The following is a 72,089-nucleotide window of genomic DNA, read 5'->3' on the forward strand; positions in this document are numbered from 1 at the left end:
TACTAACTAATACTATATATAGCGGCGGCCCTCGAATATAGTTTTTTCCTCGCATCGCTTCTGAAGGTGTTGCAGAAACCAACTGTAGCTTAGTTTTACTGAGCGATTGTTCTGTTCACAGTATACTGTTAATAGAATTAGACAGCTTATGATAGGCTGTTAGCTAGTTCCGAAGCACCGTCCACAGCGGCTTGGATGCTAAGCAGTTAGGACGAGCGTTGCACTGCATACGAACACGCTGGCGGGCGGCAAGTCGCTGCACGAAGCACGTCACTAGCATGACCACAATCTATTATCGTATTTTAGGCTGAAGATAGGCTCATCTACCGCTATTTTTCTACCGAATTATCGATATATCGAACTATTTCACAATCTCCTTCGAGTTCGATATATATCCAGGTCCGACTACCAAGGGAGTTACGAAATGCGGAACAGCCCAACCTTAATTTCATCTCAGTCTTATATAAACGCGGAGAACAAAATAAATGAAATGTTCGCGGCACACGCTGAATTTATAGTGCGATGTTCTAGTCTGTGGCACACCACTCCTAAGCCTTCACGAATAAAAAAAGAAACGCTAGCGATTGTCCGTGCCAATTACATGCGAAATTGGTTGTGAACGAATGTATTAACTATTTCGAAACTTCGACAATCAATAAGTTTTGTCCGTCACAGCACAACGTGACAAAGAATCTTTTAGCACCAACCTTTTCTTTATCCAAAACGACAGAGCTCCTGTTCGATATGTTCGTACTAACTCAGAAGATAAGAGAAAACAACTGGTGCTACGGGCGGTGGTTTAAGGCACGAAATTTCAGAGCGCCAGTAAGTATCCCGTAGGGTTCACCGGCTACTATCACCTTACCGAGGTCACGGTGGTCACGGTATTATCAACCGTGCACAACACCACGGAAACATGGGGAAACACACGTGTTCAAAGCGAACTCCTAATTTTTTTTAGCTTTGCTTTCGGGTACCGAACCACTCGTGCCACCTCACGGACAACACGGGACCGCGACGTTTCGCGAGTGAAAGCTAAGCTTCCAAGAGGGCAGCACCAGTCTAAAGAAAACTGCGACTGAAGACTCAAGAGAAAAGAATGGTTAGGGCCAGTACAGGTTTACGTTTTGTAGGCTTTAAGAAAAGTTGCATGCGAGCTCGTGTCGGTTTTCGCTTAATAAACGCCGTCTGTGTCTAACCGCAGAAGAACACTTCGGAACACAACGAATAAAAATTAAGTTCGCGTGTTATTAGGTAGCTCGGAACACATATATCGAGTCCAACAATCGAGTCTAAGTCTCACTGTCAAAAAATTGGCAGTGGTTTAGCTCTGGTTAAATCTGGAGAATTGCGAAAGCAACGAGAAGAGAGAGAGAGAGAGAGAGAGGCGATGGAGAGCGCGCGGCAGCGGCGGCGGCCCCGGCACGCTAGCTATGCGCCGCTACTGCGCATGCGCGACTGGCAAGCGCGGCGGTGGCACCTCTGATGTCACCGGCGCAGCGACGGCGGCGGCGTGCCAGCTGTGCGTCGTGTGACGTCACTGCTCCTCGCGCATGCACAGTATGGCCTTTCCCCAGCTCCGCGAAATGGCTCGGCGACTCCGGTAGTGTTGTTTTCGCAACAAAAATTATACATCGCTTCGTTAAATGTCAGCCAGTGAGTCCTGAATACAAAAAAAAAAAAAAACAATTTCTTCGTGAAGTGACCTTTCAATAGACTTCTGACGGCAGGTATAAGTGATGACCTAAAAGCAATCATTATCTTAATTGCGATAGTTCTGTTTCCGCAATAACGTGCGATAGCTGCTGAGTGGTTCATCAGTAATGAATTCGTCATGTGGCTGCGTGATCGACTATACAAACACTGGCATACCGAGAGACAAGTCAATTTATACAATTCAAGCGAATCAAAGAGATTAACTACCAAAGGTATTTGACCGCAAGTATCAAAACCATAGGAGTTAATTACTGGGCCCCAGAAAAACATTACCAAAAATGCAAATGTACACTTCGACGAGAAAATGTTGCGGCTGCAATCATCTTCTGGGCTTTACTTCAGAACAGGCGTTCAGAGAGCTACGAAAGCATAAATTTTTAATTCGCCGAAACCCCAAAACTCTGAAAAAATAACAGGAAAGACGGAAATAAGCTATGGTACATAACAGAAAAAGTCAAAAACAGAAACAGGATTTATCCAAACTTTCCCGTCAGTCAGAACCACAAATAGGCTAAAAACAACAAAATTGAACACAACGTTACAGAGTATCTATGGCAGGGCGGCTGCCGTAACAGTTCTGTATTTTTAGCAAGAAAAATTTACACAGTACGTTTGTCAAAGGTGACTCATCCCATTACATCAATGGGTGGGGACTTGCCTGCGGAAAGAAGGGCTTACTGGGAGGGAGAGGAGGTGCTGCGTTGTCGAAAGGAAGTCCCGTCCCAAGCCAAGCAACTGCCGCAAATGGTGCGATGGAGTGACAGAAACACCCGCTGCAGCTGCTGCAGAAGCCAGATGACGAGTGACGTGGCTATAGCAAGATAGATGGATGACATATAGGGACGTCCTCTTTGAAACGAGGGGGCGGCAGTCGCCGCCATTCTCGGCTTTATGTATTTCTCTAAGCAATCCGTCATACAACGATATCATCACTATTTTTCTTTACAATTTTTAATCCTGAGCTTGTTACCTTATGTCAATGGCTTCCATTTGAGCCATACCAATCTTCCAATCGCTTTTTCCTAACTTTTACCGCAGATTCATTCACATTACCTTTGTCATCTCTGAGCACCAGGGAATCAGCGTGATGACTGTGCCAGCATCGACATTCGGATTTCGCGTTCTAAGTCAGGCGTAGTAGGGAAGCGCCTCTTCCCGTAGTGAATCCGGCACAAAACTTCGAATATGTCATCTCTTGGCGATTTCATTGTTAAGGCTTACGACAGGCAGGCAATCAGGTAACAAGAGAGGCGAAGACATCGAGTGGCAAATGTTTGTTGAGCGAGCTTGCGAGCTTGAGCACGGGCATTGCAGCCGTCTAATGACGACCATGTATACATCGCAAGCAGCGCTTGGTTTGAGCTTAACAAAGATCTTCCGGGACAACCTGCAGGAGCTTTCGCGAATGTAGGTTCTTCCATCGATGAATTAGGCATGCGCGATCGCAATACTTGTCTACGGAACTAGCCATGTCACCGAAAGCGCACAAAATCTTAAATCAAGCACTACTTCATGACAAAAATACTTTGAATTTTTAGGCACAAGTACACAAAATATACTCTGAGACCACGAAGTGACGCTAATTACTAAAACAAATGATGCTACAGCGATGACGATCACGTTCACAATCGTCTTTCCGAAGATCGCTAACGAAAGCATAAACGTGGTCGGAAACATAAACTTCAGTGCCAAAAGCTCAGAAGACCATTTAGGTTTGACAGGGAAAACGCCTTCGATTTTGTACGTTGAGGCAAGCGGGAAGGAAAAAATGCTTTAGCCTGCAGCACAAACGTATACGTAACGCTTTAATCTTACACACTAAGAGGTATGAATAAATAAGTAAGGATCACACTTGCGATCACACTGCTCCTTAAGCATCCCGGTGCAGGAATTTTATTAATGGCTAGTTTCTATGGCACTCTAATATGCTCAAATAATGCATCCGGCAATGTCAGCACAAACGCTAGGTCATAGACGAAGTATTATATTTAACTGTTCGCGCTCATAAGAGGAAGATTACCCCTATCTACGGGATGAATTTTTCACTACATGATCTTGTGGTATCGGGACCAAACATAATCAAGCAATGGTCACATCTGCGAGATATGGATTAATATCGAAGAGTCTCCCATTTGTAAGACACAAAGCAGGATTTATTTTTGCATCTGTGGATCTCTTCAGCGTCTGAATCAGCGAACGTTTGTCTGTTAATCTGACGGGTACAGCTGCATTAGTCGGACGCTTCGGGCCTCTGGTAGTGTCATGGTACGTGAATTAGGCACGCGATGGCGCCACCTGTCCACCGAAAAAAACTACTAATGTTTATTGAGATTTGGTTTCCCCTCAGTTCGTTGGTGTCATGTGGCAAAGTATAGAGCCGAGAATATACAAAGCGCTGTGCCAAAGGGCAGTGCGCAGGACTCGTGCATGGTGAGCTTCCCTTATTCTGTATCCTTAAAAGGCCACAACACTAGCCTCTTGAACGAAGTGCTCCATCAAAGAAGAACCCAGGAGCATGAATTTAAAGGGAAACTGAGGTAAACTTCAACCAATTTTTGTTCTTTGTAGAAACCAATTCTACTGTCTACGCTTTTACCTGTAGTGATGTTTGCTCACGAGAAAAAAAGTGCATATATTGAGGCGAAAACCTGACATAAAATGAAACATTTCTTTTGGCACAACCCATTCAAACGTGTCACGTGAAGTGCGCTAAGGACTCCGTGATCACCGTTTGCAAGTAAGTGCAACTTTAGCCTATCCGCCGTGATGACAGCAGAGAAGTGATCTCTTGACATATGCCCGGCGGTTTGGTTTAGGTTTTTTAACTTGAAAATCTCTGTTTTCAATAAAAGTAGCTTATTTGCCATTAGAACAGCAGTAATTATCGACACAGGCGAACAAGAATGCTTCCTCAGCGTCCCTTAAAATTTAGATAAAAGCGTTTTTAATGACCTTCACGTGGAAACAAACCCAAAATACATGTTTTTACAAGATGTTCAAAGCTCCTCACTCTGAATAGTTTGAATTCGAATATTAAATGGTTTATTTTGCGCTAAATCAAACTGGACGTGTCAGGATTATTACGTTGGAATGAGCGCATATGAGTCGGAAATTTTTACATCGCGATGCAAGAACTTTTCCTTTGACTTGTCGAAAAATGCTTTAGTGGGCAAATGTTAGGTAGATCATTAAGTGCGCATAAACATTTTTTTTAGTCCTCCGAGAGTGACGAGAAAACATTAGAGAGAGCTCAGAATTTGCCTTTTTCCATTTGACTCAGAAAAAAATGCGGACAGCAACATGAATTCTGCACACAGAGAATAGATTCTGAGGCGTAAACTTCCCATGAAGCCCACAAGATAAGTGGGTTTTATTTGGTTTGAGATGAGCTTGTGGCAGCCAAATCCTCAGGATTGTTTGCGGGCGTTTCAAACCTTTCGCACTTGTGCCAGGCTTGCAAACGCTGCTACATCACGCAGTCATATCACAGGCTTTCTCAGCCGCATACACACCCGGCATGCTTTGGGAGAGATGATGTCCATGAGTCTTGTGTTGCCAAGAACCAATCAAAAATCAAACACGAAGCTATAACACACACGACGCTACAACGTTAGCACTTCTTTCCACTAGTGATGCAGCTTTCCCTCTCTGTTACGGGCTTTTGTGTAGCCTTTCTTCCATATCACCTTTCAAGCATTTCTTCTGGCGAGGTTATTATATCCTCTGCGCATATAATGTCATCTACGATTTGAAGTTTGGTGGCAATTTCAAGCGTGGCTAAGATTGAGGAGTATCATGAAGGTACCAAACCTTAATGCCAATCTCCTTTGGTGCATTTAGGGGCGCACAGAACGGAGTCACCTAGGTTCCTTTTTCTTTTGCTGGAAAAGCGTGACCATTATTTTCTTTTTTAATGCGAGCACTTGCATAAGGCGTAATTTGTGCTGCTGTACAGTATAGAAAGTCGTATAAGCTATTTGCATGCAGGAACCTGGACAGGCTATTGCTGTTTATTGTCCGTCAGCAACCTGGGGATGTCCTTCTCCCTTAGGGCCATAACTCGCACTTCCTGTAATGTTCTTGTCCTTGAAGCCCTTGTTTCTGCATAAGTACACAGCAGGTTGAGTACATGAACCTCTGCAGCTGGCGTGGAACACTTTTGGCATGTTCTGGGTCGTGCGTCTTCTTGAGGAAATCATCGGCATGTCATTGACGGGGTAAGGGACGGCCCGGCTCTTATCCTACCAATGGACACCTCCTCCAGTCTCGTTAAGATAATGGGGGGGGGGGGGGTGCACGGAGGAATGAAGGCACGTATACTTTCCTTATAGAGACTGTTAAGATCGGAAGAGCGGAGGGGACTTCAGAAGAGGGGCGGATGGGGATGAACTGGTGTAGGGGACTTGGGGTGTAAGGGTGTCTGCTTTCCTCATGTCAGCATTCTAAGAATGTTCTTTTGGTTTTTTTTTAATTCGAGAAGTCTGCCATGAAGCTTAAGTTGAAAAGGGGGAACGGAATGTAGGGTATAGAAGTTAAAGAAGAGGTGAAGACCACTTTGGACGAGGTAGCCGCATAGACTGATGGTGAACTGATTGTTCATAGTCCACTGCACATAGTCACCTCAGCGGTTCCACCGCAGGCCCACCTAACTGAGGAACCGTTTTCTAATAGGGGCCGTCGCTGGGGAAGTCCACAATAGGTGCCGCACATCACAAATGTCCTGTGCAGCGCCGAAGTGCGGGCACGTGTCCGTTGCTGGCAGATCTTTATTACGCCACCGTTGGCGGACAGATGGGGTCGGAGCCACCGCTGCCCGAATCCGGCGCACTGATACCTCCTCCTGCCGAGTAAGACTACGGGGGAGGGGGTGTGAACACGGAGGAATTAGAGCGCATGCTCGCTGGCGCAGAGCTTGTGAATCGGAGACATGGGACAGGAACGCATCTGGGGGAAGAGGGAAAGGTGGCGAGTCGTCTAATGTGTCAAGTTAAGTCACGTCATCCGCTTGAGTGTTATGTGGATCGTGGGCATGGCCGCGAATCCAGTGCATGCGCACAGTACATGGGTACTTTGCGCAGAGCAGATGAATTGATTGTGTAATCTTGAATCTGCGTGTAACAGCCTTCAGATGTTGAAGGGCGGCAAGAGAGTCGTAAAGATGAACTGAATTGAATGTGGGAAAGAGTGGAAGGGAAGCAATGGTATTGCAAATGCTGAAAGTTGCAATGCCAGGGGGGTGCACGTATCCGCTGTGTATGTCGCTCGAGAGTTGAGATGCGGATGGGAGGGACTATACACAGAAGTAACTCCTCGCTCTGCAGTATGCGATGCATCGGTGTACAATATGCACCCTTCAGGCAGATACGCGGCTGATACCGACGGGGAAAAAGTGGGGAGATTGTCTGTGAGCGGACAGTACGAGGAGCGTCTTTAAACGATGAAGTTTCAGAGACTGTTTGCGAGCTCTCTTTGCCACCCGCTGGTCGATTAGGTCACCGAGAGTATTAATTTGGGCAAACTCCTGAAGCACGGGTATGGGTATTAAACGGGGCAAATATGTTATGGCGCGCATAGCCTCAATGTTGATAGCTTCAAGGAAGTCCCATTGTCGGCGGATGAGACGGTGAAATTGTGCCTGATATATTATCCGTGGATGAATGGTAGAGTGCACAAGTTGGCGGGCGGTATGAGCACGCGCGCCACCAGATCGCATAGCTATGCGACGAATCAGACCGATAGTAGCGTGAGCCGATTTACGGGTAGTTGCCAGCCAAGGCGTCTCAGATGTATGAAGGTGGAGGCCAAGAATACAAATAGCTTCTACTTGAGTAATCGGAGAAGCATCTACTGTGAAATTTAAATGGGGAGCTTTCCGTAAATCGGCTTTGTTTCCAATGCGAATGAAATATGATTTAGTAGATGAAAGGGTTAGACCCAGAGATGGGAGGCGAGATGTCAAGACATCCAGCGCGTGCTGGAGGACCGGCTGATGGATTGTCGCATCTGGACAGTGCATCTAGATTTGCTTATTCAGAATATTTATATCCTGAGTTGTACTTAGTATTCTTTCCACTCTTTTCGGTTCTTTTATGGTCGAAAAGGAGTCGGTGTAAATATAGGTTTCTGTTATAGACACTATGCAATTTATGGCCTTCATAGCATCGCGGAATGCATATTAACTCCGTGACAAGAGAGTCCGAGTTATATGATGCGTATTCACGATGTATCTTGAACTCTCTATAGGGCTGGCAGCTGCGGTTCTACCGCCATTTTCAATGATCGACGCGTACGGATATGCTATACATGCTACCGGACGCACACTAACCAGAGTACGAGTTGTCAGCTTCTCTTTACAACGAAGTTTAGACGTCCTATTCGCCGTTTTAGTGACCTCCCATGGAGGGAGGCTTGCCATTGTTGATGTTTTGCTCTGTCACATCATTGTGCACGGATACTGTGGGCATAACGTATTTCGCTTTATATTACTTGTTGACTCTCGCTGTTCAATTAATTCGGTCAATGTGTTCAGCTGTACATATTCCCAGATAACTAGGATACCGGTGGTGGTGTCGTAATGGTGCGCATTGCGTTCCTATTTATTGTCCCAGGAATGGAACTGAGCCTGATACAGTATCCTCATTTGAAGCCCGATTATAGAAGACGTCTGGCCATCTCCTTTCAGGATGCTCCTCCTCTAAATGAAATGCGTTTGATCAAGTTCAAGGAAGTCGCTGCTGCTTCTTTCATCTACGCAGCCATTGTATTGCTTTGACAGACTTAAGAATCTGTAGTCCAAGGACTCTCAGTTCATTCACCCATTGTAATGTATGAATTCCAATCTCTAGCGTGACTCTTTTAGTTACCAATGGCTTTCTTCTGTGCCAGCTACAGAAGCTGGAATTTTGTGGTGACATTTCCAGGCCTGCTTAGCGGACGCACTCTTCAAGTGTCTTTAAGGCCTCATGTAGATGAAGGTTCTATGTCTGTTAAACGGTGTTTATGAGTAGATAAAATCCTCACATCGTCTGCGTAAATGATAAAATGCACTTGCGGTATTTAACCTAATCTTCATGCCAATGGTATTAACGCAATATTAAAAAATAAAGCGACTAGAACTGAACCTTGAGGCAATCCTCTATTTGAGGTTTAAGTAGCGATTTGTTGTCCATTGAACCGAAAAAAAGATTGTCATGTCCTTAAGCAGTTTGTGTACAACTTTCGATAAAGCTACGTTTTTGTGATACGGGGAATGCCTACATCTTCTATATTCTCTAGAATTTTGCCGTGTGACACGTTGTATGCCTTCGCCATGTTCTTAATCACAACAGTACGCACAAGGAGTCTATGAGGCAACACATTCTATGACCTCCGTAGCCAGCACAGCCAACCGAGTTTCCGTGCCTTGGCTTGACCGGAACCAATTATGTCGTACATGGTACTTTTGTGCATTTTGACACCACCGTGATAGGCACGTGGCAATCGTTTTTTTGTAAATCTTACAAATTGTGCGCGCTCGCGAGATAGGCTGTAATGATTTATGTTTGGAGGGGGTCAAGACTTTGGTGCTTGGACCACGACCGAGCTTTTCCAGTCTAATGGGAATTCCCCTCCTTGCCACACCTCATTTATCACACTCAAAATGCTATCAGTAGAATTTCCTTTCCAGTCCTGGCCGCCGCGGTGGCTCAGTGGTTATGGTGCTCGGCTGCTGACCCGAAAAGCGGGGTTCGATCCCGGTTGTGCCGGTAAAATTTCGATGGAGGTGAAATTCCAGAGGCCCGTGTACTGTACGGCGTCAGTGCACGTTAAAGAACCCCGGGTGGTCGAAATTTCCGGAGCCCTTAACTATGATGTCCTTCATAGCCTGATTCGCTTTGGGACGTTAAACCCCATAAACCAAAAATTTTGATCGAGATGACGAAGAGGTTACACACATGCGTACAATCGATGTACAGTCAGGCCGGAATGAAACGCGAACACGCATATGTCATACAGTTCTACTTTGCAGCGAAATATTCCTTTACAACCTATTTACGATTGCGTCTCTCATAGCCTCAGTCGCTTTGGGACGTTAAACCCCAATAAACCAATAAACCAAACCTATTTACGATTATGCCCTTCGGCAGACCCTTTATCCAGACACATGAATCAGGCTAGCTGTACACTACAGCTGAAAGTAGGCAGGTAAAATATTTTGTTTTCTTGACATGCGCTGTTCGCGTTTCATTCCGGCCTGACTGTACGCTGTCAGAACTCATTGCTGGCTCAAACTTTACAGGGGGAACCCTGTGCAAAACTCTTTTGCCATTTTTTTGGGTCATTTCTATCGATGATGTATACTTCTTTGAATCATTTGCATCAATTGCGTAACGGTTTTTTTGATAACGGCTCCCACACTACTGCGCTAGAGGTAGATTTACATTTAGGAACATCAAAGAACCTTATTGCTTACTGCATGAAGACATCTCTTTCTGTGTAGCTGAACTCTCTTTGCACTGTTCTCCTATACATGCTTTCTTCTGGCAAAGCTGTGCGATTTGGGCTTCGAGAATTCTAAATCCCTTGCCTACTTCATTCTGCTAACGTGTACAGTTCTCTAATTTCGAAAAATCATCGGCAGTGAATGATGGCGTATTGCGTTTTGTGCGTCGCTCAGTCTTCAGAGTTGAAGCAAAATATGTCATGCACTGAGTATGCTTCGTGAGAGTCGTTTGTTCAGTCGTATAATCAAACAACTCTTGCGACAGACCGGAAAATCTGTTTTTGCCCACTCACAGCGCACTTTGTTTCCGTCACCCTGGCCTTGATTAATCGAGCTGTGGCTTTTTTGTCGGACACTGAAAAGAAATGATCTCGTGCTCGCTAGATTTGCGCAGCGCACATCAGAATTCTGCCCCGCCAGTTTCTGCTACGCACCCTCGGTTGACTCCACACGAACCAAATTTTTGTAAATACCCCTTTCCGAGGACCTGTAGCAGTGAACTAGTGAAGCCTTCTACGTTTTTATGCTTACTATGCATGAGTTGCACTAATATTTATCTGGAAGTATCAGGTTATTGTAATGCAACCCTAAAGGTATGACCGGCCTCTGTGTCTACTGGTAAGAGCCAGTGGCGACCTCTTGTTGTACCTTTATAACTTGCAGTGCATTTCCGGGCTTGAATACTGCACGTTTGTTGTCCTCGAGCTGTTAGTGTTAGCTCGTTACTGCAGGCGTTGGCGATCACGTAAACACTCGGTCTGGCACTTGCTGTAGTGCTTGCAGAGGCTAAAGCAACGACCCGTGGACCCAGTGGCGTCCCCACACTTGACACCTCATCCAACGTGATGCTCCTCGCGTACCCAGTAGGCCTAGCAGCCGATCCACGTCCGGGATTTGGCAGCTCATGCCCAGTCCGTCGAGCCCTTGTTTGCCTGCTTGTCACGCAAGGGTTTGTTCGGCATTAATGCTCCTGTTCAGGAGTTTAAAGGCCGCTCTAGGGGCATTGACTGCAGAAGAAAGTAGAAATCTCGCTGAGCACGACAGCCACGGTGGACAGAGTCACGTCTTCTTCAACTTCCAGCAATTAATTTTGTTTTCAGTATCTGGTACTTTGTCGCAGTTAGCTCCATTACCTGTCATAATTTTGATTAATTCTTTCAGTATTATCCTTAATATTCAGTAGCTTAAAAGCGCTGAATCTGACGCGAAACATGCCTCGCCGATAGACTTTACTGCTGTCCCACCTCTTCGTTTTCGTCCTATTTCAATACACTGATAATCAGTTAGAAATCTTAGGATAGACTGAGAAATCAAGAACATGCTGAATAAGACACAGTTTATTTTTTTTACAAGAAAACTCGTTTGGAAGCCAGAATGGTCAAGCAGTGGAACAAAAACACATATTCGAAGACACCCAAATTAACACCAAATGAAGAAGAGAAGAAAGTCGCACGAGCCCTGATTGCAAGGTCTTGCTCTGAGGACACCAGCATTTTGGCCCACCATTTGGAGACTCCGGGAGAAAACCTTGCAAGTACTGCGCAAATCGTTATTCAAGGAATGAGTGGCGTCTAGCGTTTTGGAGCTAGGCAGAGCAGAACTGAACTCAGAGCGAAGTAATCGCCATATGGATAAGCCTAGTTCCGAGTTCCCGCCATCCGCCGCTCAAGTGGACCCTCGGCAAGCGCTTCAAGCCCAGCCCTACTGGCTGCAGAGGCGACCTACAGTGCCAGGTGTTTCTTCCGATGGCCGAGCAGAGCTTCCCACTGACCAATCTAATTTGCAAAATCAAGCCCAAGACCAGTCACCAGGAAATCCGACCCACTCTCCCGCGTTGCCGCAAAACCCAAATGCGACTAATGGGACAGAGGCACTACCGGCAACCGCAAGCTTCGTTTCGAAACAGTCGACGGCACCGGCGCTGGAGGAGTCTTCACCAGGGAGACAAGACAGACCACAAGTAAAACACGTTCAACCATCATCCGGCGGAGCGACACCTATTAGGGGCAAGCTATTACCAGCAGCAGGCGTCCCGCCTTCAAGCGAGGACAAGTCAGGGGGCCACGACGCCCCCTTCGCGGTCCGGGACGGAAGGGGAAGCAAGAAGATCGACAGCAACAACGCTACTCTCAGCCAACACGCACCGCCTTCTCCAGAATTTCAGCGGTCTGCGGTGCCTTGGGGTCCACCGCGTAGCATGCGGAAGGCTTACAGAGGAACGAACTCACCTACAACGCACACGGACACGGCCACTGCCAGCCCCAGTCCTCTTACCTACGACCACGGCACAAGACATCACGTTCGTCGCGGTGCCGTCGATTCCGCCCACATAGGCGTCGAAGATTTGATAAAAGAGAACAAGGCGATGCTGGAAGAGGTCGAGGCTATGAAGCGTACGAAAAAACCGGAGAATTCCATGTTCAAGATGGGCGTTCAAAAGCTAATGGCAGTGCCACGGGACCGACGTGTGTACAGAGATCTTGCAAGAAGATACACGTCGCGCTTGGGATCGCGGTTCGCTGCACCAAGCCCCTCTCCGAAATCGGTGAGCTTCTCAACAGCGTTTGCATCCAGGGCTCGTCAGACACTCGCTGTACTGAACTTATGATGTTCCTAGATATCGTGTATTGATATGTGAGAGCGCTATAGATTTTTCACTACTTGGAGTGGAAGTTCAAGAGCAGAAATTTTGTTCGGTAAAATGAAAGGCAAGTTAGTTACCACAGTCCAAGTAGATTATGATAAGTTCGATAATTAGGAGGCATAACTGCTGCTCAGTACATGGCAAAATATGAAAATAAAAAGAGTTTCTGAATTAGTCAGTTATGTGCTCTCTTCTCTGAAAGTTCATCGTGTAACTATCAAGCTCATGTACCAATGGCAAGTAATAAGAAGTGGTGTATGTGAACACTCGACTACGCCATGTCCAGGTCGTTTAGGCAATGCCTTACTAAACATTCTCATCGCAACCGTGAGGTGCAGCGAGTAGCTAAAATTTCTGTGCAGTGATCTCTCCATATCGACATAGGAAATTCGTACGCTGGTCGTTGTACTTCATAACGCTAGTGTACGGGACCCCCCTACTGCAGCAGCGACAATCATTAGCAACCGCTTAATCTTGTTGTAGCCTTACGGCTACTATCTTTCTTAATGGGTCATGAGCTCTTCCAAAACATCTACAAATCTGAAGTATTGACATTCCTTATATTTTGCCTTACGAGTCTGCTGGTAACAGAACCAATACTAGCAAATTATACGATAAATTTAATCATTATACTTTTTTCAGCGCGGGCTTCATAAAAGCGCGCAGTGTATTCAAGTTAGAAAGTACAGCCTTTGTCAAAAGTTTAGAGCCCAGGGGGTCTGCTTCTGGACCGCATTGCTTCGCTCGTAATGCGTCCTCAGCGTCCCAAATTTCCTGAAGGTAAGAAGATTTTTGGTCCTGCTCCCTCCGATGCGCAGGACTTCCATTAGTGCTACAGGAACGCCACAATAGTGCTTTGAAGCAAACCCCCTGGGCTCTAAACTTTTGACAAAGGCTATACCTCGCGGAGGAAGTTTACGTACTTTATTGGAAAGCTGACTTTGCATCTCTGCTGTGAATTGCTTCTTAGGACCTGTGAGGAGAGGCTATATCTGATAGCAAGATAGCAAAGTTGCGCCATGAAGCATGACGAGCAAAGGGTCTTGACTGCTGTTTGCTTTCATTTTTCCCTGCACACGGCGAGCAGGCCCAAGTCCTGCAAGCCGGCGGTAAGGACCCTAAAAACCCCTTGTCAGACCGCTATTTCAAGATGGTGGCCTTTGCCGTTCGCCTCTGCGTCGGAGTCGTGGTGATCGCGCTCTCCTTATCACTGATCCTGGTGAGCGCAAATGGAATCGAGGGGGGAGCTCCACAAGCCCAGCTTTGCACGACAAGTGACTGCCGGCTCCACGAGCTCTACCTGTCGTACCGTGTCAACTACTCTGTCCGGCCTTGCGACGACTTCGAGGCTTACGTGTGTTCGGCCTGGCAGCCGCCCGAGGGATACAAACAGGTGGCAAAGACCGCCATCAGTGAGGTGGTGGTGCGCTGGATGCGGGAGTTGAGGACGCTTCTTCAAGACAGCGTCTCTGGAGGATTCGCACGCCGCAAGGTCAGTGCCTTGTTCATTGCTTTGCGCTGTCGACTGCTGTGATGTGAGGGAAATGGGAAAGCGCACAGAAATGCGCTTGCCAGGTCGTTTAAAACTGTACAGAAAACTTTAGGAAATGGAAGCCTAAGCATAGTCAGCAGTATGTAGGTATACAGGGTAGGGTAGGGCATATTGTCACGTAGTTGTGACGGCAGTTCGGGAGGTAGGGAGACAGTGAAAGGCTTAAAAAAAAAACTTTATGGGGCGGTCTGGCGCACAGAAGTAGTAAAGCAACTGGGCGGTGACGACAGCGGCAAGTGCAATTTACAGTTGTCGAAGATCAGAATCATCGGCGCTCTCGGGTGCGCTCAATTTAAACTTGCTGAATAAGTTTCGCGAGAAGGCTTGGAAAGAACATATCGTAACGTCAGACTTAGTGGAAGCAATCTCGCTCGGCTACAATTGTGCCTGACAAATCTAGTAGCAGATGGCGTCTCAACAAAGTGATAATGCCGCGTCCCGACGGTTTCGAGCATGGACAGGCATTAAAAGGCTTTGCGGCATTACCTTCCTCTCAAAGAAGCATCCGTACGATGAATTTTAACAAAATTGAATGTGACGAAAAATAAACATTGAGAATGCATACACAAAGTGTCTATTAAAGCGCGTAATATGGCTTTAAGGACACGATATATAAACTTCATGACGTGCGCCATGCAGTTGGGATGCTGTCGCTCCGTCGGGAACGACTTTATAATCAAGTCCTCCAGTTCTACGCAGGAGGTTATCACTCAGTCCGCGCCGGCGAATGGTCGCCCGCACCTGTGCACGGTTGCCTGACTTGTGCGTCGTTGCGCTTTTGCATTTCATGCGCAAGCGGGTAATCGGTCGGCCATCTGCGCGCTGTAAGTTAGCGGTCACGTCGAGGTTGGTCGTAGCTTTCTGTCCTGGACGAGCCGAACTGCCGCCATCTGGGTGGCCTCCTGCCCAACTGTGTTGTGGCAAAGACGACTTATGCCAGGGTGATGTCCCAAGTGTTCTGTTCCGCGTCGACATACATGTACATGAAGAGCATCTCTCCTATCGCCTTTTCAAAAGCTACTTGAGGACATTGGTCAGCGGATGAAACACAGTAGTCCTAAAACCGGCTTGTCTGACTAGTACAAAGCGGCTTCAGTCAGGTCCGCTGTACATGCTGTTCCATTGTCCGTTATAGAAATATCCGGGGCGCCATAGCGGAAAAGGATCTCCTCTACGAAATATCCTGCGACTTCCGCTGCTGTATCATTTGAAAGTGCCTTTGCCTCAGCGTATCTGGTCAGGTATTTTCTCGCCACTATTTTCTACATGTTTCCGGCGTCGATGTCTGGAAAGGGCCGAGTAAGATCATACAGTCTCCGTCTGCTTCCTTGTCAACCGCCACAGTGGAAACTGGCTCGGATAAGTAGCTGAGGCTGCACGAGAGGCTCAGAGCGCGTATGCGACAAATTTAGAATTAAACAAAAACGGCTGCTAATGCTGAGCAGGAAGCTTTCTCCTGTCGGCGGCTGGACAAGAAAGGACTTGCAGGGAATGCCTACCGTAAGTCAACACGGTCATTCGACCTTCCCGTGACCAAAGGACGCGTGCATTCACTCTCTCTCGACGGTGTCAGCGTGTGCAGGATGGGGCTACGTGTGTCTGTTAGGTGTGTCAATGAGCTTTTGATATACCGAACTTTTCGCCTGGAAACGAAGGATTTCCGTAGACGGTTTGCAGCGTATCGAACCGCGTGTACATTCCTGTATAGATAATTCCCATTTCCATTTCTGCTTCGTGAATGAATTGTTTAAGAGTTTTCTCATCCTTAAGCCCGTTTCTCCCTCGGCAACTACCTCCTGATATCAATTGTCCCATAGACCCGAAGTATCGCCCAATCTACCATACCCGTTGGGTCAACGCTCGCAGCAGGCCCACGCAACACCATCGATAGCCACATGTCGGTGCTTCGTGTCCTCGCATTGCACATTGGCTGCGGAGTCTCGTATCGGCTTCGGTAGGTGTTCGAGCTGTCGTGTTCGTCGACCAAGCGACGCAAGGCCGCTCCAGCAGCCCTTGCCTCCTCCGCGCATACTCGCCGCCCGCTTCCAAGAAACAAGCGCGGGCCGGCCGCTCCAACAAAAGCTAGCACCCACAGAAGCTAGCAGGCGTCTCCCCCGACGACATCTGATCCCCACAGCCCCGTCGACTGACGCATTCCCCATTCCCTTACCGTGACCGTCTGGATTCCACAGCAGCGGAAGTGTTTTCTTGTAAGCTCGCCCTCTCTCTCTCTCTCTCTCTCTCTCTCTCCCTTTAAAGCAATAAACCTCCAGTCTCCACCCAGCAACTGTGTTGAGAGGTTCCTCGCATGCGGGGCTCCCACGCCCCGAACTAACACAACCATTAACACTGGCGACGAGAAGTGGGATGTAAAGCGTGCGCAGTTCGAGGTGTCGCCGATGGCTACTGGAGGACTGCACGGTGTCATCGAGCCTTTTCGTGGATCGTGGATTCAGCGCCTCACATTCTACCTCGTGGCAAACGATGTCTCCGACGATGCAAAGAAGCACGCGCTCCTCCTGACGCTATACGGACCGACACCTTCGAGACTGCTCGCGTGCTGGTCACACCGAAGACTCCCGGAGAAGTCAGCTATGGATACCTATAGTCACACTTCTCCTGAAGCACTTCGATCCTAGACCACCCGGAGAAGTCAGCTATGGAGATCTAGTCACACTTCTCCAGAGGCACGTCGATGGCAGACCATCCAAGCTGTACAGCCGGTACGCTTGACCATCCGAGCTGTACAGCCGTTACGTTTTCCAGCGACGTGACCAACTGCCGTAACAGTCGATCAGCAGCTACGTCGCAGCCCTCAGAAGTTTGACAGCCGACTGCAACCCTGGAGTGCTGACGACAAAGCCTGCAACATCGACGACGCCGACAGAAAGCAAATCGATCAGCAGCTACGTCGCAGCCATCAGAAGTTTGACAGCCGACTGCAACCCTGGAGTGCTGAAGACAACGCCTGCAACATCGACGACGCCGACAAAAAGCAAATCGATCAGCAGCTACGTCGCAGCCCTCAGAAGTTTGACAGCCGACTGCAACCCTGGAGTGCTGACGACAACGCCTGCAACATCGACGACGCCGACAGAAAGCAAATCGATCAGCAGCTACGTCGCAGCCATCAAAAGTTTGACAGCCGACTGCAACTCTGGAGTGCTGACGACAACGCTTGCAATATCGAGGCCGCCGAAGGAAAGCTATAACGGAACCCCACCAGCTGCCCCAGGATATCATGCTTCGCGACAGGTTCGTCTGCGGGATCCACGACGAGCGCCCCCAACAGAGACTGTTCGCGGAGAAAGACGAATTTCAACGTGTTTTGGACCTGACCCTGCCATCAAAAAGTGCGTCAAGGCAGCAGCGAGGACTCAAGGGAGCGACGAGCTCCGCAGAAGTGCACGACTTCTCAACACAACAACGGAACGGTTCGTCGGCACCTTGACCACAATAAGCAAGGTGCAGCAGCCTACCCGACGGAAGATCCGCCGCCACACGATCAGACGAACGGACCAGCAGCAAGTGAACAATACACTGTGCCAGCTACGTACGTGACCACGCTGCCAGCGGAAACTTCGCCTGCGCACGACCTACCATCAGCGCCCCCCTCCAAGCATGGAGAACCTGTGGCCAGTCTGGACGACCGTGCGACACAACCTTGCGGAGACCAACCCAACGGGTCCACGCAACAGCAAGCGCTAAGACCCCAGCGTGAACGGCGCCCACCCGACCGATACGGTGACCATAACTAAGGAGGAAGGGATGTCGTGTTCGTCGACCAAGCGACGCAAGGCCGCTCCAGCAGCCCTTGCCTCGTCCGCGCATACTCGCCGCCCGCTTCCAAGAAACAAGCGCGGGCCGGCCGCTCCAACAAAAGCTAGCACCCACAAAAGCTAGCAGGCGTCTCCCCCGACGACATCTGATCCCCACAGCCCCGTCGACTGACGCATTCCCCATTCCCTTACCGTGACCGTCTTCCACACAGCGGAAGTGTTTTCTTGTACACTCGCCCTCTCTCTCTCTCTCTCTCTCTCTCTCTCTCTCTCTCTCTCTCTCTCTCTCTCTCTCTCTCTCCCTCTAAAGCAATAAACCTCCAGTCTCCACCCAGCAACTGCGTTTAGAGGTTCCTCGCATGCGGGGCTCCTACGCCCCGAACTAACACAACCATTAACACGAGCCTTAGACTGGGCATGTCTTCTTGGCAGTCGGTGTCTGCAACTTCCCCCGGCCGTGTCGCCTTGTGTTTCGTCTCAGTGCGTGGCGTCGTCTTCGTTCAAGGATCATCGTCATTTCGCCTTGAAGCAACCTCACCTCCAAAAGGTTGCTCCTCTCACCTTCCCCATACGGAGGCTGAAGACCTTCCTCGAGCAGGTAGCTGCATTCTGGCAGCGGAAAGCTCTTGGCTGACAGCGATAGAGAGCGGGACGGAGGGATTGCAAAGTAGGTGTCCATCTCCAGTGGCCATTATAACTATGGTGCGTCGATGGGGACGCTGATATGCCTAGCGGTGTTGGGGGGTACATATTATTAACGCGATTGAGTTAAGGAACTCGTGTCTAAGAAAATCTGGCGTCGTCGTCGGTGTAGGCGTCGCTTACAGTGAGAGAAAAATCCACAAGAGATATCCAGATAAGCAACCTGTTAGGCAAGTGCGCCTCCTAGGTCACGTAACCTTGTGGCGCCATCACAACTTGCCCACTGGATTGTGAGCAAAGTGCGCACCGTGGCAGGTGGCAGCTAAATTATTGATTGACCGCGAGAGATTGCTCGGGAAGAGCAACCTGGGTCGCACAAGCCCCACCGGTGGCAGCCCCTGCCTCCCCAGAGCAGTGGCATATCGCTTAAACGCTGAACCGCAGAGCCAGGAGTGGTATGAAGACTTCCAGGGATCCGTGAACATTAAGTAGGGAATGACCAATCCTGCATATATGGGCATTAAACCCGTTAACGCTATCGCGTTATAGCTTTAGGCGGAGCTGAAGTGTCCCAATTTTTTTTTTCATTCTTGGTCAGAACAAATTAACCGAATGTAGGAGCAGTGACGAATAATGCGGCCGGCCACTTCGAAACGGAAGCACAGCGGACTGTCGTCATGGGATCTACAGGCGTCACACTTCCTGGGCTTCAGCGTCGCTTGTAGGCTGGGCAGGCGCGGCCTATGAGGCTGCGCTCTTTAAAGACAGGCTAAGCACGACAAGGGCTTGGCGTGGTTTGGTGGTGCCTAGCAGTATGCAGTGTTAAAGTACAGTTGCCGGTGTGGCCACAGTTACCAGTGCGTGCTGCACTTCTTCGCGAGCATCGTCCTTGAGGATAGCTATACTTGAGGCAACGACGACACTGGCAACAGGCGGCGCACTCCTCTCTGGAGTTTCCGCTGATAATCTCCCGCAAGTTGTCGGTGCTGGTGGCCGCATTGTCCCCCCCCCCCCCCCCCCCCCCCCCGATACAAGAGTGGTGCGGGGGAGGTCGTTGTTTTTTGCCTGAATCTAGTCTCTGTCCGTCTGTTTGGCTTGTGGGGAGGACTTGGACCAGCCTGTCGTATTGGTGGACGTGGACATCCAAAGTCTTCTCTGTTGTGCACGCCTCCTGGAAAAATAGGTAACCAGTTTTAGACACACTTTCAATGAAGAGTTGGTCCTTGATTCCGCGCATCAATCACTGAGCCTCTTGATGCGCAGAAATGAAGAACGGTGAAACGAATGCTCCATTTCCGCAAAATAGGCGACGGCAGATTCATTCGGAAGTTGGGTCCTAGATTGGGTAAGTACTTCAGCTTTTTCCTTCGCCACGACGCTTCTGCAGGCCTTTAAAAGATAACTTTTAAATGCATTAAAAGTCATCAGAAGACGCGTGGTTTTCGTTCCATGTCTGGGCTGGTGCTTGGAGTACAAAGTGGACATGGCTTGGAGTACAAAGTGGACAAGGCAGTCCTTAGAAGGATGGCAGCTCACGATGCCCAAGAACTAGGGGACATGACTGAGTGGTCGGCGTCATCATGGGGGGCACTGCAACTCGACAATCCAGCAGCTCCATCCAACGTCACGTGGTTGTGGGGGAAGTCCGGCAGGCCGAGGGGCAGCGAAATACTTCTAAAGAAAAACTGCCTATTGGCCTATCTCAGGCATCAAACACAAATCAACTTGGCGGCAGCGATGGCGGCGCATGGCAGTCGTCGAAGGCCAAATTGACTGTCCTTGTCCGACGCTCTCAATTTAAAGGTGGTGAACTCATGGGCTGAGGCACTGAAAACACCTACGACAACTTCCAATTTCGTAGAAACAGTTTCACGGCGGTAGAATCTGTCCGGAAAAATCTGGATAAATCACAGTCATAGAGCCGTGTGCTGATGTCATCACTAAGCTTCGGCATATCACAAAGCTTTGCGCCAATATGAAATGAATAGGGAGCATGGATTAGCGGAGTACCGGGACGAAACAATCTTTCAGGGCTACGAGGTTTGGTTATTCCGTTTGAACTTAGTACCACAAGCAGAGATATGTACAGTCTCATGTTCATAGAATATTAATGGATTATTGGCGAATAATCGCAGCCGCTCTCATGGATTTTTTTTTATACTGCCGTCGAAGTTAGAGGCTTCCTCTATGGCATGTTGAACCATTCGTTGTCCAAATTTTGGAGGAATAAAAAAAATCATTACCTTCACATTATCCTGACTAATGCTCCCACATCCAAAGTCCAAAACAAAAAGTTTGTTAGCGCTTCGTGAGTGAGTGGCAAAATTTTAGACCAGTCTGCAGGACCACTCAATTTGATTCAACCAACAGCCTAATAAACGGTCCCTCTACGGCCATCTGTCATTGCTTCTATTTAGGCTGCAGCAGTTCCCATTAAACCGTTTTGAAAGCTCACGTCTGCTAGCCTGTTTGCAGTCACCTAACGGGGGAATGTAGTCGTCTGTGCTCCCTGATTTGAGTGCGCACAATGATCCTTTCCACAAATTGCGAAATAAGTAACCTTCCATGTACAAACATATCAGTCTAAATTTGGCTACTCTGGAGCGAAAGGATGAAATGCTCAACTTCTCGCGTCATGGACGCAACTTGTAGAAGCCAAGCAGGTATATGGTGCACATCGCATGGCGTCTGTTAGTTTTTTGACGTTTACAGAGGAACGATATCTTCTTCAGCTGCCGCCTCAGCTGCTCATGAGATTAGCTGTCTCCACCTGCGTCAAGCCGGTCATTTGGATGAAGTTACCGCTGATGCTAGCGAGCGCAGCTTTGTTTTCACGGTACAAGAGGTGGCCCACTTATAACGAACCTGACGGTCATGCAGATTGCTTTCGTTTTACCCGAGATTCGTGTAAGAAGACTTCCTATAATGCAGACAAGATTACAAAGCCAGACACAAGTGAAGTTTCTTTCCTAAAGATGCTCGTTATAATATAAATGAAGTGGGCGCAAAACTTAGACAACGACTAAGAAGAAACATACGACGACTGGCGCTGCTACCAACTGTTTAATGGGGTGTGACACGCGGAATATGAAGCAAAAAAACGAGCATGCGCAAAGGCAATGGAGGTACACATGTCATACAACCGCGTTTTGATTATGACAAAAAAGAATTGAGATAAGCACATTCAGTAGCATAAATCTGCAAAGAAGCATCACTCGCGCAGCGATCAGATGGCCTTTTAACGTGGAAGGGCTCCAGCACAAGCCGAGCTTTTACATTAGAGCTCCTGCCTAATGTAAAGTACTAATGTAAAAGCTCGGCTTGTGCTTAGGCTTTCCACATTAAAAGGCTATCTCATCGCTGCGCGAGTGATGCTTCTTTGCAGATTTATGCTACTGAATGTGCTTATCTCAATTCTTTTTTTGCCATAATCGAAACGCGGTTGTATGACGTGTGTGCCTCCACTATCTTTGCGCATGCTCGTTTTTTTGCTTCATATTCCGTGTGTCACACCCCATTGAACAGTTTGTAGTAGCGCTTGTCAGTCGTCGTATGTGTTTCTTCTTGGTACTTGTATAAGTTTTGCGCCCACTTCATTTATATAATGCAAAGCCAACTTGCCCGACAGCACGCTCTTCTAAACAGTATGCTCGTTATGTGCGTCTGCTTCTTCAAAGTAGACCTTATAACGGCGTTTTCCAAATTCGCCAGAGCGGTCATGTGCTCCTCGCCAATATACTTGCGGCTATCAAGCTGCCTGGGGATGCGACATACCTAATCGCGGTTGAAGCGGTCACAGCAGATGGTGCCAGGTTTATATCCTCGTCATGATTCGTCTTCACAATATTCATGGCAGTTGGGGAGTACTAATAATTACAGTACTGTAGCTTCGTCGGTGTATGGCTCTGCGATGTCAGCGTCATCACCCGCCCAAGTCATCCATAATGACTTCATATCAGGCCAGCATTGCATGAAAGACCCATTGACACAAATCCAAGTGCGTCTGATCTCGCAGCGTTTGACTGCGTCATCTTTCATTCTCGGGCGCAAAACTCCTTACCCGGTGAAACAATTCTTGATGCATTGTACAGCAGTCAAATCTATCCAAGTGGTTTTAATCATGTTCGCTGCGGCAAATATATCCTATCCGGTACGCCGGGACTTGGTATCTATGCTCCGTTTCATACATAGCTGTCAACGCAGCGAAGGCTGCGGTGCCTGTTCGCGCTCCTCGTCCGCATCGTAATGTAGTGCGTCGAAAGTGAAAAGAGTAATGAACTTAAAATTAAAGTAAATGTTGGTCGATATTGTAGTATAATAATAAAAGTGTTTTATTTTGCAAAAAGATTGCTTTTTCTTTTATGTTCTTCAAAACAGAGTGCCTTAGTTTTCTGTTTTTTTTTTTTTTTCCGGCTCCTCCTGTATCACGTTTTCGCAGCTAGGCCGGCCGGTGATGTCGTCTGCTTTCGTCTTTCGGTTTCTGAGTCTGCAAAAATGGCACCGCTATCTCCTAGTCGCTTGTTTTCTTCGCCCACTGCGGCTTCAAAAACATCTCCTGCTCGCCTATTCTCGAAGCTGAAGTCTCCGAAAATTTCGAAAGACTGCAGGCAGGTGATTGTCATCGTTTACTCTAGCGTAAGGAAGCGCTTCCCGGAGAAGACTGTGCGTGAAGTCCTCGAAACTGTGGGCGAGATGACCGGGGTGAGCCCTAGGACTGTTGCGAGGTTCAAGAAAGAAGGTCTCTCTACTGGAATAAGATCGCCGCAAAAACGACCTAGCAAGGTGACAATATCTAGCTCTCGCAGTGTTAAATATGACAGCTCTGCACTCAACGCCATCCGACTCAAGTTACATCGTATGTATGCCTGCCTTTTGCCTTCGCGCTGTGTTTTTCAAAGTAGGTATTAGAGTTTGACAGTTTCGAGTTTCTACCTAATGAATATTTTTTAAAAAATAAAAAAATTAAAAGCCGGGAGTCGAACCTTGGCCCCTTATAAAATGAACAGAGAGGAGCGCGCTTCGTACCGCTCAGCCACGACGCAAGGCGGACAGATACATTTTGCTTGTTTTTTGCAGCGGACTACTTTCGTACCTTTGGCAGCGTTGACTGCTATGTATGAAACGGAGTATAAGTTACTACCAGCATACGCTGTGGCGCGACGCCAGTAGGGCACCTAGTGCGCGCGACTAGTGCCCATTCCAGTGACTCGTCTTCCGCATTAGTTGGCAGATGAGCTTGGTCACCGCATTCAAAGAAGACAGCATTTGGTGCTCCGCACAGCTCTCGAGCACGAGCAGGCACTAAACTTTTTTTTTCTCACCTCCTTCTAAACTAATGCCTTATGGCCTACTCGTTTATTAAACAAATATCATTAGTCATCCACGCTATCGGGTTGGGCCTGTAGTGTACGAAATCTTAGCTCGCAAAGCACTTCGACCTGCGACGGTGGCCGGTGACAAACAGCAACAGGCGGTCGCTGCTGTCTAGTCACGTGTACAGAAAAACGGTAATGCGAAGCTTGGTGTTTTTCATATCTGCCATCCAAGTCATACATTTCAACGGCCGCATCTGGTAAGCAGTCTCATTGTACTCGTCACGCTTTTATTACTACGTTGTTTCCAAAGAAGACGGGGGATTGTGTCAGGGGGACTGGGAGAGACACGCTTCGCTTACTGCGATGCCGAGTTTCTTCAACATCTACAATTGGTATAACCGACCAGCGTGGCCAAGCTTGTTCTATGTACCTGAGACGCAGTGCAATTGCCGTAATACATATTTTGACTGTAGCATCGTCCTCGTTCGTAATAAGCGAACGTTTGTTATAACCTCGGCCGTTATAAGTGGGCTCGACTGTATACCTACCAGTCGGCGCAGGCTACAAACCCTATGCTATGAACAACCTTCTAAAGCTGCTCCTTAAACCAAGAAACGGAAGATACCACGAAAATTAGCCTTCTAGGGCACTTTGTACCAGCTTGCAAGCTTCATAGTGGAACGGACGCATGCGTTTTGAGGTAACAGATTTTCATAACAAGTAAGGTTTTCGTCACAACTTGGCTGTTTGCTGTTCCCTGCTGTCACGCTGCTATTTAAAAGTAATTCTGTGGCGGGACAATGTCTCTGGGAAAGTGAACTTTTGCGCGTAGTTTCTCTGCCCTCTCCAAGATGGCGCCACAGTGGCCTCTGCTGTAAAGTCACTGGAACTCAGTGACTTTACGCTGCTGTGGCCGGGTGGGGCGGGACCGGCTCGGGCATTTAGCTATCTGTGATGCAGTGGAGATGGACACTGCGGCGCCGGTTTAAACTTGGTTCAGTGCTTAGCTCTTCAGCTTTCAGTGACAATTTTATGACAGTTGAACATTTTAGGCAGTATGCCGAGCGACAATGCTGAATGCAATGTTCCTGAATACGTCCAGTCACAGTCCCAACGTATGTCCCTTCGTGGTGATAAAAAATCTGGTCATCGAGCTTATACCATTATGTGCTTCCTAGTTCGCTGAATGGGCACCGGTTCCGTGCATATAATTTTGCTCTTGTTTTTTCATTCAGTGGTCGCGAACTTTATTTAAACATGCACAACTTATTTTTATTATTATTATTATTAACTGAAGGGCGCACTTAAGCTCCGCTTGAAGGCTATGACTCGAAAGCTCTAATTAGTTAATGACCATATATGCGAAATCGACTGTTTTCTACATTCATAGACCGCTGGAGGTCCTCAAAGCACCCCTGGCGTAGTGGTACAGTGCTTAAGAGATGCGCCACTACACCGGCACGCTGCGTTTGAAATATAACCACCGGTGTGGCTTGAGACCAAGGTTGCTCTATCCCAGCAACCTCTCGCGACCAATCGTTAATTTTACTGCCACCTGTACCACGGTGAGCAGGCTGTTCACAGACCGTTGGGTAGGTTGTCACCTGCCACAGTTGGCAGATTGTGACGCCGTAACAAGGTAACGTGACATAAGTGGCAGGTGGGCCGCCTCCTTTTCCGCACGCAGCGCCACCGCCGACGACGCGGGATTTTGTGTAGAACGGGAGCTTTAACGCTGTCGCGTTAAAAGTAGATTGGTTTATGGGTTTGGTTTATGGGGGTTTAACGTCCTGAAGCAACTAAGGCTATGAGGGACGCCGTAGTGAAGGGCTCCGGAAATTTCGACCACCTGGGGCTCTTTAACGTGCACTGACATCGCACAGCACACGGGCCTCTAGAATTTCGCCTTCATCGAAATTCGGCCGCCGCGGCCGGGATCGAACCCGCGTCTTTCGGGTCAGCAGCCGTGCGCCGTAACCACTGAGCCACCGCGGCGGGGCGCGTTAAAAGTAGATTACAGTGCTTGCTCGCTGCCACGTCCTTTTGCCAACTATTCTATGTGTAGAGCAAATATAATTACCGGGACAACAGGTGCTACACGTAGGTAACAATTTACCATTACCGATGTTAGAGTAAACTCGCAGCGGTAAATGCTAGCGCTATCGGTGCCTCGTGCTCTGCCTCTTGCGGTGACGTTCTTGCCGATAATGGAGAAGGCGCGAGTTTTAAGAGTGAATACATGCTATAGTTAACGTCTAATCAACCATACACATGCGTATAGTGGTGGCGCGAGACTTCTGACTACTAAATCCTCGCAGACGCAACGCTCTTTGTGGTGTGACCCGCAGCGTCAATATAGACCGCTTTTTTGTTTTGGCCCCCATTTGCGACTTCAGCATGCCACGCAATTTAGATAGACGTAATCAACTGCCTGCACCGAATTCTCCTAGGCGGTGTTTCACTAAACTCTATCTTCGCAAAATTCGTGCATTAAGTAGGCCTCTGTGCCCGACATGTCGTGTTCGCGAGGATCTTCAACACTTGATCTGCGTTACCAAATTTTTATTAGCCATCGCAAGGCATTGTCAAGTGCTTTAGCATGTCCTTGTATCCTAGAGTGCTGCGGTTTGGGCAGAACGAGAGAGAAAAGCATTCTTAGTTTTTCTTAAGGACACGAGTTTGGTGGACACCCTTTGATAACTATGTGTGTTTGTGAGAGCGTGAGTGTTGAGTATGCTTGATTTCACCTTTCACCCTTTCTTTTTTCTTTTTTCCTCTTTTTTTCGCCCTCTTCTTCTTACCTTCACCACATCATTCACCCTCATCTAGAGTAGCTTGCAAGGCTAACAACCCGCAGACCTCTCCTTTATTCATAAAAGTCTCTCCTCCTCCTCTTCCTACATATGTATGCAAGGATGTCGTTATGCCACACACAGGAGTATGATCATGGAAGACAGTTGGGCTAGTTGGTGTGAATTCGTTAGTGACTGCGACATTGCAAGTAGCGTGGAAAGCACAAGGACAGCGACAAAAGGAACCGACGGGACAGCACGCTGTCCCGTCGGTTCCTTTTGTCGCTGTCCTTGTGCTTTCCACGCTAGTTGCAATGTCGCAGTCACTAACGAAGCCACACACAGCGGCTGATACGCCATTATCAAATAGCTTTGTCTTCTAATCTTAGTTTTTTGTTATTTGCCACTACGGGTTCTCCGCAATGGTAGCGCTACCCATATTCATATTCGAAAATACTTTACCTTAAGCAAAAAGCTCAGTAAAACGTTTCTTTAAATTTCTGAAAGTATGCACATTTCATTTATCCATAGAATAATGAGTTACGATATTAGTGGGGCTAGATTTTTAAAGCTTATGCGCCTACTCCGAACGGCGGTAATGAAAAATGTAGTATTGCGTAGTTTTAGACGTACATTTTTGTTCACCTAAATTAATAAGGCCTGTGAGCAGAAGTCAGGCCTGTGATGATAGTCGAAGTACTGCAGGGTTCTGAGTTGATTTCGCCTGCCTGTATTTCTTTGCCGTGCAAACCTAAACGCACAGAAAACAGCATTTTTACTTTTCACCTGCATCGAAATGCAGTCGTCGATGCAGAATTTTCATGCCGCAAACTGTGCTCAGCAACAAAACGCCTGAACTACTGCGGCAGTTCATGCATGAAAATGTATTTCTCAACAAGCGAGAGAAAGGGCTCGTAAGGCAAAAGAAATTCGAAGCAGTTCACTATACAGGAGGCTACGTTACGTCAAACACTATAAAGCTTATTACTCCCATAAACAGACATGTTAAAAGGCAATTTTTTTTTAGCTTCCAGCAAACACAGTATGGAGGAAATGGTCATCGCAACGTGGGGAGATGAACTCTGTAACAGGCTCGTCAACAAGCGGAACGGCCGACAGAAAACCGGAATCAGCTGAAAAGGCGCGACGATTGGGCCCTCAATATGCTGGAGAACGGCGCCGTCACACTTTGGGCTAAAACTGCGTGGCGTCCGTACGACATTGTAGCACCAAGTATTCTTAGCGCCAGTGTTTTAACTCTATTCATTCTACTCCACGAAGAATGGCTGCCGGTTAAAAATATGAGAGCACACTATACTCTGTTTCATACACCAGGTGCAACGCTGTGAAAGGTACGGAAGTAGTCCACATGGAGAAATAAAGAGAGGCATGCTACTCCACGCTTGTTTCGTGGTCGAGTGGTATAAAAGAGGAGAAAGCGACAGCATATCGTCAGCAAAAAGAGCGCATTTATTCAAGCTCATGACCAATGTACCATGTAATAAGCCTGCAGGCAAAGTATTTATTATGTTTCGCTTACAACTCGGATGCACTACTTTTTTACCGCGGATGTAGGCAGCACATACAAGATGGCTGGTCTTGGCAGCGTTGCACATGATCTATGAAACGGAGTTGGATATAATAAGGATGCACTATTCATCCCTCACTACTTAGCAAGTGGGGCTTACTCTTCCTCGCAGGCTCTATTTCTGCTGGAGGCTTGCATGGCGAAGCGCAAGGCAAGCGCACACGACACCAAAAGTTTCCGTAGCTTCATGGCGAAGTTGAATCTGGCTTGGCCCGGTGATCCTCCGGCGAACGTGAGTGCCCTGGGCGTCCTGCTGGACCTTGCTTACAACTGGCGCATGACCTTTTGGTTGAACCTGAGGATGTCAGTTGGTCCGAGGACTCGGCAGCATCGCAGGTTAATCATCAGCGAAGGCCACCGAGACGAGCTGCTCTTTCTTGCCATAAACCACAAGCAGCTGCTCGCCGAAGACTCTTACGTCGCGTACTGGAAGAGACACTACACGGTGCTTTACGCTGACATTGACGAAGACCCTAATACGTACCACTTTATCACTCACATGTACGAAAGCGCTTCAGTTCAGGGCGACGTTATCAGGACGCTCCTTGCCGTGGTAAGGAAGCACCCTAAGTCGCCGACCGTGACGACGGTCGGCGAGATTGAACGTTTCACCGGTGGTAGCCTAAACTCTACCAACTGGCTACAGCGTCTGCGTGAGCACGTGTTCCTACGCGCACGAGAGTCCTTCACTGAGAGTACCGACGTCCTCGTCTCCGACCCGCTGCTTCTGGAGTCCATCGGGCGCTTGTTCACTACGTACGGGGACGCGGAGATCATCCGCCAACTGTCGTGGGAGTTCGTGCAGCTGCATATACTCGCCTTGGACAAGACACCGCTGGAGATCTCTTTTTCGGGCCGAAGGTATGCGGTGCCTTACGTGGCCCTGTATTGCTCCCGGTACGTGGAGAGCATCTATGGCCCACTCCTCGCATCCCTGTACGCCCGGTTGCACCTGACCCTCGGCGAGCGCCGAGCCCTGGACGCGAGCCTTGCCGGCCTGTTAGACGCCGCTATCGACAAGGTCCGCACGTCGTCCTGGCTTGCGGCAGAAAGCAAGAGCGAAGCCGTGGAGAAGCTTCGCTCCGTGCGCATCGTTATCTGGCCGTCGGAGGAATACTTCACCGACGAAGGGCTCGAACGGGCGTATGGTGCGTTCCCGCGTAATAAGAACGCTTCTTTCCTCGCAAACTGGCTAACGGCGAGCGAATCTCTCAGGCGGTCTCGTGAGAGCTCCCTATACGCAGCGACCATCAGCTTGCATCACATGATATCATTTTCGCTCGTGGACTACGACTACCTAACAAACGTCGTGCGTGTCGCCATGAGTGCGCTCACCAACCCCGTTTACTATGCCCGAGGCTCCCGTTCGATGTTCTACGGAGGTCTTGGGTTCTTGTACAGCAGCGAGATGTTGAAAGCACTTGACGAGACGGGTCGTAAGATTCGAGCTGACGGGAGGGTCGTCGACTCGTGGCTCTCTTTAGAAGAAGTGAACGCGCTTGAAAGAAAACGGAACTGCCAAGGAGTCCGACACAACGGTTCCTTTCTTGCGAGCCTCGGTGCGCTCGAGTTGGCATACTCAAGGTTCCAAGCTACCAGAGAGGTGGGTGGCGACCACGTGGTTAGCAGAAACTTCACCGAGGCCCAAGTCTTCTTCTTCACCGTGTGCCGTATACTGTGTGATTTGCCCAGCGCGGAGACCACGTTCATTAGCTGCAATGACCTGCTCAGAAATTCACTAGAGTTCGCAACAACTTTTGGTTGCGGAATCGAATCTCCGATGAACCCGAAGGAAAAGTGCCGATACTTCGACGCATCCTAAAACACGTCACACGCGTAGTGGTCAAGATATAACGCATTTTCTTTTCGGCAACAATCACATGAAGCACATAAACTAAAGTACGGTAGCTTCCTGCCTGTTTTTGCAGGAGCTTCATAGATAAGTCTAACAAAACAGTATTAATGTGACGCTGCGTTTCCTATCTGTTTCTCGTGGCGGACAATACCAAGCAACATAGTTTGTCATTCAGTTTGTATCGTGCGTTTTCGTTTCGCGTTGTTGCCTGCATATAAGAATATATACAGTTGCATGCAAGATGTACAAGAATGGGTTATAACGCGGAAGGTCGGAGATGGAAAACTATTTCGAATTCCTGTATTTTTAAGATATAATCCTGTGATTCCAGATACGCGTGTTTCTTTGCATATGCCTTATAATAGCCGGATATATAATACAATTCAACAGAAACTGTGAGCGTTTCTTTTTTTTAATTGTGCAAAAATACCATAATAGAGTTCTTCACAGTGACCGTGTGCGTGGGTGTTTTAGTTCAGCACAGGAAACGTGATGAGTTTTTAAATATTTTGTAGAAGTTAATTCTTGGATGCGTTTCTAACTTACGATCCATACGCATGTTTGCTTCGTGGTCTGTGAGTCCACTTTCGGGTAATACTTACGGTACTAGGCCAAACTTTATTAATTTCAGTGTTCCTGCTCTCAAATCGGTTCCAACATCTTCCAGAAAAAAAAAAAAAAACATTCTTTACAACTGTCACATACGTTTAGAGAACTTCACCACACGGACACATGTTATTATGGCCATGTTTTCATGATGGAAATGTTCTGGACATACATTGCAGAGCTAAGGCTAATTTATCAGCATTGACGTTCTGCTACAAAGCAACTGTTGTCAGATATTCAAAGTCACCATGCGGCACTGAGGGTCGTTATTCTTATTTGGCTTCAGGACTAACCTTCATAGAGAAACAGCTAATAAGGGAGTAATTACTCATTGACATCCACCCAAGCGCAGCCATACGGCTACAAAGGAAAGCTATACAGCTTTCTCAGAAACTTCGCAGTTAAAGAAAAATTCGTCCTGGTCCGGAGCTCGAACCCGGGACCACCGCTTTTGCGAAGTTTAACGGCGAAGTTTCTGAGAATCTGCAATCTCGTCTCAGAATGAGGTGCAAACGCAAACATGCTGCAGACTGAACAATTTGAAACTCGAGTAACAGCAGTGCCTCTACATTCGCTTCTGTATTTCGACACATTCGCATGGCTCATTTGACATTAGCTGTTTTTGGTCAAATGTTTAGGAGAATCCCCTAAGGTGTAGCCATACGGCTACACCTTAGTTCTCACCTTAGTTTCATCTTGTTCACTCTGCAGCATGCTTGCGTTTGCACCTCATTCTGAGACGAGATTGTAGATCAAAGAAACTGAAAGAACATTGTAATTTTTTGGTTTCCGTATAGAAACGATACCCTCAGAAGAACAACGCATAGCATGTCCTTTGTTCGCGGGAACCAATGGTCAGGCAGACGTCAGTAACTCGTAGTTTAAGGAAAGCTTAGTCGCAGAACAGAACACTACTTTTAAGGAGACTGAAGAAAGTTATTGGACACTGGATCACTTCTTGAAATCTAATCCCCTCCAGGTACAAGAGATGCAATTGCTAAATGACACATGAGAAGGAAATGATACAACTAATGTCCCCCCCCCCCGCAGTTTTAGGAAACAAGGTAATTCGAGAAGCTTTTTGGACAACGGTGGGCTAATTTATTTCAATTAGCGCATTTTTCTCATTCCGTGTGTTATTGACTACTGAATAAAACATACGAGGTTTTGTGCAGCTTTAACAAACACTGAAGGTTCGCATGCAAGTTAGGAAGTCCTGTGTAGCGTTAACGAGCTAAATGTTCAAAGCATTAAGGTACACGTAGCGGCTATGAAATGAAAGCAATATAGTTGTTAATGACCCAGAAAATGCTGTATATTTGTTGCATACAACTGATTAACTAAAATGCACAGACTCGTAAGAAAATACAGAAGTGGTAAATTTTACAGCGGTACCTTTTAATTTGTAAGATTTTTCCCATGCTTTGAACTAATAGTGCTTTCTCAGCGGAGGAAATGGTACAGTAACTGTGTCCCTTCTCAGTGGGCAGCTCAACCACGCCGGTAGGGAAAGGAGGAAGGTGGGAGCGAAAGAAGAAAGAGAGCGAGAGGTGACGTAGTGGAGGGTTACGGAATAATTTCAACCACGTGGGGATCTTGACTATGCACTTACATCGCACAGCGCACTAATCACACAAATTTAGAAATTCGAAAATTCGAGGCAGGTTGGCCACCTAGGTCACGTGACCTTGTGGCGTCATCACAACCTGCCCACCGGATAGTGAGCAAGCTGCACACCGTGGTAGGCGACCATTAAATTAATAATTGGTCGTTCGAGAAGAGCAACATGGGCCATACAAAGCACACTGCTATAAGCGCCTGCCTGCAATCGCATCGCTTCACCGCTGCACCACTGCGCTAGGACGAGCATGAGGGCCCGAAGGGATCTATCAATGCTTTCTGATTGTACTCGTCAGAAAAGGCGCCCATACTGGGCACTGACATGGCCGTAGTCCGTGCAGCTGCAGTCGCTATAAGCGCGCGCTGGCCTTCAAGTGTTAAAACAACTGCGACCATGCTTTTCCTTTGTTTTCAGCGCTTCTTTCAGGGCAAAAAGTAAAGTTTTCATACAAATCTATACTTTCAATTCCATTCAATTCCAGTACCATTCGGTGTTTTAGTGCTGTGCATCCCTATGATTGAAATTGCTTAGGTGCCACCGACAGTTTAAGCCTTCACTTGGTATAGCCAATTATATATTCTTCCTCAGGCACTAAAAACATACTCTCACCTGCATTAAGCTAACGCCTAATCAGATAGAACATGCAATGTTCTCCTAAATGCCCTGTTTCATCTTCAGGGGTATCTTGAACGCATTCATGCTGCTTAGATAGATGGTCCGTCCTCACGTACCTGCAGTCATCAGCTTCGCTACATAGCAGACTTGCATGACGGTAAAAAAAGCCTGATGGTTCTCCATAGCAGTTCTGCGGTGAAAACTACCTACGCCGTTTTGTATTTTTTCCGGTCACTGTAAAAAGGATACTTTTTTTTTTCACATCCGTATATGTGACCCTTGAATTGTTGACCTCGTCGCACTTTGTACTGGCCAAAAATTTGTAAACTCTGTTAACAATTTTTCATTAACCCCTTCGGTGCATTAAGTTTTTACAGGGAAACCTGTAATAGCTTTGTTAAAGAGCGAAACATAAGGGGTACTACAGTGTAGTGGATGCCACAGTTAAGTAATGCTCTCTACATGTGGTAAGGAGCAAGTCCTCTGCGGCGGCAGCGGTGAGTCCCGGTCTTAACCACAGTCTAAACCCCACGTTGTATTTTGACAAAACAAAAGGCGCAAAGCTGCTTTCCTTTGTAGGTTGATGCCACCGCCACCGAGAAAGCGCGACTCACGTGTCCACTGACCCAATGAGTCTTATGTACATTTCCTTTCGTCAAAGCCAATGGAGGGTTTAGACTGGGAAAAGACAACACAGGGAACTAGACTGTCTGATATTCTTCGCGCAAGCCGACACTGGAGTCCATGAAGTGTGAGGGGAACGTGATGAAATCGAAGACCGCAAGCGGAAGAAGGCTACGCACTTTAGCGTAGAGACGCAAAACGGGCACTGAGAGATCCAACCAGGCAGTCGCCTGCGAACCTGTCTTGATCGGTACACACACACATACCACAGACATCTCCCCCGTAGAGGCGGAGGAAGCTGCCATTGTCCTCGCTATCGTCAACACAGAAGCCCGGTGTGTTTCATCAGATTACAGAACTGCAATCCTAAATTTCGCACAATTGCGAGTCCATGTCCCTGTTGTTTGCATACTGGACTCGCCCATTGGACCCCCGACCCGTCATGCGGAGCTGATTTGGGTGCCCACGCACACCGGGAACCCTAGAAACAAGGCCGCCATCTTGTTAGCTCGAGGTTCTTTAAAGCGGGCTCTGGAGGCCTCCGATCCAGGATTCACGGAGGAGCCTGCGCACACTTTAAGCGAGGTGACGCACGCCTCTAAGGCATCGAGTCAGCTGCACCCCTCACCGCACAAGTCCTTTAGCAATCGCAGCCCACGCCAATGGCTTTCCGGACTGAGAACTTCAACCACAGCTACAACCTCCTAAAGTGTTTGTCTACTTTTCCACACTTCAGCTCGTACTCTCTGTCCGGAACTCTTCGCTTCTTCTCTCCATCTTTCTCATTGCGCGGCGAATCATGCCCCACGGGGCCTAGAGCACATCAAGAACTGGGTGGACTGGAAGACCTTGCTGATCTCCGAGGGCCGGGTTGTGCCGACCATCGCTACCGAGCGGGCTGCCAGCGTTATGGACAGAAGAAGCATAAACGCTTGAGTGCACGGGGGTGGTGCATGGGCACGGGAGCCTGCGTGCTCCAAACTCCTCCGTTATGATTGTAATTTTATGATGATTATGCGAAACATCAAAACGGGCCTGGCACTACAGACCTCTAGGCTGCTAATGCCAACCACTTTCGCTGATTAATGCGCTTAAATATCGCTGATTAATGCGCGATTTAATATCAGAGCTGTAACAGCGCTTTTGCGTGTAACCAGGTGTGGAGAGGATGCTTTTGCTTCGGCGTTGGTTCCCATTTAGCGTGGTACCATTAAAGCTTCGAAGGCATAGCAAAAAATAACGAAACGCAACTCTTGTTGATACAAGCTCAAGAAATCTGGGTAAACGTTTGCAGTTTACGCGGCTGCCACCACAGGCCGCTTAACGATGAGCTCTCAATTTTGAATGTTCGGCACATTTCATTGGTTTTTTACAACCGTTGGAAATTCTTAGCGTCAGCACAGGAAGCATTTCATGCGTCAGATTTTGCAGCGGGGAGGACGAGTCGGCCACAATAATGTACATGCTCGCGCAGAATATCTCGGAACTCAGTAGTTCTCACAAAAATAACGAATATAAATATCCCTTTTAAGTTACGGGGTGCTCGCTACTCGCGGTAAACAGATGACGCCACTTGCTAATGTGCAGGAAAGTTGGGAATGATAGCAGACACATTTAGCATAGCGCGTACCGCTACCGCTTACCGCATACTGCGTCCCACCACTGCGCATGCGTAGATCGCTTTGAGACCGCCAGATGGCGCCACGCAGCCGTCAGCAGCGGCTGTGTGATGGCAACTGCCACCACCCCGTTTCAAAGGGTACGCTCATATCTTCCATCCATCCAGTGCGCCCGCCTGCCGTGGTACAGTAAACTAGAATATTTTCCAGTGGCGCGACCGCGCCTCTCAGCCTGACGCACGCCGTGTCCCCTGCAGCGGCGGCGCTGCGATCGACCACCCTTGAACGCTCGGCTCGCCTCCGCAGCGTGCGATGCCAGCACATGAGACTGGAAAGCCTGCTTCGTTATTTAGTTGCGCGTTTAACGTATTTTTGTTTTGCGCTTGCTATATGTCTTTAATATTTGAAGACATTTGGCATGTGCGGATGTTTACTGAATTGAGTGTACAATGTCGATCCCGCCATAGCAAGCAATAACAGACGAAGGCTATTGAGCGCACTGTAAACGTTTTTTTTTTAGCTAAGTATTACAAACTGTCGCAGTTCCGACATATTTCGAGACACTAAATTTCGCAAAGTAACAGTTATTCGTGGGACCATTTCTCACGGGATATACGCGATTAAAATTATATATACCGTTTTCATTATGAACCAAGACACAAATTCACCGAATATTAGGTGTGTATAGCTAATGATTCCATGCTGATACGAGAATGCACTTCAGTCAACACATATGGTATACACCATAAAAGCGATTGACGCGAAAAACAGTCCAAAAACTGCATAATACGATTTTAATGCAGGTGTTCGTAATTTTCACTGAGATCAACTTGAAAGCTCCAATGCATGAAGCACAGTCTACAAATATAGCTAATTTAATCTGCTTAGCTTGAGGTGCTGCGCTGCCTTTCGCTTCGACAGCATGCTTGACTTGTTCAGTCCTTTGATAAAAAAATGAAGCCGCGTAGTAATATAAAAACTCACTATGCGAGGAGTGATACTCTCAGCTTGTGCATTGCATCCCATATTTAAAGGAGCAGCACAATGAATCATGTGTAATATGTCCATGACACTTTCGGAATGAACTTTGCGCGCACTAAAGCAGTTCGTAAAAATGTCCTCCAGCCTTGTGATGAAACGGAACAGTTCAACCGAGGGGTAGAGTAAGCCTTCTTCGTCAATATGTTCTGCAGCATGCATGCGGCGCCCTTGCTCTGCTGGCAATAAGAGGCAATCGATACATGCAGGACATTTTGTCGGTAGCACGCACTTTTTGCCACGTACCCAGAGATGTGATAGATCAACCTTGAGTCACTGATGGCTTCAGCTGTATACCTGCCAGTCATCACAGCAATCAAGGACTTCATTCTTATGAAAAACTTTTCTGTAGCTTCAAGTTTACCGCAGCTCTGCTCTAGCTGAGTGCGGTAAATAATAAAGGCTCGCAAATGACCATGCCCGAACAATTGGAATGCATAACTTGCCCGCATTTTTTCGAAATTGTTGGGGCTGATGTGCACGGTAGTTATGCCAGGCATTGCTTTCATTGTTACAGCATTTCTGTTGAGTCCGCAATCTTTTCGAGCAAATTGCATTGAAACCGTTCCATCGGGGGTGTCAAAAGTTGTGAGAATAAGCCTGTTTCGAATATTTTTGACAAGGTGTGGGAAATCAGAAAAAAAATATAAGAAACGGCTGCTGTCAACAGGATGCGGTTTCTCGTGCAATGCAACCACACTGAACGAAAAGCCAGCGCACAACTGAAGCGCCGTTGGACGTGCTCTGAACCGCCGCCGCCGGCCGCCTTCAAGGGTGGGCGACAACAGCGCCGCCGCTTCAGGAGACACTCTCGGTGACGCGCGTAGCAAGGCGCTGCCCCCTCCGCTCGCTTCACTGGAAAATATTCTAGTTCACTGTAGCCGTGGTCGGGACCTATCAGCACGTGTGCAGTGGCTAGACACCATGCTAGACACGGTGCGCGGTACGCGGTAAGCAATAGCGGTAGCGGTACGCGCTACGCTAAATTACCTATTACTGCCCTCTGTCTCGTTAGCGTGAACACTGGTTCTTTCCTCCTCAGTAGAATAAGCAGCATTAAGACGCATTCTAATTTAGTCAGGTAAAGATGTGAAGATTGCCTAAAATCGCAGATTTTTTTCCTTTTCATTTGCTGGCTAGGAAACAAGCAATTGGTATTATTCAGTGGACGCTCGTGGTTATGGCTCACATGCAGTCAGTGCATCTTAGTAAGCAGAATCCCGTCGTCTGCAGTAGGCAACAACCAAGAGTATTTCTGCCACTGACCACAAGGACGGCGCCATCGTTTCGCTGCGCGGTGCGCGCTGTGTTCTAAAATAGCGGTGATGTGGGTCAGTCGGTACACGGCCAAACGCGAACAGCAGCTGACAAAACAAAATAAAAGCGTAGAAGAAACGAAGTAGGCACTGGACGAAGGCTATATTTACGGCTGTGGTTTAGTTCTGAAAAGCACCAACCGGCAAACCATACAGAATTTTGTGTAAGCACAGTAAGCACAGAAACAAGAAAGAGTCCGTTCTATATAGCGATGTGCTGTGTATAATTTGAATGATAAACCCAGCTGCCTCAGCAATGGTTTCCATAAACTGCGACGAACTGGTGACATTTCTCAACATGAAGGAATAGGTAGTCATGAGTACTCGTAATTTACCAGTAAATAGTGAGCCACCACCGTTTCCTAGGCATCTACTGTCTTCCTCAACGGCGTCCCCAAATGAATCTTGAGCGCCTGTTGTTGCAAATTTGATCCTCTTTTACAATACCTTCTTTACCTTCTTTACCTTTACCTTATCGCTCTTTTGCACGTATACAGTCGTTGTATAATATTTTTCTTTTCTAGATCTAGACCGCAGTGCAACGTGCCGCACTGAAGTAGCCACGAAAAGTTCCGTATGTCAGTTATGAACAATACGATTACAGCAGCACGTTCAGCTTAAAAGTATTAAAAGATTGGCAACTAATTTTCTCGAGATGATGCGGCCACATGCAAGGCACTGCGGAATGAGAAGCATTACGGAAACAAATGTTCGGGTGATTGAAATAACTGTATGCATGCAGAACGGTTCCCTCCTGTTTGCTTTTGTTTCCCCAAAAATACCACACAGAGGAAGGTAGTTATAGACTTATTAACCATTTGAAGACAGCCGACGAACCTGAAACAAACTTTTCATTGGTACCTTTCCACTTTCTGGTTTAAGCTTTGCAGTATTCCTGAAGATACAAAGGACAAGCAACAGGGCAATTCTCTCCTGGTGAAGTACTCGCTTCTGTACTGCTCCAAATACACATGGGTGCAGCATTCGATTCATTCTTACCAAAGAGTTGCCACGAAGGGACTTCTGATGGCTCTCTTCAGACTTACCGTAACACTTTTGCGATACAATGAAAGCCGCTTTTGTTATACACGCTATGCTGATATATGCAGATGTCCTTCTAAGAGCATCTTACAGCCACTAACTTAATGAGGGCACGATCGCCTGGGCGGCATAGTCAAATGGCACCAAGCTCTACCGGCTGAGGTGTGCGTGTGTTTACAGCCATACTAGCTTAACCATTGGGTTCCTTCCAAGGTACACGGCCCTGAAAATTGCTTTTGCCTCGCTTCAGACCTTTTGCAACCCGCTAATTATCTCAACCAGATAACTATCATTTTCAGTGCATGTAAGCTTGAAAGTTTTGGTGGGGAAACCCCGAGGGATGCTGATCATGCAGGCCGATATTCGAGATTGGTATCAGGGCAGAGGCGGAACAGTTTTCGAGGCACTATTCCCTCTGACACTATCATTGACCTTCATTTCACCACAGGAGTACAGCTCTACCGTGCGCGCAGAAGCGCATTTAGATTGTGGTCACCTATGAGGGGCCAGTCCTCGCTTTCGCGGAGGCTTTGCCATGCCACACAGGCCACGTGAACGCTGAATGCAGTGAAGGACACACGACTCAGCAGCTTAGGTTGAAGAGATGTATTTTTTCTTACGTAAGAAAAAATGTTACACTTTATTCACTCTCAAGTTGTGTGAAGTCGCGCTTGACAAAAACTTTGGCAGTTAGTCATTCAACAACAAATAATATTAACAACAACAAGCAACAACACCGACAAAATCACGGCACGCGCACGTATAAACAACGAACAAAAAACGAGCAGGACGACGCGGAGAGGTATGCCCTTGTCTTGCGAAGGGTGTAAGGGAGGATGTGTGAGAAAGTTCGATGGTTCCGGTGTGGTAATCGTGTGCTGAGAAAAAAAAAACTTGTCTAGTGGGAAGTGATTAATAGCAACGAGACTGGGTGAAGCGCGCGCGCGCGTGTGTGTGGACGCAGAACGACACGTGTATACAATACCATGCCAGCCACTCATTCCACGCACTCTATCAGACGTTCGCAATCACTCGGACGTAGAAGACGTGCGGATGGTCGAGGAGGGGGACGACGGGAGGGAGGAACAGGACGGCTGGAGTTAGTCTCTTCCGAACGACCACGGACGCACTTGTGTGAAGATGAGGGGTACGACGGAAGAGGGTCCGAACATCGACTAGGACGCAGAGGGTGGGTGGCCCTGGACGACCATGGGAAGGTCGCCGGGTCAGCCGGGACGAACTTGAACGGACGGGACGGGTAGACGCTGGCGGGACCCGGACACGCAGTGTGCGGCAGCATGCGGACGATGAGCGGAGGGCTACCACCAGCCTCCGTGCGAGGGCCACGCCTCCTGGACGTAGTGTGTGTCATGGTGGAAGTGGACGGGCACCGGATGCGGCACGGGCACCTTGTGGTACTTGTGGTGGAACAGGGGCAGGGGCACCGGGATCAGCTTGGGCGAGAAGGCCTTGCCGATGACGGCGAGCTTGGCCAGCTTCTTGAGCTTGATCTTGTGCTTGAGCTTGTGGAAGGCGTCACCCTGGTCCAGGCAGGCCAGCAGAAGGGCCGCAACGAGCACGAGAGCCACTATCCGCATTCTGGAGTCGGTGCTGAGCTGATGCCGCTGTTGCTGTTCGTCGAAGCTAGCCGCCGCCGCTCGGCTCGTGGAGCTGTCTCCTCAATCGTCGAGGCGCGCAGCTCGACCGGGTTCGGGAATCGTCAGGTTTGTGGCTGCTGAGTGGGCCGCCGCCAGCTCTTATAGGGGTGCGACTGACGCTGGAAAGGAGGCGAGAAGAGACCGGCGCCGGCTTACTAGCGTCGGCCGGCGGGAAACCCCCCTGGTCCGCCCTCTTCTCCGCCGTTCACTTTCGGCGGCGGCTGCTCGCCTGACCCACTGGCGAAAAATAGCAGCCTCAAAATGGGAAGGGAGAAAAGAAGGCGCGCGTAGCTTCCTCCTTGGACTCGTAGCGTCGGGAACCGAAGAGCGCGTTTCCTGGCGGCGCGGGGCGGCCGGGCTTCCACATTTCCCCCTCGCCTCATCGCGCGTGCAAAGAGAGACGGCGGACGCCTCGGAGGCAGCCCTCCCATTCCTCCCGGCCCGTTCGCAGCGGCCCCCTTCGTTCGTTCCTGCGTCCTGCATCCCCTATTTTGGCGCTGGACATCCGCGTTCAATTGGCCGCCGACGGACGCCCCAGAATACGCGGTGGCTGCTGAGCCCCCAGGCGCACCCGGCCGGTGGCGGCGAGGCTGGCTGGAAGGTTGAGGTCGACAGCCGCCAAGCAGTCTGCTGCCTGGGGAGAGTGCAGAAAGGGGACGACCAGCTCCGCTTCCGCGCTTGCAAGGGAAGTGAGCTGGCAACCCCGGCCCTGGACGACGCGCTCGTCCCCCGCAATTAGCGATGCGATTGTGCGACCCCGCTGGCGCACCGCCGGAGACCGCATGCCAATGAACGAACGGCTACCGCTGTCTCGTCCATTAAAGGAGAAACGGCGCGTGCCGTGCATCCTCCTCTGTCGTGGTGCATCATCGGGCACCTGCGTCCAGGGTTCCCGTTGTACGCGGCCGCAGTCTCACGGAGGTGCCCCCCGTACGACGGCGCATCATTCATGAGCACGAGCGTGGTCGTGAAAGGATGTACTTAAGGCGGCAGTGAGCGGTAGAAGGCAGCGGTGTTCTTCTTTGTTGGATACATGCGCAGACCTGCCCATTCACTTGGGGCCTGTCGCCATGAACGAAATGAATGATGGCGTATTGTCTGCGTACTGTGGTTCGAAAGTCAGGGACAAGGAGATGAAAAAGTAGTGGCCAATAAGTAAAATAGAAGAAAATGCGGGAGGTTCTATAGCAATCAGAGGTTTGGTGTTAGCTGGCTCGATGATTCGTGTCTAGCGCAGCGCTATTTGGCGTAGGTGAATCATCTCCTTGCGAACATGCTCGTAACAGAGGCGCCGACCACAGGCGAGGAAGGTCTTGGACGATTCACCGATGCACTACATTTGAAGAGAGAAAGCGACATTATAAGGATTACAGAAGAGAGGGGCCCGGTAGTTAACTTGGCATGCTTTTGTCCCGTTGTTTGATATATGTGACTTCACATACTGCAGCAGCAGCATATGACCGCCTCGGCACAGCATCTCTTATTATATTACGCACTCCCAACGGAACTGTTCGTCAGCCTACGTAAATTCATCATACGTGTTTCGCTGGATCTATGCACTCCGAAGCACGAAATTCACTTTCTGTTGGAGTCACACTCTAGCACGCAGGAGATTGTTTTTAACAGCATTGTTCGAGCGCTCGAGTTGTGATTGTTTTACAATAATATTTCCTTTGCCCCAATAGTTAAAAAAAACAGGGCATTCAAGAAAACGTTGAGTTTTTGTAGTTCAGTCTATTTTACACTTTGTCAAGGTCATAGTTTCTGTGTAATCTTCGCCGCTAAAAATATTTATGTGAACCTGAAGAAAACTAATGCTAAATTTTGCTGTGAAGTCTGCCACAATTCATAAAAGCCGGATCCGTCATGTTTAGTTTTCGCGGTAAAATTTCGCGCCTAAACTCGATGATTTAAATTTGGACGCAGTTGGTACAAACTAGGCTACAATTCCTGAAAGCAGACTTGGTTTTAGGTGGTCTTCAATCTCGCATGTAGACTTCGCTGTGGCCTTGTTTATGTTTGAAGCACTCTACCCAAGTCATGAATGAAGAACTACCTTATATTACTGCACTTTGCAGTGACTACGTTTCTACTCGTACGTGGTCTGCGCAGCCTTTTTTTCGACGCGCTATTATTGCTTCTATGGCGCCGACGCTGCGACAGGCACCTGTACCTTACGTTTATCGGTCTGTCCACACCGTAACGCAATGACCCGAGGCATGGGGTGCATCGAAATGCATCGAATGACACGAATTCACCCCACGCTTGGCAATTGAGACATACTTGGTCTTCGAGCCTCAAGCCATTCGGTGCGGGAAGCATCCGCAGAGCCATCGCTAGAACCAAAATGAATGACAGCAGATGCAATCTACTTGGATACGGCACACCTACTTGAGGCCTGCTCTGCCATATCCCCGGTTGTCCTACTTGAAGTGTGACTTCACACTTTAAACGTTACACTCGTGTCCCGTTATGCGAGATTCGATTAGCTGATGGGCAGGGAAATAAAAAAAAATATCAAAGTGCAAATCATTCACCAAATGAGACTTCATAAAATGATGACTTTACCAAGTGATGCAGCAGATGTAGTACAAAGCTTCTTATATACTACTTTACTTGAGACTACACGCTGTAGGGCCGCAAAAAGGAGTTTCACATGAAGGAAATTTTAGTGGAGACTGGAAGAGATTCTGGCACTCATTGCCATCTAGGCACTGTTCATGAATCATAGTGAGAACGTACATTAGGAAGAAGTACTTCTCATTTAGGCGCCCAAATGCTGCACTTGTGATATAGCTTATCTCAAAAGGCTGTTTTAAAGGAGATCTTTCACCTTTGTTTGCTTCAACAACCTTGATTTACAACGCTACAAAAGTAATCGCCTGTTCGGTTTAGCTGTTGCCGATGTAGAGTATGTGAAAGCAGACGGGCGTCATTGTGTTCATCTCATTATCGAACCGCCGTCTACCTCTTCATACTTCACTCAGAAGAAAGCCATATCTATGCAATCTATGCAAACAAGCATAGGATCAAGCGGCGATGCTTTCTTGGTAATCGGCTCGCGATGAGTTCTGGTGGCCGCAAAACTACCATTGTGCACAAACATCGCTTGTACTATTAGGATCTCAACTTGGCTTGTGTAGCCTATCGTTGGGTGGCTAATAATATGGCTGTTAACCATTAGTAATGTGTTACACGTACCTTTCTAGGAAATAGATAAAATGTTAATGACGGTACTCAGTATTCGAATTGGAAAAATATCCCGAGGTACGTTTTTCATACTAGGTAGAAAGCCTTCCAGCAACGATTAAAAAGATGACTACGAGAACAAAATGCAGTGAAGTAAAATTTTATTTTACTTTGTATGCTTTAAGTATGCTTTAACACTAATCACATTATCACTTTGTATGCTTTAACACTAATCAAGACTACTGTAGGGCCCATTTTTCTTTCGCTTCCTCTATCTGTTAGCTGGTTTTTGAGCGCTCTAAGCGCAGTTCTTGCTTGCTTAAGCGCTCAAGCTTAACCGCCTAAGCGCTCAAGCGCTCAACTGCAGTATGTAGGATTAAATGTGTATGTGAGTGAAAACACGTTATCAGTTGGCGTTTAGAAACTTGCCGGGAATTATTGTAATACATTACTTGGTTTGCCGTCCAAAGAGAGTGGTATCACAGGCAACGTTGATCGCAGGGGCATAATGCGGCGCGAGAAGACAGTGAAAGAGGAAGAGGCAAGGCTGGATCTGTAGCGATGAAGCAATCCGGGGGCGGTACAAACCAATCATGTCAATCCTGTGCCTGATCACAGTAATCAAGCTGTAATCCATCGTCATGTTGCCAAAGAGATGACGGGTGCTGGCGCTCCAGCGGAGGATCTTATGGCCACCGGTCACTTGCAACCGCTTCCCCTTAGTATTTCGGTCTTCAGGATTGTCATGGTCAATATCTTCTGTATGCAACTGAATTTCCGTGCAAGGGGTTACGGGAAGTTCAGCTAGCATAGCCATTCCACTTTGTTTGTCTCTTTGTGTAGAATCTACAGGGAAATGCTTCAATGTCTTTTGATGTCTCGCCCAGACTCGTTTGTTTAGCAGACACGCCACGAGCACTGCGCTTAAGGCTGCTCGCTTTGTGCTTCTCGCACTCGCCTGCCTCCGCCCACACGCCTCATAGCGGAAACAGACCTTGACTTTCAGGCGAAGTAAACTGGTCCGTTCATTCTTCCTCCTCTCTCTCTCCGCGGCGTCCCTGAACTCGGCCGCGTGCTGCACGTGCTGCGTCTCTGCAGCCCGCTCCCCGCCAGCCGTCTCGCCGCTGACTGCCAAGCAGCGGGAGGAAAAGCGATGCGTCTGGGTCGCCCCGTAGAAGCTGCCGGACAGCCTCACATACATGCAGGCGGAGAGAGGCGCTGACCAGCCTAGCCCGGCCCAGACACGTCAGGTGGTGTACGAAGAATGCGCGTGCACGAGAAGGGCCAGCCAGCGAGCCGGCGCCCGAGTATGCATGCAATTAGAGCGGTGCTGCATTCGTTGCGACTTCCCCGCGGGAAAAAAAAGAGAGAAACTTTAACTGCTTGTAGCGCCTCTCTCTTTCCTTTCTTTATTTTTCTTCCCTGTTTGCTGTACCGCACACATTTGCTCTCGGATGCGTTCAAGTTGAAAGGCATACACTGCGGATAATTGACGATTGTATGACGTGTAGGAACACGGTAAATCGAGAGAGCAGGTTTGCACTATTTGCAAGTAGGCTCTCTGTGCGTTTAACGAAGATTTTATTTAGGGGCGAATTTATGGCTCGTTCTTGTCAGGGGCTCTCAGAGGCAGGCGGTCCTGTTTGAACCATGTATAACTTCGGAATAAGAATCTGTTTATCGGTATAGAAAATAAACTATAACATAGGAAAAATTTATACAGAAGGAGGTTCCGTAGTCGGTTACTGTACTGGGACGACCTGGACCCTATTGCCACGTGTCATTGTAGTGTCCGTTCGTTCGCGCAAGGCCGCAGGAAAGGGGTGTTATCATTTTTGTCCGTGACGCGAGAAGCGACCGGACTAATCTCGATTGATCACAGCCATGAATACCTGCATTTACGTGTTTCCAGATTACTGTAGAAGATCTTCACCTGTTATTTCGAAGTTTCCTCGCCGGCTTTAAATTGAGCGATGCCGCGAGCAGCGGGCATTCGTAGTTCGACGACTGACGAGCACGTTTGTTGCTACGCCGCCGCAGAGTGATTCAGTTTTTTGCGGGCGCAAGTCAGCCCAAATAAAGAGTTTCGTTTCGAAGACATTCTCGCTGTTTTCCTGTTCGCGGGACTGCAGTCACCACTACGTGACACTATTCTTCGACCCTGTTTTTGGATTTAGACCCTTTTCGGCGAAAAAAAATGTGGTTCAACATGTTTTTCCTTACCGAAAGTTCTTGCTTGAGGGCGGTAGACGCAGCCCCCTCCGCGTTAAATCTTCACCTGGTCTTATTGAGGAGCCGAATGTTAATATCTTGGGCAAGAATGTCTTTCTAGTGGCTCGCCGCTAGGACACTATTGTAGTTCTGTTGAAGGCAACTCCTCATTGAAAGGCACGATATATGAAACGTAGGCCCATCACAGAGCGCAAAATTGCTCTCAAGCTTATCGATTAATATGACAGCGCACCGACACGAGCTTCATTTTTCTCCAATTTCATAATTTTAACTGTGGGATCGTAAACGTTACCGATGGTACTCGTTTCGAGCGCCACTACTGATTGCTTGGCTTTCGCTGTTGTATGAGTGCCTTCTTGTAAGCAGGTTCCTCGGTTGTGTCAGTGCACTTCGCATAGAGTGGTGCGAGTATTCAAACCTTTGCCTTCCAGATGTGCGTCTCTAGACACATTTCTGATACAAATCTAAAGTATCATCAATAGCAGGAAGAGGCGCAGAGAGAAACTTACTTATGTGCATCATGACCGGTATTTTAATCTGGTATATGAAGTTCTTTCCTTGTATTCAGCCTTTTCTATGATTTTCACAACTAATTCAGCCTTCATTACAATCACTAGGAACCTGAGTTAACAATTCGCTTTTTCTCGCATGAACTCGCACAGTACCATTCTAAGTTTTGATTGAAAAGATTTGATTGAAAAGATTTATTTCAGCAGAGCAGTTACAGCATCTGCTGCAGGGGCAGAGGCTAAAGGCTGTGGTGCCTGACGAGGCCTCTGTCCCTCTGCAGTCGACGGAAGTGCAATACAAATTTGAGCATAACAAGAAGGAAAGTCACATAATTGAAACAAATGTGGTTAAAGTATGCCATTATAATCACAACATTAACACAGTATGATAAGTACAAAAAAATGCAAGGATATTATACAGAGATTTTGTTGAGTAGACAATACATTGAAGGACACTTATAACAAAAATAAAGTGAAAAACCATAGTACAAGAGAAGGATACATCCTGTGTATGCATGTCATATGTACTCGTCACTCCCCGTACAAAACACCTGATATTATTAGGACATCTTTAATGTGCTTTTTGAATGTGCTAATATTAGATGCGAAATTCAAGTTACCTTCAAGTTTATTGAGAATCGAAGCCATCATCAATCAAGGCCTTTCTTCAGTGATCAATTTTTTAACTCCCATAATTCTGTTAGCACTTCACATCCAAAAAAATTTTTTTTTTCAGTATTCCTCACTTTAAACTGTTTTGCTTTATTGTTACACTCTGCGCGAGACAGCAAAACTTGGAATTTCACAAGTCTTTATTTTCAAGACTACGTGGGCAAGAATAATGAGAATCATGGAGAGTATAGCACGAAAAATCCAACAACAGTGCGGTGAAAAAACTTCCAAGCACGCTGATTAAACGTTGAAACGACTACCACGGCTACATATATAACCACTTCGCATTACTCATTCTAGATTTTCTGTATATTACACGTGATCATGCTTGAATAATATTTAACTTCAGACTAATGCTTTGGCCGCCTAACAATCATTCTTAGTTGAAAATGATGTGTTAACTTGTTCGCAACGTGTGGAAATGCTAAAAATGAGCTGGGATTCTGGAATAGTGCCTGCGGCTGGTACGTGAAAACGACGGTGAAGATTTGTGGATTTCTGGCGTTTCTAACCTCTCTCTTTTCATTATTCAATCTACACGCGTTAAGATTCGAATGAGCTTAACTTAGCTCCTCTCTGCGAACCCGCATAAGCACGTTGCCACTAGATTTATTTGCCGACAACGTATTACTTTTTTGCAGTTCCTTTCTCCGCTTCTCGCGCTGCTAGCCCCTGTACTGATAATCATGAAGTGAAAAGAGCTTCTTTATTTTTTTATACTGCTATTATGATGCATTTTGAGCGCTATTTGGTGTCCATTTGTTCTCTTAATGTTTTAATGTTGCTGTGAGATCTTGGGACCGTGGTTGACTCAAGCTGTAAAACGCGAACTGCTGCCGTCAGGTATATGTTCATGACCAAACAAAGTGACCATATATTTTGTAATTCTACATTGTTTCTAATGGCCTCTTACTGATTCTTACCGTCCTCTTGAAGATTCTGAAACGGCTTCGCGTTTCGTATGAACGCGTAAAATAGGTCATTAAATTTATTTAATGCATGTGGGGTCCCTAATGTATCGTATGAGGGATGAGCCAGATATTTCATTTCTTTATAAAGAAATAAAATATCTGGCTCATCCCTCATACGATACATTAGGGGCCCTACAACCACTGAAGCTCTATACTGTACCGTCTTTTAAGATCTCAGGTTGCTTGAGCCAACGTTGCGACAAGAGGACTTGTCTTCGTCTGGACGAAGACCAGACGAAGACAAGTCCTCTTGTCGAAACGTTGGCTCAAGCAACCTGAGGTTTTCCCCTCCCTTGTTCATTTTGTGATCGCCAAGGACCATCTACCACACCCTCTCTCTACCAACGTCTTTTAAGATGTATTCTTACCTCTTTAGAACAATACGTTGGCCTTCACAATGTATATTTGTACACGCACACGCACGCACGCACTCACTCACTCACTCTCACTCACTCACTCTCACTCACTCACTCACTCTCACTCACTCACTCACTCACTCTCACTCACTCACTCACTCACTCACTCACTCACTCACTCTCACTCAATCACTCTCACTCACTCACTCACTCACTCTCACTCACTCACTCACTCACTCTCACTCACTCACTCTCACTCACTCTCACTCACTCTCACTCTCACTCACTCACTCTCACTCACTCACTCACTCACTCACGCACGCACACACCCACACACACACACACACACACACACGCACGCACGCACACACACACACACACGCACACACACACACACACACGCAAGCACGCACGCACGCACGCACGCGCGCGCACACACTCACACATCTGCATGCTCCCCAAACAAATAAACAGTGCGCATGAGGTCGTGTCACCGTTACAGGATTGTTTTTGAGACTTTTTTTCCGTTTGTTTCCCGCCGTTGTCAAGACACGCGTGAGTTCACTCACGTGATGCAAGTTGCGCATCTTCGTTCCGCACGGAGATGCTCTTCCGCGTTTTAGGAAACCGTGAAATGTCAACGAGGAGCCGGGCAAAAAAAAAAAACACACGCAAAGCAACAAAACAAGCGTTCGGTAATACGTGTTGTGTAAGCGCGTTGACATGAGCTTGCGGTCGTCCGTCTCGCGCCAGCGCTCCCCGCGCCCACCGGGACAGGTCGGGTGAGTAAATTCATCGTTATTTATTTATTTTGTCACACTTTTTATCCTCTCGCTTGAAGAGCTTCCTGATGGCGAACGCAAACTTTTTCAGATTTTGAAGCGGGGCGGAACGCTTGACTAACAACGAATATGCTGGGAGCAAGCGGAGCGAGCGAAAAGCAAAGATGTTGAGGGTGTTTTTTTCGCCTTTTTTCTCCCTTTTTTGTCAGAGCAATGGAGAGCATTACGGGGCAGTCTTCCCAGCAATGTTCAGTCCTGCTTTTTAAACACTCTGATAGCGAAGTCTTGGCTAGAACGTGAAATTTGTAAGCTCAATCTGTTCAGGGGAATGCTCCAAGGTGGAGCAAAACTTGAGATACGGGACCATTCACGCATTACCAAGCACACAAGCGCAGGCATACGTCTGCCAAGGAAGGTCTTCCTGGTATTTGCGGTTTGTTCTATCTTCGCTGTTTCATGTGCGTTCAGTGCGGTTGTCGTTTTTCAAAAGAATAGTTACTTGCGCGTGATCGAGCCATATTGCATTTCTTTCGTCCGGGATTCCCCTCCTTGAACCCAAGGTGGTGGAAATTCCCGGAGCCCGTCACTTCGGCGTCCCTCACAGCCTGAGTCGCTTTGGGAAGTTAAACCTCACAAACCCGACCAAACGACCTTGTCAGTCTTTAATCACTTCTTCATGCGGTAAAGAAAAATTAATAATGTAACAAGACCCTGTTACGCATAGATTTAAATGCCATTTGGACTGCTGCTCACATATTGGTTGTTTTGTTTTTCCTCGCAAATTTGACAAGTAGTTAGACAGTAGGTAATGTCCTTTAATGACCAATGTGCTCAATATTACACGGCTTCAGTGGTAAGCGTCCAGGAACGCAGCAGCTGCAAAAGTAGTGCGCTCGCAGAAATATATCGCTGAGCACTGTGCCACATGACTCCTGTATACCTTCTGAGGCATCGCTGAGGCTTTAAATGTGTACAGTCTGGAACGTCATTTCTGTGTTACTTTAACCACCATCTTTAGACATGGAACCCTTTTTCTTATGCATATCTACTTCTTGTTGGCTTGAGATTACATCATCATCATCAGCCTGACTACGTCTACTGCAAGGCAAAGGCTTCTCCCATGTCTCTCCAAGTAACCCTGTCCTTTACGAGTTGCGGCCGCCATATCCCCGCAAACTTCTTAATTTCATCCGCCCACCTAACTTCCTGCCGCCCCCTGCTACGCTTGCCTTCTCTTGGAATGCACTCCGTTACACTTAAAGACGAGGTGTTTTATTGCCTTCGCATTACATGCCCTGCCCCTTTCTTCCTCTTAATTTCGGTAAGGACATCATTAACTCGCGTTTGTTCCCTCACCCACTCCACTCGCTTCCGATCACTTAACGTTACACCTATCATTTTTCGTTCCATAGCTCACTGCGTTGTCCTTAACTTAAGCTGAATCCTCTTCGTTAGCCTCCACGTTTCTGCCCCATAGGTGAGTGCGTGTAACATACAGCTGTTGTATACTTTTCTTTTGAGAGATATTGTCAAACTGCCATTCATGATCTGAGAGAACCTGCCATATTCGCTCCACCCACTCTTATTCTTCTAGTTATTTCCCCTCATGATCCGGATCAGTAGCCACTACCTGGCCTAAGTAGACGTACTTCCTTACCGCTATGGCAAACCAACTGGCCCAAGCATCAGTCCATTTCCAGCACCTTGCTACCAACTGTGAACTGCTGTTTCTTTACGAGACTGTCACACATTACTTCAGTTTTCAGCGTGCTAATTTACAATTTACCGAAACACTTAAAAGGAGACCAAAAATTTTAATGGAATAATCAAGTGGAAACGGTGCAAAGGCCCTCGAGTTGTCTTTAAAGTGATTTGCTTCATAGAAGTTTGGAGCTTGAAAATGGGGGAAATGTTCCGAACGTCAGAAGTATCGTCCGGAGTCTAGTTGATGGCACATACTATTAAAGCTTTAGCACAGACGCAAGGAGAAAAAGAGAGAAGTACACACTACAAGCGCTAACTTTCAACTTTAAAACTTTGACTTTAAAATCTTGTATACCCAGACGATATAGAGGAAACGCGCATGTGTAACCCACTGAATCAACATCAGAGTAGTTGTATGGCGCACATGGGGGTTAACATTTTCTTTCTTTTTTTCCTTTTTTCTTTCCTTCTTTCTTCCTTCTCTTCTTTCCTCCCTCTTTCCGTCTTTCCTGCTTTCTTTTATTGTTTGTTTGCTTCTTTCTTTCCTTCGATCGCTCTCTCTCTTTCCTTCTTCCTTACTCTCTCTCTCTCTCATTCTTTCCTTTTCTCGCTCTCTCTCTTTCGTCCAATCTTTCTTCGCATGGTTGGAAAGAAAAGAAAATGAAATGTTCTGTTGAAAGCTAGCGCTTGTAGTGAGTATACTTCTCTCTCGGCTCTTGCTTCGGTGCTAAACTTTCAATAGACATTTTCGGACGTACCGCCATTCTCCCACCGTAGCATTGGTAGGGACTGTGTACACATATCTTCTATCCCGCCAGTCTTACCAGCGCGCGCATGCTGTACGCTCACTATAAGGAACCTCGGTTCCGGTGTTTGGCTTCTCGAGTTCGGTTCGGTTACAGCTTTAAGCTTTCCATTTCTGTCTCGGCTCTAAGGCGCTCGAGGCCAACGCGGAACGGCTTCTTGCAGCGGTGCGCTTTGGGAGCTCGCGTAGAGCACTCGCGTTCCGAGCGCAGTGCTCCGTGAACGATGCGTGTCCAGATTACAAGAGGTTCCGACGTGCGGGCACTGCTCTGAGCTGCGCGAGTCTCGTGGTGCGTTCCGTTAGGCACGGCGCAAACGACGCGCTGTCTCCGAATCTCTGCTTTTCCGCCCCCGATAAGCGGAAAGAAAGGACTTGTCCTCGTAGGCAACACGTGGTCGAAAGGCCCGCGAAGTGCGACTGTTCTTACCTTCCTTAAGACGAAATTTATCGCGCTGTATCTCTTTTTGCTTTTCTGTTACTTTTGCGCCAGCGCTGCTTCCTTCTTGGCTTCAGACAGCATCGCCGAGTGGGCGCAAGTCTAGCGTAGCGCATCAAAGTCTCACTGCGTTCTAAGGTTCTAAGGTTCTAAGGTTTAGTTCATTGGAACGCCATTGCATGTTGCTGCCATCAACTTTAACCTTCTTTTTTTTTAGAGAACTGTTCTCATCAGCGCTGCAGAGTTACTAAAGGAGATTCAGAATCATTCGGAAACTATTGAAGATTTTCAGGCATCCGGAATTAAATGCAGTTGTAGCGTGCCATAGAGGTCTGGCCGAAGAAGAGGACGACACGCCCCAGCATGCCTGTCAAGCTCACGGAAGAATTCCAGACACAAGTCGGAGGTCGTGGGTTCGGATTCCACCGGCGGCATGAGGTTGTTTGTTCTGCTGCTTTTATTAATCTGCCATTGATTAAAACTACAAATCGGGGAAAAAAATTCCCTATGCTCCTTGGTTTTGCTCACTGTTGGCTTCCGTCATGCATGTAATAACGATACGCTCTTCCCATTCCCTTGTCTGCTGAATAGTTTATCGAGGGCCTCGAATCTGACAGTCTTGATGCCATAAGCAGCATAAGAGGGTTCTCGCACAGCTTCCGACCTTACCGCTCGACCACGTTCTTACGTGGCAATCGCGGTAATACAGGAGGACGTACTACGTCCGCCGCTATGAACGAGAGCGGCTCTGGTGGTTTTCTGCGGAGAATACAGGCACGCATCCACGCAACACGCGAAAAAGCTAGCAGAGGTCGCATTGTGACTGCGAGCCAGCCAACTTGGTGACTGACCCCTCAGCGCGCACCGCACTGTAGGCCGAGGTGTGTATAGCACCCAGCTCAACGACCCATCTACACACAGTTACAAAGCTAACCGAATATCTGTGGGCTGTCACCTCCAAGCCCATAGATGCGAGCGTTCTTTATCGCGTTACCGTGAAAATTTATTTGGTGGTACTACAGCTATTCACTTTGGAAAGCGTAAACAAGGACCACACTCTAAAGGACTGCCGTCGCTGGAACAGTGCAAGGCAAATGTAATGCGCACTGAAATGCACGTCTTTTATTTTTCTGAGAACAAAAAAATTGAGCTAGAAAGCACCGTCAGATGTACCAGCTAAGCATGGCCCCAACCCAGATAGTCTCGGTGTCTAAGAGCTTAAGTAAGCTAATATGCCACTTAGATAGAGGTACAGATGTTGTTCATAATAAATGGGAAAAGTTGATCGCAGCACATAGACCGGCTACTCCGACAGCCTTGTGATGAAAGAAACGACATCACCAGAGAAAGGCGCTATTTACTGATTATGAAATAAGTAAAAATCAGCCGTAAACATAAACATTAAACATTAAATATTAAACATTAAAACATTTGACCAACACAGTTCCCACTTCGAGTTATTGATCAATTCGCTCTCGCCCTACCATAAGCTTGCCGTCCTGGTTAGCTCAATTGGTAGAGCGACTGCTCCGGTGAAGCGGTGGTCCTGGGTTCGAACCCCGGACCAGGACCAATTTTTCTTTACAAAGTTTCTGAGAAAGCTGTATAGCTTTCCTTTGTAGCCGTATGGCTGCGCTCGGGTGGATGCCAATGAGTAATTACTCTCTTATTATTAAATATGAACAACAAGTGGAAACCTAAGTACATGAGTAAAACAGTTTCACTGGCCCAATATTCATGTTTCAATTAAACCGATTAAGGCCTAGTACCAAAGAAGGGTTTCTTGAATATGCTGACCGCGAACTTATTCGGTGTGCATAAAGCTACTCTGATTTATTTTCATCGTCAACATTCTTACCGCGCACTGTGTTCGCTGTGGCACTGTTATTTCTCTTATGACATCATATCAGTAACAAGTTATTGACTTACCGCATGGCCTTTCCTGGCCCATCCATATTACAGCCATTACTAACGAAACTAATTGTGTGCTGCGACGTAATTTATCATTAGCTTCTTTTTCTGTTAGGCTCTCGTCTACCTAAGATGTGTTCGTTCAAAGCTGGAATGTGCATGCGCAGTATGGGAACTCCACATTTCTTATTTTACTAAAACACTACAATCAGTTTTAAAAAGAACTGTTAGATTAATCCACTCCAATTGCTCCTATCACTTCTCTGTCACTGGTCGCCGGCATTTAATATGAAGATTGAGATATGGCGTAAAATGTGCACAACGAATGTCTCACAAACTTTGAAACTGGGCTCCTGCAGAGACCCTTTACATCATATCATTCAATCAACATCCATTTGTCCTCCTCGCGCACTTACTACTGCGTGCTTTCTTTCTTTCTTTGTCCCGAAAGCACATGATTGGAATCCATGCCATCCAAGCGATGCCATACTCCTCACCAGTGCCATCAATTTTAGGAACCACACCGAAAATGTGCTTTAATCCATTATAATTTGTAGTCTGTTCATCATGTTTAATGTGCTCTATATTTCCCATTTTATAGCTCTATTCGGGGCAACTGGAATGTCCAATAAAAAAATAAGGACGAAGTGATCGACCTCGTGCGGAAAAAATATTCTTCGCATGCATGCACTAGAGTTAAATGAGATCAACACCGAAACTCCGTAAGAGCATTGGTTAATGACCACGCCGCTCTGTAACACTGGTGCCAAAGGTGGTCTCAAAGACGTGCTGTGTGTGCTGAAGCTTTCCAGAAATGGCTAGGAAAGCATTACTAGACGATAGGTCGCTCCTTGCACAGGCGAGGATAGCTATGCGAGTGCTCTTCCTTCGGTGCGTCGTATGCCGCCAAGTTTTCTGGCATTCAAAGCCGCCCAGACAACTGCGGCAGTTCTACAAAAGAAATCTTATAAGCCATGCTGTATGACTCCAATAACAGTCCTCGTACTGTGTCTGTAGAAAGTTTAGATGCCAGCTGTATAAAGTACCATTTCGTGTACTGGCTCCTGCAGGTAAGGAAGCTCGGTGCAGTGATAAATGTGATCGCTATATGCTGAGTATAATTAAGTCAGTTTCGGTATTGTCTGTCATTCTAAATCAATCACCATCCACTTTGAAGCTCCTGTAATGTGACATCATACAGGCAAGAGTAAATAATGCGACACGTTGCACACTAGCGTGGTTCTGCGCTGCTTTTGTTTATGTAATGGTGAAATAAAGAATGCGCACGCTGTGAAAGTCATGTTTTCGGTATGAGATGCCGGTAAAGGGAAGCTCCTTTACTGTGGGTGCGCGTGGTAAAAGCAAGATTCTTTTATTATCATTTATTTTTAATTCCATACTGACCGCCACAATCAACTGGTTACCTACGGCCGAATTTTACAAGGATTCTAGGTCGATTCAAAATTTCCCCCATATGCCATGCATTCAGACATCACATTCAAGTGCCTGTCACGTCAGAGATGGCGTCTGCCCTCGTCTGTCGCAGGCCAGCCTGAGAAGTCAGAACAGTAAACTAGCAAGAAATGTCAACCCTGACCCTAGTTGCCGGTTAAGTTACTGGTTAAAACATGTTTCAGGCTTGGCTTCCAGTCATCTGGTTGTTGAAGAGACATTTAGCACGCGTATGCCATGGCTCATACTTGAAGAAGTAAACCAATTTCTCTAGGAAATGCGCTCGACAGCGTATATTGCATTTTATCGCGGAGTGAACAACACATGCGGGCCGTCCTAACTGCGCCGAACCGAAACGCACTGCTTATCCTCCTGAGCTGTTCGCAGGTCAGCCCCACGCCTGTACGAATATACATACTCTCAAAAGTGTGGATTGTACTGCAGAGTTTTGTCCCTTGCAGTTCACCTTCTTTTTACATGGCGTTGATGCCTATGTTGTTCACCCGCATAAGGAAGGCTCACACTACGGAATACATTCGCGCACGTGTATTACGGGCGTCTAAATTTGCGCTGTTGCTTTCATTCGCGTTAGCAGCGAGAAGCCGTCAAGCGTGACACGCTTCCGCGATCCACCCCTTTGTGCGTATTTGCCTGTGCTGTTCATCTTCAAGCGTCGTCTAGTATTCGTGGCAAGAGCGAGTCTGTTCTGTCGAAAATGGCAGTGGTTAGGAAGAGGGTTAAAATAAACAGACAAGGAATACACACTTGGCAGGGAAAATAACGTGCGTTTATGTAAATGTGTTAAAACCAGGCCGAGGGCTTTGCGGTTTTAACCGAAAAACACCGATAGACATCCGCCGGTAAAAGCGGCACCGGTTTCTGACAATGTTGAGGCTGGCCGATGGCCGTTTTTCCCAGAGGACCAACTCTCCTCCTTTGTCTTTCAAAGAACAGAAACGCTGAGCGTACACGAAGAGTAGTGCCACCGACGCATTAAAACCCTTGTCGACTAGAGTACTGGCGCAATCGTTTCCTCTTTTGAAGAGCGCAGTGGGCACAACCGAGCACTTAAGCGCAGGTAGCGCACTCGATTCGTGGGAAGTTCATTCGATTCGTGGGAATCGAATGCATTCGATTCGTGCATTCGATTCGTGGGAAGTTTTGTCATTAGTACCAAATTTGTCGGTCGGTGCATCACCCGATTTCTTTTTAAATCTAGGGCGACAAAACATCGTATCCGGCCGAGCTCATGGGCAAAAAGCAGTAGCCGTCTCGGCGGAGATTATGTGGATCACGGCTCGCATGAAAAGGTGCCAAGAGTCTGCGGCGTTAAGTTAAACTTTGTCTATCATTTGTTAGGGGATCAACATCAACAAAAAAATCATGTCCTCAGTGAACCCTTCATGATGATTCCCTATCACATTGTCGGCGATGCTGGGAAGAATTAGTACCAAATTTCTCCGCTTTTCAAAAGCCCCGACGCCGTCAAAGAGAAGAGCTGAAAGCGTTAGTGTGAAGTAATATTCGCAGAAACTTGTGAGAACAGGCTTTCTATACGAGACATCTGCTTGATTACCCTAGGTTATGGTGACAATTCAGTCGGAGCAAGAATCTCTTATACGAGATGTGTCCTATTCTTGGTGCGAAGTGTGTCGCCCTGCTAAAGAAGTGGAATTAGGCACCTGCAGAAGTCCACTGAAGCGTAGACAACCAAAAGTATGTGGTAGATGAGGACCTACAATAGTAGCCAGCAGCTGTTGTACATCATTCATGACGACGTTCAGACAAATTGCTTAAAAACATCGAGTAGAGTAGCCATTACGACTTGCAGTTCACAGGTGACCCCTAGATTGACCTCAAAATTGTGGACCATTGTGAAAAACGGAGCTACCAGAGGATTTCGCGCACTACGAACAGCCCTTCAGTCTCCTGTGCGGGACGACTGCAGCCTGAAGAAGCTTTATCCGGTGGTCGAAACTTCTCACTGTAAGGCCCAGTGGTACGATCGACACTTCGTTGTTTTGGAAACGATATGCGTGGGACTACCCCTTTTGTTCCGAGCGCCTTTTAACATCTCTGGTACTAACATGCTGATGAGCATATCGCAATTGGGTGCTGTCAACAAAAGCACGCTCACACAATGAAGTAAACTTGGTCAGCTAGCCTTTTACTGTAAGAAAACTATGCACAGGGTATGTAGGAATAAGGTAAACAACAAATTCTTCTTTTCGCCATTTTGTAAACTCAGTTTACAGAGTCTGATTTTTCCCAGAAATAAACACTGGCAATTCCACGGCCCAGTTGAAACCGAGAACGCAGTGTTGCTGGAAACTCTTCCTTCGTTTATTCCTGACCGGTTTATTTTCTTTCTCCTCTCAGTCTTTCGTTATTGAAGGCGACGTTAAAAAGGAAGAAAAGAAAGGAAGGGAGAAAGAGGGAACATTGTGAGGTGCGTGCGTTGAGGCTCCGTATTTTGAATCTCGCAGTCACTTGGACCGGCGCTTCAGGCGCTTTCATCCACTTATTTCATTCTTTTTTCTCTTGTTTTTCATTCTATCTTTCACGGGCGAGCGGAAAGGACAGTTGAGACGTGTCTGATAGCCATGTTTACGCTCTCCCGTGCTATTTATAGCCACCTACCCGGCGCGAACGCAAGCCTCCGCCGCGGCGGCGGTATCGTCGCTGGACAGGCCCTTAATGATACTGAAGCTGTTCGGCCAGTCTTAAGCTTTTGAGCTTCTATTTTATTTCCTTTTCGCTTTTTTTCACCTACTCTGTCACCGGAGAGCTCCCCGTAGTTGCTGCTTTCTTTCGGGCCCCGATTACTTTCAACCATTTAGTCTCGCCGCTGTCCCCTCGCTTATGCATTTTCTTTTTCCTCCCATCTCACCATCCAGTACACCCTCCTCTCTCACCACTCGCCTCACATACAAACGCCTTCCATCGTTCCCGCCGTCAGAAACTCACGAAAAGCACATTTCAGTCTCGCGTCTCAATCTCCGCGCGTTCTTGCGCGCATGACTTGACGGACGGTGAGTGGCCAGCGGCTTTTTATAGCGACTAGGCAACGCATATCGTGCGTCTTAACGGTGCTCGTGAAAGAGGAAGATGTGAAGAGAAAAAGAAAACGCCGTTCCCGCATTGCTGCCTCCTGAGTGATGGAGCGGCGAGAGTGGCTCATAGTGCGCCGCTCTTGGAGCCAAGCGGCTAAGCGGGCAGTCAGTAAACGTCGCTGTGTACCTGGGTGGAGACTTAGCTCCGCTCCGGCAGCTGCCTTCTCCCGCACAACAGCAAGTTTTCGTCACTGAGGGCACTGCGCCTCCCAGCCAGCGCATCCGTAAACGCAACACATCACAAGCGAATGTATTGCATCCACTAGGATAAACAAACTGGGCGGGAGTGTACACATGCAGGGTCGCGCAACTCAGAAGTTGTAAAGGAGGCAGCCGTGTTGATCAGTTCTTTCTTTTTTCAATGTCGAGTGCTTAGAACAAGCTACGAAATACTAAAACAAAACTGGCAACTTAACTTTGGAGCTTTAATAACGCCGGCATTAGAGGGAGCCAACACTTGTAGCAAACCGAGACTTTATTTAGAGCCGCAAGCTTCCCCACTGGGCTAACTGCGGCTATGTAATGTAGAATTTTGTCATGACTTGAATATTTTCCTTCCACCCTGCTTTACCTGTATAACATGTGGACTGGTATACCATAAGTGTGCCCAGTGATGCTCCATAGCAGACGCATGAGGGTAACAAAGCAGACATTTGGGCTAGTTGGTGTGAATTCATGTGAATTCAGCGCTTGTAGTGTCTCCCTTCTTGTTCTGTGTTTTCTGTCTTAGTTTGCGCTGTTTTTCCAGCATGAGGGCAACTCATATTGCTATATTGATTTGCAAGATGTTCAGCGCCTAGGCGCTTCATATATAAATTTCAAACTAGAGAAGTCAAATGAAGAACGAAAACCGAAAAAAACTCTTTCATTTAAGCCTGCAAACCAGATAGAAAGTTTCGCTACTGTACTAAAAATTTACCTTCCTCCTGCCGTTGAACAAGTAGAAACATTTGTTCTGCACCTTTTCCAAAACCAAAAATTTTCTTTCGGTATATTCACCGGTGCGGCTGTTTTTTGACATGTGGTTTACCCCGAGAGAGCGCATTAAATCATCTCAGAAAATGAACTAGAGCGTTCTGACTGGCCTCTGGCACGGAGGTCAACAGCGACAGAGTTTCTTCTACATTTTGTCAGCTTCCACATCGTAAACGAGAGGTTCGTGGTTCGAACCTCAGTGCCATCGGATAGCCACATCTGTTCCGATAGATACCAGCGTTCTCCTGACCTGGTGTTCAGCTTCTTTGTTGTGAAATACTTGTGGGCATTGGGTATTTGGTTTGGTTTGGTTTATGGGGTTTAACGTCCCAAAGCGACTAAGGCTATGAGAGACGCCGTAGTGGAGGGCTCCGGAAATTTGGACCACCTGGGGTTCTTTAACGTGCACTGACATCGCACAGTACACGGGCCTCTTGGACCCAGCTCGTGAAGAGCGAAAGACGTTGCACATGGTGCCATTTGGCCAAGCTGCCGTTGTTATCATCATTTTTTTTATGAAAGCAGGCGTCAATGCGTCGACACAATTAATGGATTTAAGCTCTGGGTTTGATTTTTGTTTTATGGGTTCTGACGTCCCAAAGCGACTCAGGCTGTAAGGGACGCCGTAGTGGAGGGCTCCGGATAATTTCGACCAGCGCGGCTTCCTTAACTTTCACTGAAATCGCACTGTACTCGGGCGATGCAAAGAGCACTGCCGAGCAGATTTTTCTTTGCAAGTGTGCTTGCAAGTTTTCAAATTACTTGCTCACAAAAAAAAAATTCGAAGTGTGTTTACTGTAGTTCGGAACCTGCTGTCGAAATCAGTAAGAGATACGCCGCAGAATTCGCAGATAGGTATTTTGTCCACTTTTAGAAATCATGGTGTGATAGAAGCTTCTGGCTTATGAATGGTTGCGGTGTCTTCAGTATTAGTGATTTATTGAGTGTAAGCACAAGAAAGCATACAGGTGAACGATGCTCAGGAGATTCTGGAACAGTGTTCATGAGATTCCGAATGCGTTTCGACTTTCACCCGAGAGCACCCTGAAGTCCGTGGAGGAAGTCGCGGCTTCTTTTTCAGGGCTGTGCAGCACCAATACTCAACTATAGCTCAGGAACTTCTTATTTAAGATGATCACACAATTCAATCCTTTTAGAAATCGACACCGATGTGTCTACTCGGAGTTCAACGTAGACTCGTTAGGAGCCGAATTTATGACGATTGGTGGACAGCGTTATTAGGTTAACCAGAGGGAAATTTGCCGAGAGTAAAAATTTTATGCTCTTCATAGTGTCTTTTGATTGAAGTCGTGAAGCTACTAAAATGGAGAATGGGAAATTTTATACATGTTCTCTCTGAAGAAGCAGTACGGTACTTACCGCCAACCACAGCTGGACAGAAGGAAAACAGTAGAACTCCTAGCAGTAAAAATAATCGCCCAATATTAGAAATCGATGGTTTCTCTCTGGTCAATGAACCGGTCTTTGCCAATACATCTACAATATTGGGCCGATTACCTTTCATGCTTGAGAAGGTGCTTACGTGTATACATGGATATTACATACAGGAAAAGCTACATATTCAGCTGGTTCCACAATGTAGTCTGGTTTTGCTTATACTCACTGATACTCCCTTGGAAGCTAAACGAACGATTGTTGAAAACTTCACCCCAATGCTGGCGAGTCGCTTATATGTGACAGCGAGACATTTCTTTTGGCGTAAATTTTTGCGAATTTATCGAAAATGGCTTTAAATAAAAAACTACGGACACAAACTCAACTGCACGCGTTTATTACAACTAGCGAAACATAGCTTCCGCGAGTGTCGTTCAATGCTACTTCGTTCACAAAAACAAGTAAAACAGTACGGAAGCAGCGTAATCAGACCAACACATTTAGGAAGAGACGAGAGGAGGTGCTGTACACGACAACGGGAACCCTTATCTTTCCTGTTCCTGTCAAGAACGCGTTTGCATTTTAAGGCGCACTGCGAACAAGCCTTCAAAACGCAATCTCTCCACCGCTCGCCTCATCGCGCGCTACATATGTATTCTCGCCTATCGAGTTCAACAAACTGAGGCACGTGACTCGGCACGCTTCAGGAGCACGCCGATTTACCTGTAAGCCTGTTCGTTATCGAAGATAGGCCACACACGATGAAACTCAGTCGCCCACGTGCGACCTTCACTATTACAGAAGCGTGGAGCGAGACCAATTTTAGGATTTGCTGACGGTTTCGCCAAGGTCCGCCCGTTCTTCCGCAATGAGCGTCACGTTTTCTGATTATTTTTTTTTTCTCTATGGAGACCAGGAAGCGGCGTTTTCGACGCCTTCGCAGCCGCAAGCGATTCCTATCGTACATCGTCCTTCTGGTATATACGAAACCGATGGTCGGACCGATCTCGTCGGCATCCCCCATCCATTGGAACGCCCGGAGGAGGACGTGCAAAGAGGTTGCCTGCAGGCTGTTCCGCGTAAACGGTTTGTCGCGGTAGCTTTTGCTCCTGCAGATATAGAGGCCGGCAATTCTTCGTTCAAGGCAATCGCATCACCGCTTCCACGCAGGTTCAAGTTTAGTAGCTGCCATCGGCTTTTTGTCTCCGGAGGGGGGCCTGAGGAAGCCCCGAGATCTGGCGCGGGCCAGACACAGCAGTGGAAGACAAAAAAATCCCAAACAGTTCCCGCCGCCGCCGCTATACGTGTGTATATAGCTTCTCCGGCAGCGCACGCGACAGACACGTCTCGCAACTTATTCTTTTTTGTTAATGGTTTCTTTTCTGCTTGCGGCGAGCGAGCGGAGTCCATTGCGGAATTCGTTCTCGATACAGGAAGAAGCCGTTGCTGCTGGGCGGGCTCGCCACCACAGCCGTTTACCGCGAGGTAAACGTTCCTTCTTTCTCACTCTGGTTGCAGCAGCTTGCCTGTCTGCGTGCAGTCCAGATTCTGGTCTTTCAGGACTCCCCCCCCCCCCCCCCGCCCCTCTCCTGCGTCTACGTCTTTTGTTTGCATTCGCTCGACTTCCCGCTGCTACCACCTGGGACGCCCAGGAGCCCAAGGGGAGTCGGCACTGGAACCACACAGGCAGAGGACATCGCCTGAGAGGACCGGTGACATTGGCCGCTCAGAGAGAGACGGCGACGACGTCGGTGCATCGTCTCCGTCCGAAGATCTTGCGTCGGCCCCATACGAGCAGGAAGTCGGGGACCGCGACGAAAGCGAATGGATCTCTTTCTATTTTGCATCTGACTGAGACGCGTCCGAAGAAGGAAGTCTGGGCGGCCAGTCCGCGAGCGTGTCTCTCTCGATTTCGATGGTCACGACGTTTGCGGGCCAGAGGCAGCCGGTCGACCGGTCGGTCGCCTTAGGGGTCTTCATTGTGTGTCACTGCCACGGTCACTACTTGCGGCTATTCGACGCTCTTCCTAGGAACAAGGTGAAGGAAATCAGCAGGACTTCTTATCCATGTAACATACCGCGTTATTTGTATTTAACTTTGAAAAAAAAAAAAAAAGGCACAGAGCTGCTAAATACAGACAGGAGTCGGGCAGTTAGCTGAGGTTCCTCTAAGAGATTGGCATGAGAAATTTATTATCTTATATAGGATGGCTATTTTTTTCTCCTTGTGTGCCATTTAAAGGCAACGGTGTTTATTAGTGTAATATACCTCCTCAATACGAAAGATATGTCGGTGGTCGCCCTATGCCTTGGCTACGAAAATTTTACGGCACTGAAGTACCGCTACTGCCGGTTTCTGCCGCTGTTTGTGGTTACTCAGAGGAACTGAAGCTGTCTGTTTAGAGACAGGTCTCAACCGACATCAAGCGCCGTCATCAGTGTCTCCATCTAATGAGCCTTGCAAAATGACCTAAACTGCACGCATGTTGCACTGTGCCGTCGCTGTCTTGGGCTACAGTGTATGAGTGTAGACACGGGCGTTGGCATGACTGTGAAAAGAAGCACCATTTACGGGCTTGCTGGCATTGGCTAGAGAAGCTCCAGGAAGATTTCAGGAGGTAAATACAAGGACGAAAGGACACCGAAGCACGAAGTACAATAACATGGTAATAAAGAGCTAGGTACGGAAAGAGTCTTTTACTACGACAATCTATATCAGGCAAGGTTTTTTCGGTGTTAACGGCGTCATATACGTCTCTACGTTTTAGTATGTGGATATTCCAACGCGCCGTTCTCATTGATTTCAACGGAACCATGTGATCAATAGGTGCACAGGGGTTGAGGCTCCTTAAATCTCAACGGCGGCACGACTCCAGATAACGTGATCCGTTTCCGACCAATGAGAAAGGAGCATTTCTGCGTTGACAGGTTTGCCGGAATGTGGGAGAGTGCCACGCGCGTGGGAGTGATCCATGCATGTCTGTGGTGCATGGGCTCGGGAACGGACATTTTTGGTTGTGCTCATCTTTGGTAAGCCAGGGTGCGGGCGGGTCACTCTTGGCTCCTCACCTCAAGGAATGGCTGTCTCGTGAGCGAGAAGCGAGTCGGTGAATGCATGGCACAAAAGGAATATAAAACGTTACAGCATTACGATGAATATTGCGTCAAACAACAGGAACGTGATGCATCGGTCCTGCCCCTGCGACTTGAACAATGCATATTAATGCAAACAGAAGGTGCAGAACACTAAAAAAAGGGGGCCACTTTTGACTAATTTAAGAAATAGTGAGGCTTGCGCCGAAGCAACAGTTCCTCAGTAATCCGTGGTGAAAAACAGCGCAAAGTAGACGGAATACTCAAGAGAAAGAAGACAACTCAAGTGCTAGTTCGGTTTAGTTTGCGCTGTCTTCGCCTATGAATGAACACCAACTAGAACAAACTTCTGCTTCTCTCGCTAGTCCTCAAAGACATGAACTGTACGACACACAAAAACAAAAACAAAAGAATTATTCCTGAATTTGGGAAAATCCCTGAAGTTGGCGTACATTTGTAACACTGAAAAGAAAACAAGGTAGGTGCTTCCCACTCAAGCGTGCAAGGTTGCACATTAGCATTCACACAAGCCCAGCCATACAGGCTTAGATATACAGATTTTGCAAAAACTTCGCAGTTGAAGATAATTTTGTCCCTAGCACTCGTCGTTAGCGTAGTTAGTAGAGTGACCGCCCCAGGTAAGCGATGACCTTGGGCTCGATACACGGCCTAGGGCGAATTTTAATTCAACTACGAAATTTCTCTGAAAGCTGTGTAGCTTTCCTTCGTAGCCATATGGCTGCGCTGGGGGGGGGGGGGGAGGCATAATGAGTAATTACTCCCTTATTACAACAGATCTACACAAACTTGTGGAATTCCCCTAAGATTTGGACTAATGCTATCATTTCGCTTGTTTTTTTTTTCAGTTACAGTTGCTGTCTCTGAGGATCACCGGCTATAGCTGGTCTACCTCTCTCCACACACCAAATCCTCGAATTCTGACGGTTGTGATCCATATGAGCGTCATCCATTAAGCCAATCATACCATAGTTCCTATCGTTGAGTTCTTGAACCTCGTCTTTCCATATACGCTTGCAGGATCCTAACATTTTCCGCACGATGTCTCATACGGTAAATGAGCTGCAGGTTCTTTACCTACTTCTGACGTATCTTCGAATTACAGCCACTAAAATATCCGTAGTTTTTCACATTCTCTGCATGTGTCTAGTTTGTAGCATTGTTTATCGACAAAGGCTACAAAAGCGACGAAATCGTGCCAGCCATGATTCAGCGAAGCTTGCCGAAAAATGTACAGTGCAGTTCAATCCGGAAGTTTGAACTGCCTCCCGATTCGGCGGCTGCCAAGTACGCTTATTTTCGAGACAACAAAATTTTAGCTTGTGCGTGCTGATGTGAATTGATCCAGGTATTTAGCTTTCGAAGGGATTGGTTCGCGCGGCTTCCACTCCCACATTGAAGGCTCATGAGACATTCGCTGTGGTGATATACCCCAAAGCACCTTTCTTTTCGGCACCCTTTTTTCTTTCTCAATCAATGAAGAGCACAATTTCAGGCCACAGTGAGCCATGCGATGGTAACAATATTACCTTCGTAAATATTTGGAAAATTCAACGCAAAAAAAGACGAGGACGAAAAGTAAGATCATCCTCTTCGGCGCTGAATTTCCCAAACATGCCAGCACTCCAACTTGCCCAGTTCAGCATCCTCGTGAACCTCCGCAAACACCCGCTTTGGATTCAGCGCATTTTGCGTCAGGGTAGATGCGAGCCGAGATCTACGAGGAGTGGGCGTCAAGGTCACTAAGTGTACGGAACGCTACGATGTGACCTCGATATTTCCCGGCAGAACGGATTTCTCGGCTCCCCGGAGTGCGCGAAGATGATTGAGCGCGGTGGCAGCAACGTCGACGAAACCGGGGAGCTAGGGCCGCATGCACCCTCCGCAAAAACGGTCCACATCGTTGATCCTTCACTCCTCGTGTACACGACCTAGCCACGTACTCTGAAACGCGGGGCCGGCGTCGCGCGATCTATAGGACTGCAATTACGCGCTCTCCCGTTCTTCGTCCATCAAATCGCCGTACAATACGCGTTTGCACACTTGGTGTTGCCTGCAACGGCAAGATGCGTGCGCCTTCCACAAAGGGAACACGCCGAGCGAAGAGTGAGATCCCTGGAATCTCGGCAAGAGCCTTCTTTCTTATATTGCAATGTATCCTCAAACCCCTTTCCTTTGTGTTTTGTTTTTTCTTCCCCGCTCACGTTCTTTTGTTGTGTCTAGATGTGCGTTCTTACACCGTGATCTAGAACCACCTAGATTTCTTTATATTTGCGGTCTTTGCTTTCGACGCAGGTTTTCCATCTTGTTCGCAGAGCCGGTAAAAGGAAGAAAGGCGGGAGCGACGACCAAAGCTTTCAGCGTTAGTGCTCCAGACGACAATTGGTTATGGTAAAAGAAAGAGCAGGGCAGAAACCCGTACTGAAAGCCCGCAAAGTGGTTAACGTTCGTCGGCCTGCGCTTTCACAGTAAAGTGCGAGCAGTGAGGCGGCAAAGAAGATGCTATACCGAGGAGCATTCTATATATGCGAAATGATGCTTACAGGAGGAGAGTGCTGGGAAAAGTTTGACTACGGTAGGTCGCTCAGGAGGACCGCCTTCAGTAGTACATGTATACGCATTCATATAATGTCTAGTCTCACATTGCAGTGAAAGGGTACTGCCCTCGTCTGTATAAAAAAAAAACGGTTTTCAGCCCTTTAGGGCTCTTTGAATTGCAAGCATTAAGCCTGTATTTTTGCAAGAGTTATGGCCCCAGAACATAAAACTGTACCAGCCGCTAATTTTCTTTCTATATTACGACCCGATGCTTTAGCAAAAGCACACTTACGCAATGGACTTCTCGTGCAATCAGTTCCGGATTATTTATTGGGTGAAAAGTATCAGCAATACCAATTTCTAGGAAAGTTTAGACTGCGCGAATAGGACAATAACAAGAGGCAAAGAGACGAATACAACACCACGGGCGTTGTATTCGTAGTATTGGTGCTGTATTCGCGTATTTGGTTCTTTTCTTCGTCCTCTTTCAGCGTCTTAACTTTCCTTGAAAATGATTCAACTACACCGCAAGAAATTTCTACACACAAAAAAAAATTCTAGATCTTCAGAAAAATTGAGTGCCAGATCTTTTATAACAATTTGGTAGCCAGAAGGAGAGTGATGAAAGTTGGATATTAGTGTGGCTGGGCTGGATGGTTGCAGAAGAGGAAGACTTTTAACGCTGTGCTGAATGTGATTTTCTGTTCTGTATACCATTGCAATTTCAAACTGCGAATTGCTAATATGCAATTTTCGTGCAGCAGTGCACTGAATGTAAATTTCTGCACGAAATAATAGCTCCTGTATGTTGTCTAATGTTCATGATATTTGTTACGCATTAGGCTTACGCCGCCGCGGTGGCTCAGTGGTTATGGTGCTCGGCTGCTGACCCGAAAGACGCGGGTTCGATCCCGGCCGCGGCGGCTGGAATTTCTTTGGAGGAGAAATTCTAGAGGCCCGTGTACTGTGCGATGTCAGTGCACGTTAAAGAACCCCAGGTGGTCGAAATTTCCGGAGCCCTCCACTACGGCGTCTCTCATAGCCTTAGTTGCTTTGGGACGTTAAACCCCATAAACCAAACCAAACGCATTAGGCTTACGGATTGTATCTCTTATTCGGCGTACATTCCAGTTGCTTTGCTCCAACTTCACGCTAGTCTTGGCCTGTTGTAGGGCCTAGAAACAAAGTCAAAGTGCATGATTTATCGAGGCATATACTTCCTATTTGATTGGCAAGGGTCAGTAAAGCGCTAGCACCTGCTACCTAGCTAACTGGTTGGGCGCTTTTTGCGACTGCAGCGCTTCATTGAAAGTTGAAGCACCGGCCTATTAGGTGCAAGTTTGCGGTCAAAAAACACAAAGTTCCCCACTATTCTCTTTTCACTATAATTCACCAGGTTACGCATAGGGATACACCACAAGCTGTAGCTATCGGTTGGCTTCTAATGCGTGTAATGTTAGCAGAGAATTAAATTACCACCTAAATAAAGAACAGTGGACTCGTCTGTGGTCATAGGACTTCGGTTGCTTTCACGCATCGTTTGGTTTCTGAACAAATGCCACTAAATATTGAATTGCGTACAGTAGATATCATAGGTTTGTGGATTGCGATTTTGAGGAAAATTTTTAATTTCTTTGCATGCGTGGTATATAGCTTGAGGCTGAAGGGTACACTGTATAATTCTCTAACTCAAAATTAGGCTGCATGTATTCATTCTACATTGTCTGCATGAACGTTGATGATATTAAACTTTTTCCAGTGAGTTGCACATACTTTTAACGGTGGGTGTGCATGCTCGGAATAGACCGCTGCCCTCTACAGCACAAAAATAACCTTATTACTCTATGCGCCGCTCACACAAGCACGTAAATCAAGCAAGAGAAAGATCGGGCAATGCCCACTAGGTTTGCAAAGAATAATGGAAAGAACAAAATTTGTGACACAGCTTAATTTACAACACACTGGGAAACCAGTTCGCAAATTAAGATTTGAAATAGTTTCATGTAAGGGGCTTCGTTGGAGGGTTTCGTTGCATTGGTATCCATCTGAAATATCAGAAATAAAGAAATAGGGTCATTCTTTACAGTAAGTTATGCGCATACTAGGATTTGAGTGAGTATTGTTGGATCGGGTTATATATCATTGTTTCCGTTTTTCTTCTCGATAGAAGCATGATAATTAGAAATCTAAAAAAAATAAGCATACAAGACAATAGACAGTACGGGAAGAAAATCCTTTGCATGATTGGGTTTATATTCTAAATCTGGCAAATGCTTCCAAAAGAACCACTCTTAAGGGTCATTCAAGCTGGCGGGGTTTTCGGACCTGGGCAGAAGTGAAGCTGATTTGATATTTCTGTCTTCTGCGGTGACCATGCCGTAGTAGAACCATGCTATTTTCGAGCCTCACAGAGCTGGTTAAGGCTTGATAACAGTCGCTGTTGCTCTTTTCCATGAATAACTTGCAAATGAAAGGTTGCAAACACCAGCACTCTATCCTGTGGAGCTTTGTTCACATTTTAATAGCTACGAAATGATCTTGCATGCAGAACGGCTATGGTGCTGAGGACTCTTCAGAAGACGGGAATTTGTTCCCGCATTAGTAGCTTTTTCATTGCCGTGATGAATGTAAGCGTTCTGAGAGTTGGTAAAACTCATCTGAAGGTTGATAAATTTTTCTGGACAAAGCGCGCATTTCCGGCGGCATCTCCCGCCAGTGTTAACATCTCATTAAAGCGGTGGGTAGTCGGATATAATACATATCACTTGATGTAGCGCTGCTAGAAGATCCGATATTTGATAAATATCAAATTTCACCTTCAAAGCAGTGCCGCGGATACACCGCTGTTAGTGCAAAAATCGCTATCAAGAAATGAGCCGAAAAGTACTGAGAATTGAGTGCTCGTTATGACATACATATAATCATCGTATGTCCATCGTGATCACCGAGTTATAAAGAAAAAGAGAATGCAATTTTTAAAATTAAATGCGAAAAGATTCGCAGCTATGTAAAGGCAACCATGACGCGCATTTCATCTTCATAGCGACTTCTATAGTAGTCAGAAAAGAGTTTACTGCGAAACCTAGTGCCACCGTTTCCGAAGCAAAATGAGTAAAAAAAAAAAAAAAGACGCGTAGGACGGTAGCTGTAGAGGACAGAAACCGGAGCATTTTACACTTTCCTTAGGGCTATCTACGCACAGCTAGAAATTTCTTGTCGGGGAAGCATACCGAGCGCAAAAGTGTAGGTTACTTAGGCCTACCTCTAAGCCCACTCGTAATGACCTGGTTTTACGGCCAACTTAAGAAAGTTGCCGGTTGAACGTGCAGCGAACTTCCTAGACGTCAGCCGTACTGACGGAGAATGCTCACGCGCGGTGTTCCTTCCTGACAGTGCTACGGTGCAGGCGCGTGCGAGGGAAGGCGGGAAAGGGCCGAGAGTGGTTCGACCAGCCTGGGACAGGCCGCAGCGCGTGCGCTCCAAGGGCGGCCGGCAGCGTTTCGCGGCCAAGAACTGAGTGCGGCGTTAGCCCATAGCTGGTCGTCGACAAAGCCAGGGTTGACTCGGCAGGAAAATAGCACAGACCAGTGTACTGTTCGCTCTGTTCAGGTGGGTACGTTATTTCTTCTTAGATCATGAAACGCTTTCTCTTTGTCCTGATACGGTATGGTAAGGTATGTGGGGCTTAACACCCTTTAGCTGCGCAAGGCATAGGCGCCAGAATGAAAGGATCCCGACTGATTTCAACCAGCTGTGGGTCTTGAACGTGCACTGACATCACATAGCACAAGGTCGCTTTCGCTTTTCGCATCCATCGAAATGCAGCCGGCGCGGCAGGCACTCCATACCGCTATGTTTGGCTTAGTAGCCGAACCTCTAGGCCACAGTGGTGGGTAACGTAGCATTATATGGTATGGTATAGTGTAGTAGTTGCGTTATGTGTGGTTTGATGTCACGAAACACAGCGGTCATGAAACACCACGCAGTCAAGATCTCTGGATTAATTTCTACCAAATGCGGTTCGTAAGAGCGCGATAACCTCTCATATCACACGGGCAATTCTGCATTTAGTTTTCATGTAAATGCGACCTCGCCAGCCGAGATTCGATTCGGTGACGTTGGGCTGGGGCGGGAAATTACTTATTAGCTACTGAGCCAGCTCGGCAAGGTTACTATTTGTCTCAACAGCTGTAGCTGTAAGTCAACTTTTCCGACCCTTCCGAGAAACTCATCGAAACTTGTTCAGCCAGTCGTTCAGACAGGCTGGCGAGAAATTACGTGTGAGTATCTTGTCATTGCATGCATTGGAAAAGTACGATGGCATGTGATTCACGAAACATGCTAGGCAGCGCCAGTTGCTTCACATCTAATAAATTATTGTTTATATGCCACTGAGTGCCAGAATTGCAGAGCCCCCTGCGCTCCTAAAGTAGTAATACTCATTTTTATAATCAGCAAATAGTTATACTGTCCTGGCATATAATGTGCGGATGCGCATGTGACCCGTGTCATGTGTATCGTTCCGCAGGCGCCCCCCGTTTACTATAGCGGCAGGTGGGTCAGCCTATTGTGGCCGATAATCGGAGCGACATAAAGTGGCAGCCAGTGAAAGGAAGGAGTGAACTTGGCATGTCGCCACGGCTACCGAAGAAATGGCCGACGAACTAGTGGAATCAGCGCTCGACATCCAAAAAATGTCTTAGATTTAACTTGTACGACCTAGATGTCTTTTATGCTATGACTGGACTATGGCCTCTAAGAGGCAGCTTCTAGAAAGAGTGCCGAAAGTTCTTCACAACTCACGGGTGAAGCATGAGGGTATATGAAGATATGCACAGAGCGAGAGAAATTTAGCTTGCGCGGATTAATACGCTGCTAGCCGGCTGCTGATCCCAGATATGCAAAATTGATCCCGGTAGTGTAGGGTAGCCAACTGGGAATCGCCTGTTTAACCTCCCTGCCTTTCCGTCCTTTTTTCTCTCTCTCTCTCTATATATCGATGCGAGGTGTAAAAAATGGTACGGCTTTAATCATGTTAAACCGAGTGGACGTGCGAAAGCACGTGTTTAGCCTGATTGGCTCATGGTTTTGCTTTGCTGGTCCGTCGGCATGTCTGGCGACGATATTAGACTTAGTTTAAGCTCTGATAGAGGTGAAGCTGATCTGGTCTGTTCGCGCCGCGGAGGGAAGCTGACGAAGACGACGATGTGCAATGCATACCATGAGAGAGTGTTTCAGTTTAACACGAAGCGTGATCGGCTGCAGCGGTAGCATAGTGTTCTTGTGCAGTGGCCAGCGGAGCTGATCTGTTAGCGCCGTCGCGGGATCAAATCGTCGCCGAGGCAATAATTATTTATTCAAGGTCTAGTTCGAGGTCAAGGCTTCAGCGATGGTCGTGAAGTAGAGCTCTCGTTCTAAAGCGACCGTGGACTGTG

The 72,089-nt window shown here is 47.4% G+C and overlaps 1 protein-coding gene across 1 annotated transcript; it reads left to right on the top strand.

Moving 5' to 3' along the window:
- Window positions 1-12,395: 12,395 nt before the first annotated feature.
- Window positions 12,396-30,332, top strand: LOC149339488 (endothelin-converting enzyme 1-like). Its single transcript, XM_089550930.1, has 3 exons — window positions 12,396-12,743; window positions 13,930-14,334; window positions 28,623-30,332. The coding sequence occupies exons 1-3, from the start codon at window positions 12,396-12,398 to the stop codon at window positions 30,330-30,332; spliced, it is 2,463 nt and encodes an 820-aa protein (XP_089407056.1).
- Window positions 30,333-72,089: the final 41,757 nt, after the last annotated feature.

Source organism: Amblyomma mixtum, chromosome 6, assembly GCF_055824585.1.
Source record: "Amblyomma mixtum isolate Tamu chromosome 6, ASM5582458v1, whole genome shotgun sequence".
Taxonomy (NCBI): domain Eukaryota; kingdom Metazoa; phylum Arthropoda; class Arachnida; order Ixodida; family Ixodidae; genus Amblyomma; species Amblyomma mixtum.

Coding starts and splice junctions, on each gene's coding strand:
- LOC149339488 (XM_089550930.1), top strand. CDS start 12,396: ATGCGGAAGGCTTACAGAGGAACGAACTCACCTACAACGCACACGGAC. Junction 12,744..13,929: donor CAAGCCCCTCTCCGAAATCG/GTGAGCTTCTCA, acceptor CACGGCGAGCAG/GCCCAAGTCCTGCAAGCCGG. Junction 14,335..28,622: donor GAGGATTCGCACGCCGCAAG/GTCAGTGCCTTG, acceptor TCTTCCTCGCAG/GCTCTATTTCTGCTGGAGGC.